General features: G+C 48.4%; 3 protein-coding genes across 4 annotated transcripts; all 3 read right to left on the reverse strand.

Moving 5' to 3' along the window:
• Positions 1–39,771: 39,771 nt before the first annotated feature.
• Positions 39,772–43,218, reverse strand: eif4ea (eukaryotic translation initiation factor 4ea). Its single transcript, XM_079745134.1, has 7 exons — positions 43,200–43,218; positions 42,423–42,526; positions 42,125–42,220; positions 41,292–41,355; positions 41,089–41,202; positions 40,623–40,762; positions 39,772–40,270 (listed from the first exon to the last, which is right to left on the reverse strand). Exons 1-7 carry the CDS (start codon positions 43,215–43,217, stop codon positions 40,156–40,158), a joined length of 651 nt encoding a protein of 216 aa, XP_079601260.1. The 5' UTR covers position 43,218; the 3' UTR covers positions 39,772–40,155.
• A 1,350-nt stretch (positions 43,219–44,568) lies between these two features.
• On the reverse strand, positions 44,569–56,573 carry LOC307081798 (alcohol dehydrogenase class-3 chain H). Of its 2 annotated transcripts, XM_079745132.1 has the most exons (10): positions 56,550–56,573; positions 56,044–56,089; positions 55,471–55,572; positions 54,746–54,887; positions 54,539–54,626; positions 47,864–48,083; positions 46,941–47,201; positions 46,255–46,390; positions 45,399–45,537; positions 44,569–44,822 (listed from the first exon to the last, which is right to left on the reverse strand). In XM_079745132.1, the coding sequence occupies exons 2-10, from the start codon at positions 56,059–56,061 to the stop codon at positions 44,798–44,800; spliced, it is 1,131 nt and encodes a 376-aa protein (XP_079601258.1). In that variant the 5' UTR covers positions 56,062–56,089; positions 56,550–56,573; the 3' UTR covers positions 44,569–44,797. The 2 variants fall into 2 exon arrangements, with proteins under 2 accessions (XP_079601258.1, XP_079601259.1); XM_079745133.1 differs by lacking the exon at positions 56,550–56,573 and having other exon boundaries at positions 56,044–56,430.
• Positions 56,574–56,942: 369 nt separating this feature from the next.
• On the reverse strand, positions 56,943–60,488 carry gar1 (GAR1 homolog, ribonucleoprotein). Its single transcript, XM_079745102.1, has 7 exons — positions 60,430–60,488; positions 59,353–59,549; positions 58,796–58,950; positions 58,612–58,671; positions 58,136–58,247; positions 57,789–57,923; positions 56,943–57,346 (listed from the first exon to the last, which is right to left on the reverse strand). The coding sequence occupies exons 2-7, from the start codon at positions 59,540–59,542 to the stop codon at positions 57,336–57,338; spliced, it is 663 nt and encodes a 220-aa protein (XP_079601228.1). The 5' UTR covers positions 59,543–59,549; positions 60,430–60,488; the 3' UTR covers positions 56,943–57,335.
• Between the last annotated feature and the right edge of the window lie 3,947 nt (positions 60,489–64,435).

The following is a 64,435-nucleotide window of genomic DNA, read 5'->3' on the forward strand; positions in this document are numbered from 1 at the left end:
TGTCACTGTGTTTGAGACCGAGGCTGAGGGACAGAACACTAGTGTGGTGAACTGAAGTGGAGTGTACAGATGAGAACTTAATATTGATTCCCGAATCCCGAGATTTAAAACAACCTCCTCAAATTGAGCGCAATGACGGGGCTTTGGTTTAAAGACCCTTCAGTGGGATCCTACCTTCTCAGGCTTCTTCTTCCTGTCCTCACATGTCAATCAACAGCGCTGCCGAGGAGCTCTCCTCGCAGGTGTGGACCGCTGCACACCTTCTGCAGCCCTGAAGGTGGACCCCAGCGGGCTCTGGTCTCAGGCCCCCCCTGGTCTCACGGGAGACTTCCCTCAGATGTTCCTGGTGTGTCTGACAGCGTGTCAGAGTAGCTCTGATCCAAAGCGCTCTCGGGGGCTGCACTCCTCCCCAGCCCCGATCACGCCTGAGTCACGCGGAGCGCTGGTAAATTACCCCCCCCCCCCCCCCCACATCCATTTAACATCCATCAACATCCTAATGTCTTATGATGGACCTGGGTGTGTGTGCGTGTGCATGTGTGTTGTGGGCGCACTTGTCTCTGTGTTTGCGCGTGTGTGAGTGCGTGTGTGTGTGCGTGTGCGCGTGTGTGTGTGTGTCTGCGTTTGCACGTGTATGAGTGTGTTTGTGCATGTGCGCGTGCGTGCGTGTCTGCGTGCGTGCATGTGCATGTGGCTGTGTGTGCATGTCATGTCACCTCAGCTCTCTTCGCATCAAAGGAAACATGTTGTCATGGAGAGACGGTGAGACCTTGGAGACGGTTGGGATAAACTCAGGCTGAACACGAGTCTGCTTTCAGGGTTATGTGAACACAAAACACAGTACCACGAAATACCTCCACAGCACAAAACACAAGGCCACTCACACAACCACACCAACGTCCCGTTAACCTAACCCTGCATCAGATTAACAGAACCGTAACCTCACATTCAACTGAACCTGATATCACGTTGACCTAGCCCTCTCCTCCTGCTCCTCTTATTAAACTAACCCTCGTTCTCCTCCTCTTAGTAAACTACCCCTCTCCTCCTCCTCCTCCTGCTCCTCGTATTAAACTACCCCTCGCTCTCCTCCTCTTAGTAAACTACCCCTCTCCTCCTCCTCCTATTAAACTACCCCTCGTTCTCCTTCTCTTAGTAAATTACCCCTCTCCTCCTCCTCCTCTTATTAAACTACCCCTCGTTCTCCTCCTCTTAGTAAACTACCCCTCTCCTCCTCCTGCTCCTCTTATCTCCTCCGCTTAGTAAACTACCCCTCTCCTCCTCCTCTTCCTGCTCCTCTTATGAAACTACCCCTCTGCCCCTCTTAGTAAGCTCTCCTACTAGCAGGAGGAGTGGCCCTCCTCATCACCAGGAGCTATCAGGAGTTCTTGGGATCGTTGCTTTTAATGGACTGAGATTCCATCGCTCCGTTAACGACGCTGTCAGCCCTAAACCAATCATGTGTCCTCCTGGCTCCCAGCGCCTCCGCCAGATGAGTTCTCCTTATCAGGCCTGAGTCTGCTCTCAGCCAGGTGGACACGCCGACCAGGAGCACGGGGAAGGGTTATGCGGTCGCTAGGCAACCCTGAGACCGGCCAGAGAAGACCTTGAGGTGTCAGTGATGAGTGGCGATGGGGACCAAAACACTTGAGAACACGGAACCGCGCTCACAAGCAGCACAGGAGACCTTTGATACCTTAAGATCAGACTTTAATTCATTTAATAACACGGAAAGCAGCCGGCCCATGTGGAAACGCCAGCAAGATAACAGGTGTAGAGAGGGAGGGGGGGAGGGAGAGGGGGGAGGAGAGAGAAGAGAGAGGGAGAGAGGAGAGAGAGAGAGAGGTAGAGAGAGGGAAGGAGAGGGAGAGAGACGGAGACGGAGAGACAGAGAGAGAGCGGAGAAAGAGGAGCGGGATAAAGGCGAGAGAGGAGAGAGGGGGAGAGAGAGGGGGAGGAGAGAGGGAGAGAGGAGAGAGAGAGAGAGAGGTAGAGAGAGGGAGGGAGAGGGAAAAGAGAGAGAGGGGGAGAGACACAGAACCAGAGACTGAGAGCCAGAGGCAGACTCAGACTCTAAACTAAAGCTCCCTTCCCACTGGACAGAATTCCATTAACTCAGTCTCTGTCTAGTGGGAAAGGTTCAAATCATTCCTGGGACAAACGACCCTCCAATAATCACGAGTAATTATCGGCCCAGTTTTGATCGCCGCGAGGTACTGGAGATTAGCGCGTAAACACACAACAACATGCTGCGGAGTGTAAACAAACACAACACCATGCTATGGTGTGTGTGGACTAACACAACAACATGACAAGCTAGGATGAGAGCTCACTAGAGAACCGACCGTGTGATCCACGGCCTCCCAGGCGGTCGGCTGATCACATGACTCCTCCACGCCATCCACACCTCCGACGGATCACAGGCGCGATGGAGGAACAGACCGCATTGATCAGTGGCGTGTTGTGATCAAAGCACCACGTCTGCTAATTCCTGCCTCATTATGGCTGTTTCCTCCTGAATGGATCCAGATGTTTTCTCCATGAATAAGCAGCTCAGCCTCACAACGCTCAGAAACATCAATTAGTGCAGTTTAATCCAGCGCAGGACGGAGAGTAAAACACTTCTCAGCCCCCTAGTACCTTCTAGAAGCATGATAGACACTCATATAAATATATGAATGATATATATTAGTGCTGTAAGTTTAACGCGTTATTAAAGGCGTTAACGCAAACCAATTTTAACTGCGTTCATTTTTTTATTGCGCGATTAACACTCTTTTGGCTTGGCAAAAGTTGTAGTTTTTTCACCTGCTGTCTAGCAACAACTAGTCACATTAGAAAAACGACAACACCATACCGAATCTAGCTACACCGGAAACAATCAACAAGCACGCCGCACGGACTTGTTGGGGCAAGCAAGGATACGGAGCGGGTGAAAAACTCCTTAAAAGTGTGTGTGTGTTTTTGTGTCACTCTGTTCCAACCTGCACGAGAGTTCAATGTTGTCATTAGCTGTTACGTCTTTCTGACCAATCGCAGTTAAAGGCCCACCTGGGCTGTACCACTTCGGGAGGGGCCGCTCAGTTACTCCCCTCTAGACAAAATCGACTTGGTTGCGATGTTGACAGTTTGTGAGTGTTGCGTGTGTTGAGTGAGTGATAGGTTGCGGGCGCACAGCTCAGGCTGCCGGACTGCGCTGCAAGAAACTTTTAGAAACGCAATATTGTTATCCCGCAGTAATCAGCCCGACAGCCCCAAAACGTTAACGGCCCACCGAGAAATCTCCCGACTCTCCCGATTACCGCTCCGCCGCCGTGTGTGCGTGCGTGCGTGCGTGCGTGCGTGCGTGCGTGCGTGCGTGCGTGCGTGCGTGCGTGCGTGTGTGTGTGTGTGTGTGTGTGTAGACGTGTAATCAATAGCCTCGTAATGTATATAGGCCTACGTACGGTAGGAATATTCATTCTGGTTCAAATAATGAATGTTATAGTATTTCCCATCTTTGCTGAGCAAGAGATTTGTTCGAAAGTTCAGTGATTGAAACAAATAAAAGCCTGGGCTATTGAAGTTTTACGGTAGGCCTACCACTGTCATGAAACTACCCGAGGTCAAGTGGACCGGGTTGAATTCACTGCAGGTCTCTTACTGTCCTTCTCAACACTCTCTGATCTCACTAAAAGGATAGCACCTCGAAATCAAGGGATAATTAGAATAGAAAGAATGTGCGATTAATCGTGGGTTAACTATGACATTAATGTGATTAATCGCGATTAAATATTTGAATTGCTTGACAGCACAAATATATATATATATATATATATATATATATATATATATATATATATATATATGATTGAGCAGGCAACAGGAGTATGGTTCGTCATTTAGCCGGAAACTGATGTTCGTCATTTGGTAGGAAACGGCCCAGTCTGCTGGTTTCCTAAGCCCTGGGTTGTGATCATCGCGTAAAGCCCTGAACCACAGAAGAGGAAAAGCTGGTGTCTCCGAGTGCCGCTCGCGAGACGTGATATTAGAGAGGTGGAGAATGAGGGTCTCCCAGGGAAACATCTGAAGGAGGCCAGCAGATCCATGGATCACAGGCCGTTACAACGGGGATCAGACCTAAACCGTTACACTACTGACTACTTATTTATTATGAACTATTACTATGTATTATGTACATAGTTTACTATAGTTGCTCATAGTTTGCTAACAAGGAACTCAGAGAGAATACAAACAGAAAGAATACACATTGTTTAATACTGTCTCTGCTCTGAACCCACGAGGGAAACGAGAGAATTAGGGAACAGATTTGAGTATTTTAGGCACTCAATGGAAATGTGTATTTTCATCAGTCCTAATCTAGTTATCACATTAAAACCTAAAGTATGCGTAGCTCCACTAATTTGCTCCTCATGGCGTCTCTGGGACGAGGACAATGACGACTGCTAATGACGCTAACACCTCAGCTTATTGGCCCTGATCCTTTATTAAACACGACTTATCAGGCTGAATGTTGTCTGTTCAAACACCTTTCCCCCTCTTCGCTCATTCCCGCGTTACCACTTGACACGCTCAATGGCTCGCTTCACTCGGATAACCCAGCAGCTTAAAGGTTCCCCTCGCAGCCTCGGCAGATTGAATGTGACAATTCATCAGCTCATCAGCGCACGACGGTACAGGACGTACGTGGACAACATGCTCAGAAACCAATGTCATTGATTCTGTTTAATAGCTGATTCTACACGGGAGTCTCATTCTAATGCTGGATCCTTAATGTGGTAGTGGAGGAGACCGGGACAGACCATAATAACCTTGGCTGAACTCTGAAGCACTGATGACGTTTCTACCTCCTGGTGGTGATGGAGGTGGCTGGGCCCAGACTGCAGGGTCATGTTTTATTTCCTCTGAACATGCTAACAGCATGTTCCCCCCCGCTGTTCCGAGGCCCAGCAGGTGGGTGGGGTCACGCCCGCTACTCTGACTGGTTCACAACCTGGCTGTAGAGAGCAGCGGCCTATCGGAGCACTGAGGCATCTCATAAACGATCAAGATGGCTGCCGCTGATGTCTCACACACCGCCTTGCTCTGATTGGTCGTATTTACGTCTGCACCTGTTCACGCTCGGAAATTAAACACGAACAGAGAGCCTCCAGACTGAAATGCATCTGCAAGGTTGGGCTAGCGATAGAGATCATAAAGATAAGAGCAATCCTGGACGTAAAATAACTACGGAGCATTCCTTCTAGCAACTCGTTACAAACTGTCAGAAAAAAGTGCAAACTCCAATGTTTGCTCGTTGGCGACCAAACCTTTCTCCATCTATTCCTCAAAGCGTTCAGGAGCTCGTCAGCAGAGGAGTGTCAGAGAGGAGTTTGGTTCGACCGCAGGGTGACAAACGGGGCGTAGAGTCGCTGAGCTGCTGGTTCACCAACCACTCTGTCCACCCTCTCATCTCCCAGGGTGCACTGGGGCAAACCGCTCAACACAGAGAAGAGAAGCTGGTGGAATCCGCTTTAAAATCATCAGAGTAGCTGTCCAGATTCTTTGTTTATTAATGTTACGATAACGTAAAAAGGATTGGACTCGTGCCACAATCTTTAGATCTGAGAACAAGCATATAATCGATATTAGTGAACTTCTGGACTAGCACAGCATTCAGTTGTATCATTGTCTGGACCTAAAACCAACCTGGACAGAGCGCAGAGCAGCTAGAGGAATCTGAACAAAGTCCAAACCTTTCTGTATTGGAGACCAGTAAACTCCCTCTCCCGTTTGAGCCACGAATTGTTGAGAACATGCTTAGGCTGCACCCGTGTATTATGATTTTGCAGGCTACATGTTTGTACCGTCTCTGAATAGTAATTCCTCCCGCTGTATTCTGCATCTCAGACGGTGAACATTCTGCTCCGTTCGGGTCTTTTTCCGGCCGCTCACTAAAGGGTTTTCATGCCACCACCGTTGTAGGGTCGGCCTTTCAGAAACCGTTTCACTTCTTGCAAATCTGAGTGTGGATTCATATGTTAATGCTATTTGGCAAACTCAACTCGGAGGTTGAGTTTGGCGTGACGTCTGAGAACCGAGAGGTCCACGTGATCTAGGTTCTCCTGGGTTAGCCTGGTCCATGGGATCTGGTTCATGTGATCTGGGTTCTGGTCATATGATCTGGGTTCACCTGGTCCATGAGATCTGGTTCATGTGATCTGGGTTCTGGTCATATGATCTGGGTTCTCCTGGTTGTTCACTGTGTATTAGTCTTATTATTGATATTTTTGAGTGGTGCTGTGTATTAATAGTTTTATAATTATATTTTAGAGATGCTTCAGAGATACTGTGTACATGAGGAGGTGGGTTGTCTGTCACTAGAGATATGCCCAGAGAGGTGACTTCCCCGCTGGGGACCGATCTCGTGTCTGAGGAGCGAGCAGCTTGAGTCTTTAAGTGTTTGAGTGTCAGGGCGGTCGGACTCAACATGACATTCTGATGTTATTTTTAACGCTCCCTCAAACAGTAATGGATGCAGCGGCTGCAACCTTCAGTTACACAGGAAACAACTCCTCCTACTGAAGTATTAATTATACTAATAGACCAGGTTGTACTTGGACTAAACTACAATATTAATACTACTAGTACAGCACTTAACTACCGGATTAATACTAAAACACTGTGCTACACAACGACTAAATCAAATACTTGTATATATTTTTAGTTCTGTGGTAATATTGTACTGCAGTACAAAGTTTGTACTAGTACTGCATAAGTAGTGTACTATACTACAGTAGGTGTACTAGTACTGCAGTAGTGGTTTATTATACTACAGTATGTATACTAGTATGTAGTACTACATAGGTAGTGTCCCATACTGCAGTATGGTCAACCGATGGCTGTTGCTGTGATATATTTTATCAGCGTGTTAAAACAAGGATCAGCAGGCAGTCTTCAAGATGGATGCCCTCCTCTAAACCATGTAAATACACAATTGATTTTAAGGAACATTTTATAGATTGAACCAACGCAGCAACTTTTGGACTTGACATTCGGTCACAGCCACGACTCATTTACACGGACACAGTAGAAACTGTTCACTCTACTCAGTAGAGAATGTTCCCTCAACTCAGTAGGGTGTTCACTCTACCAAGTAAAGACTGATCACTCTAACCAGTAGAGACTTTTCACTCTACCCAGTAGAGACTGTTCACTCTAACCAGTAGAGACTGTTCACTCTACCCAGTAGAGACTGTTCACTCTACTCAGTAGAGACTGTTCACTCTACTCAGTAGAGACTGTTCACTCTACTCAGTAGAGACTTGTCACTCTACTCAGTAGAGACTGTTCACTCTACTCAGTAGAGACTGTTCACTCTACCCAGTAGAGACTGTTCACTCTACCCAGTAGAGACTTGTCACTCTACTCAGTAGAGACTGTTCACTGTACTCAGTAGAGACTGTTCACTCTACTCAGTAGAGACTTGTCACTCTACCCAGTAGAGACTGTTCACTCTACTCAGTAGAGACTGTTCACTCTACTCAGTAGAGACTGTTCACTCTACTCAGTAGAGACTTGTCACTCTACCCAGTAGAGACTGTTCACTCTACTCAGTAGAGACTGTTCACTCTTCTCAGTAGACATGTTATGACTAAAGACTAAATATTAAACCATGTTATGACAAAATACTAAATATTAAACCATGTTAAGACTCAATAATAGATATAAACAGTCCTATGGGTGGAGCCTAAAACTGGAACTCCAGATGAGAGATCAAACGCTGCAGACTGCAGCACGGCAGAGAGGAACGTGACGGATCCACACACTGGCTGTTGTTGTGTCTCCTGATTGCCTTGCACTCTGGAGGCCTCCTGGAAGCCAACCAGAGTGCAGCGCGCACGAGGGCGACCAAACCGGATTGTGTTCTTTAATCACACCCAGGCCCGCCGCTCCCTATACGCAGAGTACGCAGAGTACGTAGGGCACTAAGTACCTGGGGGGGGGGCACCAAAAATTATGGTTTGTAAAAAAAAATTAAAAAATAAAAATAATTATTACATTATTGAATTAAAAAAATATATAAATTAGTTATGAAGAGGCCCACCGTTGTTTTTTCTTAATTGCATAACCTATCACTCAATTTCGGCAATTATACGTTTTTACTTAACATATAAAAAGAGGCTCCCCCCGGCTCGCGTAGGGCCCCGAAACGCTCAGCAGCGGCCCTGATCACACCCTATTCATTCGAGATCAATTTGGCCGCCAGTGATTCCATGTCTGACGCACATTTTTAACGACGCTCAGACGACGGTAGAGATAAAGCCCAAGGAGCTGGAGTCAGACACGTTTATAGGATGTTATTTACACTTCAGTGTGTCCTTCAGAAATTATAGCATGCATAAAAAAATAATAATCACACATTCAGCTTTCAGTCTGACTGACCATGGAGTACGCAACCAGCAGTCAGCAGGAAAGACTTTTAAAAAAAGACTTTACTACAGCAACGGGCTTAGAACCAAGAACCTGTACGGGGAAACAGTCTGAACAATCGAGTCAACTTGAAGCTCAGTAGTCCACCCCAAAAAAAAAAAAGCCGGCATGGGGATCAGCATGTAGAGCGGGTTAGCTGTTAAATGGAAGGTTGCTGGTTCGATCCCCGGCTCCTCCTAGCTGAGTGTAGGGTTGGATTTAGTGATTTGTTTCCGCGAACCAGTTCGCGTCATTCAGTTCGCCAAGAGGAGTCGTTCGCGAATCGTTAGTTCGTTAGTTCAGTCGAGTTTCCGGTAGAATCATGGAATGAACGGCTCAGACTCAGCGCCTCCCTCGTTCTCATTCTCATACGTCAACATTACAACTTTAACCAAACGCAGCAGGATGGGGGGTGTAGTTGATTATTGGATAGCAATGATGGTGGGTGTCCCGGGTGTTTTAGGCTCCCATGAACAGAACCCTGTGCAGCCAGACTAAATCTAGCTGCCAAAATTAGCACTGCCTTCAAAACGATCGGTCCCTCCTCACCACTCACACAGTGAGTGAACGAACTGTCAGCGAGTCAGCGACTAGTGGGTCTGGGAGGAGTCGAGTCTGAGAACGAACGAGGCGAACGAGACAAACGAGACGAACGAGACAAACGAGACGAACGAGGCGAACAAGACGAACGAGAGAGAGAGGAACCAGTCCAGTTCGTTCGTCTTGACGATTCATTCATTCGAACTGATTCGTTCGCGAACTAGTCAACACTAGCTGAGTGTCGAGGTGTCCCTGAGCGAGACACCTCACCCTCACTGCTCCTGACGAGATGGCTGTCCCCTTGCATGGTTGACACTGCCGTCGGTGTGTGAATGAGTTCAAGAATGGGTGAATGTTAGGCAGTATTGTAAAGCGCTTTGAGGGGCCACAAAACCATGCGATAAAGACAGCTGTCGTACTGTCTTCATGCCCACAGGAAGCAGAAAGTGGATTTCCAGAGATCAGAGTTCAATGCTTAATGTACCGTCTTCAAGAATACAATCGTTACTGTCATGCCATCATGAAAACCGTCAACACTGAGGCTTTCATTTTGACTAAATACATAATAGTTTGAATGACTTTAGCTGCTAAAATAGAATGCAGACAAGACAACATTTCGTTCATTAACTGTACCTACACACTACTTCCACCACCACCGATTATATTACTCCTATATACACTGATCCAGGAGACTCATTCCATTACAAATCAAACCTGGAAATCCCACGCCCATTTTCTCCATAACGGTATTGCAATCATCCGATGTATGTGATTATCCAAAGACGAGTTTAGAAAACCAATTTTTACATTACTTGCTTTGCAATGAAATAATTTACTCTGAGACCATTTTTCCCAGATTAGTTCTGGTCGTAAAGTGGCCGGGCATGTGAACATGAAAGCAGAATGAAGTCAGTTCAGCGGAGAGCAGGAACAATGAGTCGATGAGGGAGGTGTTCTGATTCAGTAAACCTGCCGATTCTAAAGGTGTTGGGATGAAGACGGGTAGCAATTAGCAGTTTTAAACAAAGCACTATGCGTTAACGATATTTATTTTGAAATGTTACAGAAGGAAAGAATCGGGACATTTAAAGGCAATGCCTACATCAGAATCAAAGGTTTATCCAAAATGCAATTAAACATTTTTTCCTGTACCACTACTCTTATCACTACTACTAAATACTCTAGTCTAAATCAAGACACACATACTACTACTACTACAACTACTTCTACTATATACTCCAGTCTAAACAAAGACCCACATTATTTACCATTACTACAACTACTGTCTAGTCTAAACCAAGACACGCATTGTAATACATACTATGTACTCTAAACCAAGGCACGCTATATTAGCAATACTTTTATATACTCTGGTAAACTACACGTCATTTTATCAAGGAATTGCACCTTTCCAAAATGTCAAGCATGGGATAGAGGGAGTCAGATTTTCGTGATCATTTTCAGATTTCCAGCAGAGAGACGTTTATTAGCTTGGATGAACATATTGCTTCTCATTGTCTGATTATTTAACAGAGGGGTTTAAGGGTCACTAAATCACCCCGGACGACTTTTTAATCCACGCACACACACACACACACACACACACACACACACACACACACACACACACACACACACACACACACACACAGGGGTTGTAGATGTAGGGTGGAGTTGTGGGGCTGGAGTTGCAGGTCGCCCGGAGCACGCTCAGTACAATGCAGCACTGCTACTGCATATACAGTAGATACCATAGAGATACGACTGAGATATTCATCACCATGGAGATACTACAGAGAAGCATATATACATAGATATATATATCACTATAGTCTATCGTCCTGAGGGCTGTCTCACCGTGGTGATCCTTCTGTAACATGACAACATGACATACATCTCATGTTCCACTGACACTCTCACGCCCTGCTGATGGAGGAGGTGGGGGATAGATGATTGATTGTGTTCATTAGTCCCGTCGATGGAGAGTGCAGAAACATTGTGATTGCTCTAAGTGTACCACGAGTGGTGCCTGATTGAGCAGTAATTGGAGAGGATGATGAGATGTTTATCATGCGGCACAAGACACAAGGCTGCACGGTTCCCCCCTCACCCAACCAGGGGCTCACCGACAGGTGTGACGGCGCGGAGGCAAGGCGCACGCGGCTGCGAAGCCAAACAACACGACGGAAGGTGAGCACGCAGAGAACAGCAGCAGCCACTTCCCGATGTGAGTGGGATGAGATGCACAGTAACTTAGCTTAGCATAGCATTAGCCCAGCAGCTGACTAATATCAGCACGAGTTTGGAATCACACTATCTTAGCATAGCATAGCAGCTAATATCAGAACATACTTGGATTACACACTATCTTAGCCTAGCATTAATAATAATAATAATAATAATAATAATAATAATAATAATAATAATAATAATAATAATAACAATAATAATTGATTGAACTTATATAGCGCTTTTCTAGACACTCAAAGACGCTTTACAGTGAAGGGGGGTACCTCACTCACCACTACCATGCCTTGCATAGCATTAGCATAGCAGCTAATATCAGACATTTTTGGGATTACACACTATCTTAGCTTAGCATTAGTCTTGCAGCAAGTAGTACATCAAGTTTTAAACTAGCTTTGCATAGCATATCATTTGCCTAGCAGTTTATGTCAGAACAAAGTTACAATTGCACAAGCTTAGCCTAGCATTAGCCTAGTGGCACACATTAGAACGCATTGGGATGTACACTATTTTAGCACAGTATAGTGCATTAGTCTAGCAGCTACTGTGAGAACATGTTGAGATACACGCAAGCTTAGCATAGCATTATCCTACTGCCTTCAAGCAGCTAACATTAGAACATGTTGAGCTTCACACTAGCATAGCATCTCATAGCATGAGTCCTAGACTCGTAGCATTAGCATGCAGGTGAATGGTTGATCTGTGAGAACGTGTTCCGGTCTGAGCATCAACTTAAACCGGTTCAGTGTTGGGAACAGTTGACTGAGATGGCTCCTAAGCTGAGTCCTCCCAGCAGGTGGCTGAGAGGAGAGGAGTGGTGGAGATCTGCATAGCTCCATCTACTGGAGCAAACCAGCCCTGCATCACTAATGAAACCCTAGTGAAGAGGAAATGTTTAGTTACTTAGAGCGTTGTTACGGTCTGTAAGTTGTGTGTTATTATCTTATAATCTGACGACTGTAACTTCTGTAGCATATTGATTTGGGGCTAAAAAAACCACAACGTAATGCAGTGTATAATTCTAGCATAATTCAAAGCCAATTAAGAACCCTTTAAAAAACTCTTAACTGATAAAAGGAAATGAGCAAAACTGGTGTGAGCCTATCAGCAGGGTGAGGGGTGGAGCCTGACCTTTGACCTCTCCGGTCCTCAGGACTGCTGGGAAGCGACCTCGGCCGGCTTTAGGGATTGGCTCTCCTATAATTACAAAGTCTTGGCTCAGAGCTGAGCCTCGTCTCCTGCTCTCTGCGTTCTGAGACCAAAGCCGTTCTCTATTTCACAGAATTACCCAACTCAAATGAAAGGCTTTCATTCTGCCACCTTTTAGGAATCTTCGTGTGTGTGACCCGGACAGACCCGCACAGAACCAGAGTGATGTATAACCTTCAGAGCCATATAGTGTGAGGGAGAACGCAGGACCAGATAGACCCGCACAGAACCAGAGTGATGTAGTACCAAGGACCTTGCAGAACCAGAGTAATGAAGAACCTACAGAACCGTAGTGTTATGAAGAACCTAGGACCTTACAGAACCAGAGTTATGTAGAACCTACAGAACAATAGTGTTATGAAGAACCTAGGACCTTACAGAACCAGAGTTATGTAGAACCTAAAGAACCATAGTGTTATGAAGAACCTAGGACCTTACAGAACCCGAGTTATGTAGAACCTACAGAACCATAGTGTTATGAAGAACCTACAGAACCATAGTGTTATGAAGAACCTACAGAACCATAGTGTTATGAAGAACCTAGGACCTTACAGAACCAGAGTGATGTAGAACCTACAGAACCATAGTGTGAGGGGGAACCTGGGATCTGACAGAACCAGAGTGATGTAGAACCTAAAGAACCATAGTGTTATGAAGGACCTGACAGATCTTACAGAATCAGAGTGATGGAGAACCTACAGAACTATAGTGTTATGAAGGACCTCACAGACCTTACAGGACCAGAGTTATGAAGAACCTTGGACATGTTTAAGTAATTTCAGTAAAAATAACAAACATTTGCTCCTTAATGTTTCCGTCCAGAACAACATTGTGGTTCATGGATCTTTATAAAGGAATCATTTTTCTTGGCTGCCTGTCAGATCAGTGGTAAATGAACTGCATTCATACAGTGCTTTTTTTAACCATTGGCCACACAAAGTGCTTCACAATGCTGCCTCAAATTCACCCATTCATGCACACATTCACACACCGACGGCGGAGTCAAACGCGCAAGGCGAAAGCCAGCTCATCAGGAGCAGTCTGGGTGAGGCTTCTTGCTCAGGGACACCTCGACACTCCGGGGATCGAACTAGCAACCTTCCGGTGACCAGCAAACACGCTCTACCTCCTGGGCCACACAACGCTCAGATGAAGCCAGCGCCTTCAGGATCATCCAGGACCAGGACCAGGACCAGGACTAGGACCAGGACCAGGACTAGGACCAGGACCAAGAATGGGTCCAGGACCAGGACCCAGGACCAAGGACCAGGACCAGGACCCAGGACCAGGACCAGGACCAGGACCAGGACCAGGACCAGGACCAGGACCAGAACCAGGACCAGGACCAAGACCAGGACGGGTCCCTTGTCGGGGCAGGAGTCCAGCCCCGGCAGTTGAACCAGCTCCAGGTGTGGAGCAGCGAGTGTTCAGCTCGCTGCTCCACACCTGCGGGCGACGGGCTGGTGAGCAGCGAACCAACATGGCCGACAGCCCAGGCTGGCTCCCGACCCGCTCCTCACACTCCCTGTTAAAGGGCCGGTGGTCGGATTAAACAGCAGGCAGTGGAACGGACTGGGATAGGATATAACGCTCATAAGCAGGTTTTAATTAATGAACAAGAATCAGGAAGATAAGAATCAGGTTATTGAACCTAAGAATGAGGTGAGCTGGTCCTCTAAATAAACACTCTGGTCTGTAAACAAACACACTGGTCTTTCTATAAACACACTGGTCAGTAAACAAACACACTGGTCTTTCTATAAACACACTGGTCTGTAAACAAACTCACTGGTCTCACTGGTCTGAATACAAACACACTGGTCTGTAAACAAACACACTGGTCTCTATACAAACACAATGGTCTCTCTGGTCTGTAAACAAACACACTGGTCTCACTGGTCTGTAAACAAACACACTGGTTTCACTGGTCTGAATACAAACACACTGGTCTGAATACAAACACACTGGTCTCTCTATCAACACACGGGTCTCGCTCTGTTAACACACTGGTCTCTCTATAAACACACTGGTCTCTCTATAAACACACTGGTCTCTCTCTATTAACACACTGGTCTCTCTCTGTCAACACACTGGTCTCTCTCTGTCAACACACTGGTCTCTCTCCGTCAACACACTGGTCTCTCTCCGTTAACACACTGGTCTCTCTCCGTTAACACACTGGTGTCTCTCTGTTAACACACTGGTCTCTCTCTGTTAACACACTGGTCTCTCTCCGTGAACACACTGGTGTCTCTCCGTTAACACACTGGTCTCTCTCCGTTAACACACTGGTGTCTCTCTGTTAACACAGTAGTCTCTCTCCGTTAACACACTGGTGTCTCTCCGTTAACACGCTGGTGTCTCTCTGTTAACACACTGGTCTCTCTCCGTTAACACACTGGTGTCTCTCTGTTAACACACTGGTCTCTCTCCGTTAACACACTGGTGTCTCTCTGTTAACACACTGGTGTCTCTCCGTTAACACACTGGTCTCTCTCCGTTAACACACTGGTCTCTCTCTGTTAACACACTGGTCTCTCTCCGTTAACACACTGGTGTCTCTCTGTTAACACACTGGTCTCTCTCTGTTAACACACTGGTGTCTCTCTGTCAACACACTGGTCTCTCTCTGTTAACACACTGGTCTCTCTCCGTTAACACACTGGTCTCTCTCCGTTAACACACTGGTCTCTCTCTGTTAACACACTGGTCTCTCTCTGTTAACACACTGGTCTCTCCCCGTTTACACACTGGTCTCTCTCCGTTAACACACTGGTCTCTCTCTGTTAACACACTGGTCTCTCTCCGTTAACACACTGGTCCACACTGCAGAGAGAGGAAAAAATAAGTGGGGGAGGAGAAGAGAGGAAAGAGGAGAGGTTGAGGACACCAAAGGTGGAGGAGGAGAGAGTGGAGGGGTGGAGGAGACTAAAGATGGAGGAGGGGAGAGAGGAGAAGAGGGGTGGAGGAGGCTAAAGGTGGAGGAGGGAAGAGAGGAGAAGAGGGGTGGAGGAGACTAAAGGTGGCGAAGGGTAAAGGTGGAGGAGAGGAGGGGTGGAGGAGACTAAAGGGGGAGCAGGCTAAAGGTGGAGGGGAGGCTGGATCAGAGGTTAATTGCTTCTAGAGGCATCCATGAAGCCCCTCAAGGGACGGGACACACTGGGCTGGGAGCAGGAGAGGAAGGAGCTCTTCTCCGACCCCCCCCCCCCCCCCCAGGAGGAAACTTCACCTTCTACGGTCGCTTGGTAACCAGAAACACAAGCTTGAGGAACCAGAAGACGATGGGACGCCTCTGCCCACTGGAACCAGGGGGGTCAGACTGAGTCAGGAGATCCAGCGGGAACACGCCTTGATGAGACTCTGTCCTCTGCACATTGGGAGGAGGGGCTTGGAAGGCCAACGTCAAAACAAGACACGGGAAACCTCATGTAGAGCTGCTGAACCAGAAAGGGTCCTGCTGTCTTCAGCCTGATTCTGTTTTCCTTGATTAAGACCCTCCCCAGCGTCAGTGATGTGGAGCATTGCCGGGGGCTACTACTGACACCTGAACCCCAGGGACCGGACACGACCATGCCACGTCCGAACACGGCTTGGGGCAATAGATGTTCCTTTAGTGACATAACACAACTCCTCCCACCTCCTCACGCCTCTAAACACCTCCTCCCCCCTCCTGACCCCTCTAAACACCTCCTCACCCCTCCTCACCCCTCTAAACACCTCCTCAACCCTCCTCACCCCTCTAAACACCTCCTCACCCCTCCTCACCCATCCTCACCTGTCCTCTCTAGGACCTAGGAGAAGCTACGGTGGGCTGTAGGCTCCGCTAGGTACCTCCTCGTCGAGTGGCCAGGAGTCCAGAGACGAGGCTCCCTGATAGATCTATAATATGGATTTAGTTATCTAGTCTATAGAAGTTTAGATCAAAGTCCACAAGCAAGATAGTGATTATTATTGTTAATGTTGCACATTGTGGTTTGTCCCTTCAGGGTTTCTCAGGAACATGGCAGCCCCATGGAAGAGTCCCTCTACTCGTGAAAACACAATGACTCATATTTCCATCAGATTACCCTAATTAAACATTAACCTAATAAACCATACTTGTATATTGTGTTCCATTCATGTCCGTTCCCCTCGATGCCACTAAACAGTTCACTGCATCTTTAAAGATAATGCTAAACTATTCGATTGTGTTGTATTTGTGTATGTACCGTTTAAACACACTTATGGTTATAGTCGTGGTATTTTACTCTTAAACTTATAGCACTCTGTGATAGTAGTTCTCTAGTGAGATGGTGTTCCCAGCATTTGTAAAAGATGAAGGCTTCTGAAGCCAGTAAGTCCCTGATGTTTCTCCAGTGTCTCCGTCCACTAGAATACGGAGCAGCAGGTCTTCACTCTACATGCTGATACTGTCCAGCTCAGTGGCTAAATGGTACCGGATCATTCTCAATGGACCCACTCAGCAGAAACCAGGTCACAAGTTCAGTGTGAAATCTGAAATCCATTTCCATGTTCTCACTGTGCTTTCCCTCTCAGACACGGAGTGGCCCAAACGGACTATCAGGGGGAGGCTGACGAGGTGACGGTCGATAACCCGACCCTCCTTCACCGTGAGACACAACTTAACATCCCTGACTCATCACACCATGTCAACATGTCCGAAATTGGGTCACCTCAAGGTCATCAAATTTGCATCCTGGAATTAATTCTAACCCCTCGCTAACTAACCCCCTACTACCTAACCCCTAACCTAAGGTACACTAAGGTACCCTGAGATCCAGATCTAGGTCTCCGACGCGCCCAGTGGACTCAGGAGGCTGTGAGGCTGTGAGGCTAGGAGGCTAGGAGGCTAGGAGGCTCGGACCGGTTTGTATTCGGGATCTCGTCGGACTCATTTGATCTTTACAATGAAAGTTTAGTCCTCAGCTTTATATTCAGCCCAGTGTTTATCCTCCAGAACAGCGTGGCCGTAAGCTGAGGCTTTGTGCACTTCAAAGACCACGCTGCGCGCGCTATCAGGCCTCTAACAGAGGATCTCTGGCTAACCCCCGGAACAACTACACCATCCACCCCAGACGACCAGAACCCCATCGCCATTCTGCTGGCTGCACCCAGGCTCTGCTCTGAAGGGAACTACCAGGTAGGACCGGCTCGGCCAATCAGTGGCCTGCACACACATCAGCCTATCAGCTGCCAGCTCACAGATCAACAGTGAAGGGAGTAGAAAGGCTTGTGTCAGAGATAAAATGGCTGGGGGAGGTGGGGAGGAGGGAGAGAGAGAGAGAGAGAGAGAGAGAGAGAGAGAGAGAGAGAGAGAGAGAGAGAGGAGAATTAAAGGCTTGTGTCGCAGGGAGACAGGAGAGAGAGGGGGAGAGAGGAGGAGAGGAAGAGGAGGAGAGAGGGGGAGAAATTAAAAGCTGCTCCCCAGTATGAGAACAGACATTCTCATTAGCTTTCTACACGCGATGGCACACACACACACACACACACACACACACACACACACACACACACACACACACACACACACACACACACACACACACACACACACACACACACGCACGCACGCGCCCACACACACGCGGGACGCTCACACACATGCCTACACGCAAACACACACACATTCACACACGCATACACATGCACATGAATACACATGCACATGAACACGCGTGCACACACACACACACACACATGCAGAAATTGCCTCAGAAAGCAGTGTGCAGTAGGCGGAGTGAGTACAGTAATTATAGAGCTAACACGACCCGGAGTGGGTACAGTAATTATAGAATTATTATTATTACCTCTAACCCTAACTCTTTAACTCTTAGAGAGGTATACTTCTCTAAGCTTTAACCTCTAACCCTAGCTCGCTCAACCTAACCCTTATCCTCTAACCCTAATCCTACCTCTCACACCTCATCAGAAAACCTCTGACCCTCACCCTCTGACCCTCTCCCCCTCACCCTCTCAACCTCACCCTCTCACCCTCTGACCCTCCCCCTCCAGCCCTGGAGTAGGGCACTAGAGCACTAGTAGAGCGTGGAGCCAGGTCTCACAAGGCCTTCAACGACGGTCCAGATTCAAACGCAGCCGACCTGTGTTCCACTGGGACCATGTACCTTAGCGTTAGCATAAGCATTAACGTTACGCGCTGCTAGCTCGTTTAGCACGTGATGCCGCTCGCGACACAACATTCAAGCTCCAGTTCCACAGCGTCTTCCAGGAGTTCTGCTCCTGAGAGTGGTGGGAGTGGAGAACTCTCTTTGTTGTCCTCAGCTGCTCCGTGCGGCCACGCCCTAATCCTCCAATCCCTGGTAGGACGTCGTGATCCTGGGAAACACGGCCTAACCTTCCCAGCCAGGGATCAGGGGGGAATCCGGGGGTTTGTTTAAGAGATAGAAGCGCTGTGAATGTGCTCAGCGCTCTCAACACAAGCTTACACCATCTTAAGACTCTGAAGACGCTCTCCATGAATCCAAAGCAGGAGAGCGTTGGTTTTTCTAACATCTGTATTCAGCCCCTCTCCCAGCCTGGAAACCCTCGAAAGCTCTCTGCCAAACCACAGCGCTGGTTCCCATTATAGACCGCCTGTTGATGGGACTGGACCTGCCTCATGATGGGACTGGACCTGCCTCCACGATGGGAACCCAACCAGAGATGCAGAGCTGACCTGGTCTCTCTGAGCTGGTCTTGCTGAGCTGGTCTCTCTGAGCTGGTATTTCTGGTTCTGGTCTCAGGACCTTCTGAGCTAGTCTCTCAGAGCTGGTCTCTCTGCACTGGTCTCTCTGAGCTGGTCTCTTTGAGCCGGTCTCTCTGGTTCTGGTCTTTCTGAGCTGGTCTCTCTGAGCTGCTCGCTCTGAGCTGGTTGCTCTGAGCTGGTCTCTCTGGTTCTGGTCTTTCTGAGTTGTTCTCTCTGAGCTGATCGCTCTGAGCTGGTCGCTCTGATCGGGTCTCTCTGGTTCTGGTCTTTCTGAGCTGGTCTGTCTGAGCTTGTCGCTCTGAGCTGGTCTGTAGGCCCCTCAGGATGAGCTAGGTCTAAGGGTATAATGTGGGTTTAAGGTCTACTTTATTCTCTCAGTAGTTTGGCTTTTTATAATTCAATATCCGTCTTATCTTAATAGTATAGCGGTTTAAATAGTTTTCAGGACTTTAATGAGAATATGTGAATATTAAAGTGCAGCCCTGCGGTCAGAGTGCTTCAGTACGAAGATGAGGTCTCGCTTCTCCTCCAGGGATTAACAAACTTCTTCCTCCTAATGTCTGGGGGTTCCCCCTCTGTTAGGGGCTGACTCCACTGTGAATCCCCCCCACCCCCCCCGAGAACTTCAGGTTCCTGGGCATGACTCTCAAATTGTCACACATTATTACCAGTCCATTATATATACGATCTTATTAGCAATGTATCCATTGTTACACACACTGCAGACCACCAGTGGTGGGTCCCAAATATGAAATGGATACAGGTTTCAAAAAACGTTTAAAATCTAACATGTGTTGAAAAGAAAAATGAATCCATCTAATGTTTATATTAAGTTCAACAATTACAGTTAGGGTGGGCGATTTGCAGGAACCAGCCAGAGTAAGATAAAAGAAGAAAGAACCTCACTGGTGAAACCCCGCCCCACTCTTCAGGCCTCCCTCCAACGCCACACCCCCAAATACACGATAGCTCGTTAGCTTTAGCTAGCTTTCTAGCTAGCTTTAGGTCATGCGCAGTGAGAGGGCAGGCAGAGTGCACCTGGGTATCTTGGCAGGACGGTAGCCAATTGTTTCATTCGGACCTAATAAACTGATTGGATCGCCTAAATACAGTCAGGAGAATGTCAACAAATAGAACAACTATGACAACAAATGCTCAGTCATTTGCCAACCCTTGCTTGAATAAATAGAAGCAATTATATTAATTACCTTTGTCAGTATTATATATCTGAAAGGGATAATGTATAGAACGCCGGTCATTATCGGGAAAATAAGCCCCGACAGGGCGAACCTAGTGTTGATCAGCAGAGAAATAGTTCGCCATAGACGTTGACGTTGCTTAGCAGCTGAATACGCTGGGGGTGTTAAGTTACCGGACTACTTCCAGAGTGAAACGAAAGGCGTGAATCATAGGCAAAAAATGCACTTTCCTTGACAGCGGTCAATATATGCTTAGCAACGGTCAATTATCAAAAGATAATTGACCGTCAAAAAAAAAAAGATAATTCCGGCGGTCAAAAGATAATTGACCGCCGGAAGTTGGCAAGGCCCATGCAAGTGAAAGGAGCATTCTACAGCATTAAGAGGAGCCCTGTAATAAATGTATATACTCTCTAGCAACGTCAGTTGTGACAGTTTCTGAGATGTAAGGTCTTTCATCTGCTAAACCCAACGTACAAACTACGCATGAGCTGCAAGTGAGTGAGTCACTAACCAACTGAATGATTGAATGTTGTGAGCCCAGAATCCAGGTTCTACGTCAAGTAGAGTTGCAGGGCATATCAGATGCTGCTTAATTTGCAGATACGCTTTAATTAGCCAACAGCAACCATTAAGGGAAGTGCTCAGTGATTAGCAGCTAACTAGCCATTAAGACTCTGCCCATGATATGATTTAGTAGATAAAACACCCGGAATTCACTCATGCTAAGAAACCTCATGCCCTTTATAAGAAAGGGCATAAAAAACGAATGAGTAGAATGAGATGCATTCTATTGTAAAGTGTTGAATATAGAATAAGATGCATTATATTCCAAAATGTTGAAGATAGAATGAGATGCATTATATTCCAAAATGTTGAATATAGAATGAGATGCATTCTCTTCTAAAGTGTTGATATAGAATGAGATGCATTCTATTGTAAAGTGTTGAATATAGAATAAGATGCATTATATTCCAAAATGTTGAATATAGAATGAGATGCAGTCTCTTCTAAAGTGTTGATATAGAATGAGATGCATTCTATTGTAAAGTGTTGAATATAGAATAAGATGCATTATATTCCAAAATGTTGAATATAGAATGAGATGCATTCTATTCTAAAGTGTTGAACATAGAATGAGATACGTTGTAAAAGCTGATTGTTCTGCATGGTAAACAAACGCAGCGCAGGCTCAGTAAAGCGATGAGGCCGTCCCATCCCAGGCGTCACGCAGCTGGGATGGGACAGGGAGCAGTGGGAAGGCGATGGGACGGGCGGCGTCGGAGCTGATTGAAGGTCATCCCCACAGACTCTCTCTACAGCTGAGGACACGTCTGTCTGCAGGCACCCTTCATCCATCACGCCCGGAGTAGACCCCAGGGGGTAGTGGAGGTGGTGGTGGTGGGGGTGGTGGTGGAGGTGGTGGTGGTGGGAGTGTAGTATGTGAATGTGGTGGGGGTGGTGGTGGTGGTGGGGGTGGTGAGAGGTGGGGCAGAGCGGGCGAACGCCGTCCACAACTTATCTCCAGAACACCGGGCCTTCCTAAAGGAGGCCGCATGAATTCATTACAAGCGACAAGAAGGGGATTACCTCGCCCCCCGTCCATCCCGACGTAGGCCTTACTGCCTACGTCGGCACGGACGTCAAACAGTTAGCTCTGTGAGCTAACCACTAGATCGGTTGGCTAACAGTTAGCTTGGTTATCTAACAACTCAGTTGTTTGAAGGTCAGCTTTCTGATTGTTGTTCTCAGTTAGCTCTGTTGGCTAGCTAACGGTTAGCTCTAAAAGATGGAGGCTGGGTGGAGGGGGCTGGGTGGAGGCTGGAGGCTGGGTGGAGGAGGCTAGAGGCTGGAGGCTTGAGGCTGGTGGAGGAGGCTGGAGGCTTGAGGCTGGTGGAGGAGGCTGGAGGCTTGAGGCTGGTGGAGGGGGCTGGAGGCTGGGTGAAGGAGGCTTGAGGCTGGTGGAGGCTGGAGGAGGAACAAACAGAGTTTCCACCCAGGGCCGCGCTGCAGAAGCCGGCGGCTCTCTCTCACGTCACCATTATAGAGGCATTAGGCTGTTGCTGCCCGCCAGTAAATGGGGAAATATAATTACACAGGATTTGTAAAAGTATCTGAGCTGAGGATTACAGCCGCTGAGCCCGGCTAAAGCCACGAGTGACATCTGAGAGTTACATGAACACCCGGCCAACAAACCCTCCTCTTGTCCTCCAGACCCTACAGACTCCCCCTGGTACTAGAGACCCTACAGACCCCCCCTGGTACTAGAGACCCTACAGACCCCCCCTGGTACTAGAGACCCTACAGACCCCCCCTGGTACTAGAGACCCTACAGACCCACCCTGGTACTAGAGTCCCCCTCTGGTACTACAGACCCTCCTCTGATAATACAGACCCTCCTCTGGTACTACAGACCCCCTGTGGTACTACAGACCCCCTGTGGTACTACAGACCCTCCTCTGGTACTACAGACCCCCTGTGGTACTACAGACGCCCTGTGGTACTACAGACCCTCCTCTGGTACTACAGACCCTACAGACCCCCTGTGGTACTACAGACCCTCCTCTGGTACTACAGACCCTACAGACCCCCTGTGGTACTACAGACCCTCCTCTGGTACTACAGACCCCCTGTGGTACTACAGACGCCCTGTGGTACTACAGACCCTCCTCTGGTACTACAGACCCTCCTCTGGTACTACAGACCCCCTGTGGTACTACAGATGCCCTGTGGTACTACAGACCCTCCTCTGGTACTACAGACCCTACAGACCCCCTGTGGTACTACAGACCCTCCTCTGGTACTACAGACCCCCTGTGGTACTACAGACGCCCTGTGGTACTACAGACCCCCTGTGGTACTACAGACCCTCCTCTGATAGATCCCCTGAGACCTCCTCCAGCAGAAGTGCTGTGGTGTGTGTGAGCGGCAGCATGTTGACGTGCACAGTGCTGCCACTGGCGTGCACGGTGCTGGTGCGAGCGTGCACGGTGTTTGTGCGAGCGTGCACGGTGCTGGCGTGAGCGAGCAGGTTGCTGGTGCACAGCGCAGACAGGCTTGGCGTGTGATCAGAGGTTCCAGAGGGCTCTGGTTCCACCAGGAATGGTGTCACATGGCGGTAGAACGACGCAGCATCAACAGAGATGGCAGCCAGCGCTTTGTGCACAAGACGATTCTGTTTTTGCAATCATGTCGGCGCAAACACATTTTAGTCTGCAGCCGTCTGGGCTTCTAACACTGTTGCCTCTGTTCTACATGATCAAATGCGTCAGCTTCTTTCTTCATGAAGTCACTTGTTGTGTTGCTTGTTCTCTTGATGCCTCTACTTTTAGTCTTAAGTCCTTCATGAGCCGTCGACAGCAGCATCAAGCGTTTGTGTTGTTCTGCAGCAGTGTCAGTGCACTCCACAGAATGACCCTAATGACCCTAATGACGGTAATGATGATGCAACACTTGAGCGGAGCAATAGGGGGCACAGATATTTTTAAATAAACAAGTAGGATATGGGCGCTTTTCCTTTAATCAGATTATAAACATGCACCCAGCTGCGCAACTGACGGTCGGGGGAGCACGGAGTGAACACGACCGACACCGCCGAGGACGACCGTGAACCCTCACCCCGACCGGCGCTTTGATCACCACAGAGGAAGGCACGTCCACCCCATCACCGGAGAGGAGGTGAGAGACGCAAGAGATGGAGGAGGAGGAGGAGGAGGAGAGGAAGAGAAGAGAGAGGAGCATAAAGCAGATGAGAAAGAGTTCACCTTCACCTGCTGACATGAGGACCTGACATTTCCGTTGGCCGTAAATGCCTCTGCCTGAAAGTAAGAGCTGGTCCAGACCCACCTCCGTACCCTCAGCGCCCCTCAACCTCTCAACCCCTCAACAGGGAGGCAGCAAACAAAGAAGAGAATCACTGTTGGACCGCCCCTGAATTCAACCCAACCAGAGGAACAGCAGCCTCTGAATCCAACCCAACCAGAGGAAGAGCAGCCTCTGAATCCAACCAGAGGAAGAGCAGCCACTGAATCCAAACAGAGGAAGAGCAGCCTCTGAATTCAACCAGAGGAAGAGCAGCCTCTGAATCCAACCCAACCAGAGGAACAGCAGCCTCTGAATCCAACCCAACCAGAGGAACAGCAGCCTCTGAATCCAACCAGAGGAACAGCAGCCTCTGAATCCAACCCAACCAGAGGAAGAGCAGCCACTGAATCCAACCAGAGGAAGAGCAGCCTCTGAATTCAACCAGAGGAAGAGCAGCCTCTGAATTCAACCAGAGGAAGAGCAGGCTCTGATCCAACCAGAGGAAGAGCAGCCTCTGATCCAACCCAACCAGAGGAAGAGCAGCCTCTGAATCTAACACTACCAGATTGAAGAACAGCACATGGAGAGCTGAGTTCATGACATCTATTCAGGTGTGCGGAGCGAGCACACAGATTATAGGAGGTTCAGGACCTGAAAGACGATGGGAGTCCTCCTGTAAGACAGAGTGCAGCGCGAGGCTCGGGAGGCGATGGAGCTTCAGTCGTCTGCATCAGGCCTCTCATGTTGACCTTCAATCCGTCAGATGAAAGTGTTGTGCTGCTCCGGCGTCGGCAACGTCGGGGCGAGCGGGCGGGGCGAGCCTGCGGGACGCGAACGTTGTCCATTACGCTGTAAACGCTCCGCGAGGCCCCAGAGATCCACACCACAGGGACGCCGGCTGCCGGCTGAAACCCTGACAGGATTAATAAAAGATGGGTCAGCAGGAGACACCAGAACAACCCAGAGTTACCCTCGACAAACATACTGCCTCCACAACTCCTGACCGCAGGGAGACGCCAGGAAACCCCCGTCTCATCTCCTGCTCCTCTGCTCCTCAGGGCGAGGAGGGGAACATGCCTCCTCCCAGCTCCTCCTCTAACCCTAATGCTCCTCATTTTGTCTAAAGACTACGGCTGCAGCCCAGGAACAAGGAACACATCTCACGTCTTCCCGCTCTTCAAAAGAACAGCGTCGTCTTGCCGTCTTGTGATCCGGGATGTTTGCTCTCAGAGAGACGGTCCTTCTGATGCCCTGAGGACCTACATGAAGCCACCCGGCCCCTGGCCCCGACGCCCCCCGATGTCACACTGGGCAGAGGGGCTCTTTGTTCTCCATGTGGGTCAGAGCGTGGTGGCTGGTGAGCGCTCCTCCGTGTTGTTGGGCTCATCTTGTAATGGCTCCGCTCCCCGGAGTGCAGCCGCGTGCTCCCCGCCAGCAGCCATTATGTGTCATTACCTCCCTCTGAAGAACATGGCTGGAACACAGGGGGGCGGGGGGGGGCTGGGGGGAGGTGTAGGGTGGTGTAGGGTGGTGTAGGGGACTGTCGGGTGACATTACCTCCCTCTGAAGAACAAGGCTGGAACACAGGGGGGCAGGGGGGGGCTGGGGGGAGGTGTAGGGTGGTGTAGGGGGGTGTAGGGGGGTGTAGGGTGGTGTAGGGTGGTGTAGGGAGGTGTAGGGAGGTGTAAGGAGGTGTAGGGAGGTGTAGGGGGGTGTAGGGAGGTGTAGGGGGGTGTAGGGAGGTGTAGGGGGGTGTAGGGAGGTGTAGGGGGGTGTAGGGAGGTGTAGGGTGGTGTAGGGTGGTGTAGGGAGGTGTAGGGAGGTGTAAGGAGGTGTAGGGAGGTGTAGGGGGGTGTAGGGTGGTGTAGGGAGGTGTAGGGAGGTGTAGGGGAGTGTAGGGGGGTGTAGGGTGGTGTAGGGGGGTGTAGGGTGGTGTAGGGTGGTGTAGGGGGGTGTAGGGTGGTGTAGGGGGGTGTAGGGTGGTGTAGGGGGGTGTAGGGAGGTAGAGGGGGTGTAGGGAGGTAGAGGGGGTGTAGGGTGGTGTAGGGGAGTGTAGGGAGGTAGAGGGGGGTGTAGGGGGGTGTAGGGGGGTGTAGGGTGATGTAGGGGGGTGTAGGGTGATGTAGGGTGGTGTAAGGTGATGTAGGGCGGTGTAGGTTAGTGCAGGGGGCTGTAGGGGGATGTAGGGCTGTGCAGAGGGGGGTAGGGTGGTTTAGGTGGTGTAGGGTGGTTTAGGAGGTGTAGGGTGGTTTAGGAGGTTTAGGGTGGTGTAGGTTGGTGTAGGGCGGTGTAGGTTGTTGAAGGGTGGTGTGGGGTGGTGTAGGGGAGTGTAGGGGGGTGTAGGGTGGTGTAGGGGGGTGTAGGGTGGTGTAGGGTGGTGTAGGGTGGTGTAGGGGAGTGTAGGGGGGTGTAGGGGGGTGTAGGGTGGTGTAGGGGGGTGTAGGGTGGTGTAGGGTGGTGTAGGGGGGTGTAGGGTGATGTAGGGTGATGTAGGGTGGTGTAGGGTGGTGTAGGGGGGTGTAGGGTGGTGTAGGGTGATGTAGGGTGGTGTAGGGTGATGTAGGGTGATGTAGGGTGGTGTAGGGTGGTGTAGGGGGGTGTAGGGTGATGTAGGGTGGTGTAGGGTGGTGTAGGGTGGTGTAGGGTGGTGTAGGGGAGTGTAGGGGGGTGTAGGGGGGTGTAGGGGGGTGTAGGGTGGTGTAGGGGGGTGTAGGGTGGTGTAGGGTGATGTAGGGTGGTGTAGGGTGGTGTAGGGGGGTGTAGGGTGGTGTAGGGTGGTGTAGGGTGGTGTAGGGTGGTGTAGGGTGATGTAGGGTGGTGTAGGGTGGTGTAGGGGAGTGTAGGGGGGTGTAGGGGGGTGTAGGGGGGTGTAGGGTGGTGTAGGGTGGTGTAGGGGGGTGTAGGGTGGTGTAGGGTGATGTAGGGTGGTGTAGGGTGGTGTAGGGTGATGTAGGGTGGTGTAGGGTGGTGTAGGGGAGTGTAGGGGGGTGTAGGGTGGTGTAGGGTGGTGTAGGGTGGTGTAGGGTGGTGTAGGGGGATGTAGGGTGATGTAGGGTGATGTAGGGTGGTGTAGGGTGGTGTAGGGGGGTGTAGGGTGGTGTAGGGTGGTGTAGCGGAGCTCCTCTCTCCCGGTGTGGATTCCTCCGTTGCCATGGCAGTAAGTGGGTTAGCGCAGCGCTGGCTGTAGCCTGCAGTGGTGAAACTCTAGGACCGTGTTTACATCCCGTTATCTCCCCCCCTCGCCCACAGAGAGACGGGATAATTGGAAAGTTGTTGGTTGTGTGGGGATAAGGAGAGTGATTAGTATTGGAATACCAGGAGAATCGTTAGGAGTGTTGGCCTGCTTCCTGCTGTCTAAATCCACTTCCTCCCCCCGGCGGGGGGCTGGAGACGTCACACAGAACATACAGACGACAGGATCGCTGTGTTCGGTTCACTCCACAACATTCTACAAAGATCCATTAGTTTGTACAACGATGTGAGGCAGTAGCAGAGGCAAAGCCCCACGCGGTGAGATAGTCTCCTCTGATTGGTCGAGACGTGGGTCACACTGGAGTCCAGTATGATGGTAACCACGGCTACTGGCCTATTGACTAAACCAGACCAATTAATCCACAGTAACTCTAACTAACTAACCCACACCAACCCCAACTAACTAACCCATGCAAAAAAAAACACTAACACTAACCCAAACAAAGCCTCTCTATCTAATGTGGTGGAACTTACAACACTTACACTGGAACAAGGAAAGCCATCAGCAAGCCGCTGAATAAGAGACAGAGCACAGCAGAACAACGCAGAACACGACAGAACCGAGCAGCTAACCGCTCTAACCGTTCCACCGTCTCGCTCGGCGCCTCGATCTGCTCCTGGGCTGTTATCAAACATATATTATCTCCCTCACCCTCTCACCTGGCCTCCCTCACCCTCACCCTCTCACCTGATTCTATTTTGTTCAGAGTCTAATCAAAATCTGGTTTCTTTGAGTTTCCTTTATTATTAACTCATCAATTCATGATTGAAGCTCCATGAATAGGATTGATGGACACCTTCCCCCAGACACCTCTTCCCCCCACATCCTCTTGGGGAGTTCTGATTGGTCGCTGCAGGTCGTTGCTGCTATCTAGAGATGGGATTGACAGAGAGGGACGAGGGGGGGTTGGGCCTTGAGCTGTCCCAGGGGAGAGGGCAATGTCTGGGGCCGCTCCTGAACTCTACACTGGGGATGATGTGGTTCTGAGCAAGGCCTCTCCCGGGAGTCGTGAGAAAATGTCAAAATGCAGCAGGGGAGGGAGAGTGGGGGAGGCCAGGGAAAGAAGGGTGAGTTGGACACGCTGGGCTGGCTGGTACGGTTGCCATGGCAACACGGCAAGAGGCAGCCAGTGTTTGTGAGTCAGGAGGTCATCCTAGTTAGAGGATGAACCTCATGCTAATGTTCTTGTTTCTACACTTCGGGATGTAACACCGACCATTGATCATATCTGCATGGATTCTAGATGGGCAAACCCAACATTAGATATAGACACATAAATCATTAAGAGGGTGGCCAACCGGCCCCTAGCAACAGGCCCCTACCGACCGGCCCCTAGCAACCGGCCCCTAGCAACTTGCCTCTAGCAACTGGCCGCTGGCAACCGGCCGCTAGCAACCGGCCCCTAGCAACCGGCCTCTAGCAACTGGCCCCTAGAAACCGGCCCCTAGCAACCTGCCTCTAGCAACCAGACCCTAGCAACCTGCCTCTAGCAACCATCCTCTAGCAACCGGCTGCTAGCAACCGGCCTCTAGCCACCAGCAACTAGCAACCGGCCCCTAGCAACCTGCCTCTAGCAACCGGCCTTCAGCAACAATGCCCTAGAAAGCTCCCACCAACGCCCCCCACCTGAGAATATCCCCCTAGCAACCTGCCATTACAGCAACACCCCTAGCAACCCTTCCCGTGGCAACGCCCACAGCATCCATCTTCTCCGCTGCGGGGCTGAGACCTTCGGGCCGCTGTTAAAGTGATTCATAAATGTTTGTCAGCGGCGGCGCGGCGGCACGGCTCCAGACGCTCTTGTTTCCTTCCTGTAAACGCTCTGTTCATCACGCTCCGTCTCAGCGCTCTTTGTGCTTCTGAAGCGCCGCAGACGGCAGCCAGCGAGTCCCCGGCCTCAGCCTTCATGAATCTCTGCTTCAGTGTGGCCTTGGGGAGGGGGGTGGCTGATCAGGCCTGGAATAGTGGGATTTATGGATTGGTTGTAGTTTAGCTTCTTACTACTGCTGAGGAGGAGGAGGAGGAGAAGCCTATAGCTGTAGCAGTAGGAGGAGGTGGAGCCTACAGCTTTAGCAGGAGGAGGAGGAGGGGAAGCCTACAACTGTAGCAGGAGGGGGAGGAGAAAAGGCCTACAGCTGTTGCTGGAGGAGCAGGAGGAAGGTGGAGGGGAAGGAGGGGAAGAAGCAGGAGCCTGCAGCTGTAGAAGGAGGAGCAGGAGGAGGAGGAGGACAAGTAGGGGCAGAAGCAGGAGCCTACAGCTGTAGCGGGAGCCGGAGGAGGTGGGCGAGGGTTGTGTGTTGAACCATCAGCTACATATTGCTCACATTTCATTCAATTAAAGTAACACCCAGGCTGTCCCTGGTCTGTCAGGAGGCGCGAGCGCACTGCATAATCACAGCCCACGTGGGGAGCGAGACGACCGGACGGAACAGGCAGATACAATATCCACCGCATCCAGATGAGAACCTGATTGTGTTCCTCCCCCCGGGCACAGAGCAGAACGTGGCGGCGGTCTAGTGGAGTGTGGACGCTCACTGGAGCAGGGGCGCGCTCAGGGAGAGGGGCTGTGGTATTGTCTGGACTGTCTGAGGAGGACCCGGTTGCTAACAGGGAGGAACAGAGCAGGAGAGAGGAGGAGGAGGAGGAGGAGAGATCAGCAGGAGAGAGAGGAGGAGGAGGTGAGAGGAGGAGAGAGAGGAGGAGGTGAGAGGAGAGATCAGCAGCAGAGAGAGGAGGAGGAGGAGAGATTGCAGGAGAGAGAGGAGGAGAGATAGCAGGAGAGAGAGGAGGAGGAGGAGATAGAGGAGGAGGTGAGAGGAGAGATCAGCAGGAGAGAGGAGAGGAGGAGGTGAGGAGAGATCAGCAGGAGAGAGAGGAGGAGGAGTTGCTGACACAGTGATGAACAGACCAGGAGAGAGAGGAGGAGGAAGAGGAGGAGAGATCAGCAGGAGAGAGAGGTGGAGGAGGAGAGATGGCAGGAGAGAGAGAAGGAGGAGGAGGAGAGATCAGCAGGAGAGAAAGGTGGAGGAGGAGAGATGGCAGGAGGGAGAGGAGGAGGAGGAGGAGAGATCAGCAGGAGGGAGGGTAACCGGCTGAGAGGCCCGGTCATTTCACGGTGTGGCCGCTGTAATCGCGCCAAGGTCAGAGCCAGCTCACGTCACGACCAATCACCGGCTTCATTTAAAGACGCTGTGTTCAAAGTATCCAGCAGAGCATGAGGAGTGGAGGAGGACTGGAGGAGGTCTGGAGGAGTAGAGGAGGTCTGGAGTTGGTCTGGAGGTGGACTGGATGACTGAAGGTCTAGAGGAATGGAGGACTAGAGGTCCAGCTCAATGAAAGGGTGGCGTTAATAGAGGTGGTGCTGGTGGTGGATGTACTGTAGTGCTGGTGGTTATGCTGCTGATAGTGGGGATGGTGGAAGTGGTGGTGGCGCTGACGGTGATGGTGGTAAGAGGTGTGGTAGTTTCGGTAATAGTGGTCTCTCCCTCCCTCCCTCCTCCCCATCTCTCCCTCCCTCCCTATCTTTCTCTCCCTGCTCCCCATCTCTCCCTCCTCCCTCATCACCTCTCTCTCCATCCATCTCTCCTCCCCATCCCTCCCTCCCTCTTGGTGTGCTGGGATTGGCTGGTTTCTTCAGTCCGTCTGAGGATTGCAGTGGGGTACATCACGCTCTGTGTTCTGGTGAGGCACCAGGTAGGTGCTGTGTTACGAAGGCTGGTGAGAGAACAGCATCATCTGGAAACGTGATGAATACCGATCATTCATATTGCAGGCTTAGATCCACTGTTAATCTATTAACAGAGTGTGAGAGAGAGAGAGAGAGAGAGAAGAGACAGAGAGAGAGAGAAGAGACAGAGAACGAGTGAGAGAGAGAGAGAGAGAAGAGACAGAGAGAGAGAGAGAGAGAGTGCGAGAGAGAGAGAAGAGACAGAGAACGAGCGAGAGAGAGAGAAGAGACAGAGAGAGAGAGCAAGAGCGAGAGAGAGAGAGAGGGAGGGAGAGAGAGAGAGGGAGATGGAGACCGAGACATAGAGATTAATCTGAAAAGAAACCGATCAATATAGCATGTGATTGATCACCAATCAGAAGAAAGCGTCTCTCCTCCGAACCCCCCCATCCTGGTGAAGTGAGTGTGTCTGCCCCCCCGCTGCTAGATGCCCCTAATCCCCCGTACCGGCCCTTTAACTGGACTGTGGGTTCAGCCTTTATGAGGTCTTTATGAATCATAACAAGTCTTTTCCACGTCATTAACTTGTGTCATCGCAGTAAGAGGACATTAGCAGAATATCTTCCATCCACAACAAGATAAATTCATCGTTCGCTTTTACACAAACCGAGGCGCCGCCGTGTCATTATGGGATGGAGGACCGCGTCTACACTCAGACCTGAGAGGGAAGTCGTTAGCTAAACGGACGAAGTGATGGATCGCCCTGATGGGCCATCGTTAGCATCACTCGGCCAGACGGGCACCGCCCGACGCCGCGGCGTCTTAGCGGCGGCGTTGAGGTCATTAACCTTTCGGCGTCTGAGGGGACGGAGACCGCTCAGTCACACGGATCCTCCCGACCCTCCATCACCTCCACCTGGTCCAGGAGAACCTCAGCAGGAGGTGGAGGAGCTCTGTTCCTCATCCTGAAGCTGATCACCACCAGGAGGTCCAGGAGAACCGGAGGCGGAGGAGCTCTGTTCCTCATCCTGATCACCACCAGGAGGTCCAGGAGAGCCGGAGAGGAGGAGGTCCTGGCGTTCCTCATGACCAGGATCAAATGAGATTAGTTTACATCAATTAAAATCAAATGAGATTAGATCTGATTAGTTTACATTAACTAGGATTACATTTGATTAGGTATGACTATTTTACATTAACTAGGATAACATTTGATTAGATTTGACTAGTTTACATTAACTAGGATGACATTTGATTAGATATGACTAGTATACATTAACTAGGATTACATTTGATTAGAAATGATTAGTTTACATTAACTAGAATTACATTTGATTAGATATGATTAGTTGACAATAACTAGGATTACATTTGATTAGATAGGATATAGGACTATTTAACTATCGAATACTAAATCAAGTTTGAATTATCCAACTCTAAATTTGGTTTAAATAGTTTAATATTAGGTTTAAATCATTCAATATTAAATTAGCCTTAAACTATTCAATATTAAATTAGGCTTAAACTATTTAATATTAAATTAGGCTTTAACTATTCAATATTAAATAAGGTAAACTATCCAATACCCTCAGCTGTGTTTGTGGGCGTGGTCGGACCCTCAGGGGTGTTTGGGGGCGTGGTCGGACCCTCAGGGGTGTTTGGAGGCGTGGTCGGACGATCAGGGGTGTTTGGGGGCGTGGTTGGACCCTCAGGGGTGTTTGGGGGCGATGTCTGACCCTCAGGGGTGTTTGGGGGCGTGGTCGGACCCTCAGGGGTGTTTGGGGGCGTGATCGGACCCTCAGGGGTGTTTGGGGGCGTGATCGGACCCTCAGGGGTGTTTGGGGGCGTGGTCAGACCCCAAGCTGTGTTTGGGGGCGTGGTCGGACCCTCAGGGGTGTTTGAGGCATGGTCTGACCCTCAGGGGTGTTTGGGGGCGTGGTCGGACCCTCAGGGGTGTTTGGGGGGCATGGTCGGACCCACAGCAGTGTTTGGGGGCGTGGTCTGATGCCTGGCAAGACGCCCGGAGCTGAGGTTAACGAGCAATCAGGGTTTATTTTCCAACACTGCTAACGAGCCGTGGAAATAAGAACTGGCAGCAGTCAGCATTTCCACTGTGATGATCAATTAAATAAGGAATAAATAGCATTTGAATAGTATAGCAATTGATAGGGTTTATATTAAGGATATCCAATTAATTAATCATAGCCTTATAAGGCGTTTAAGTCTCTACTCCCCGTCCCATATCTGACAGCATCAACTCTATTTTCCCCATCCCTGAATGCTGGGTCTTTCAGCTTATTTTCTTTCCTTTCCTCTGAACCAGAGGAACAACATTAGTTAGTCTGGTCAGATGAACCTTCACACTAGTGTATGCGTACAGCCTGGCCCTCCCATCCTCCTCCCCTGGTATGGGAGCACCACCACGCTCTAAACGTGACGCTGAGCGTTCAACCGCAGGCCGAGTAAAACAAACCCGGTTCGCTTAGGAAAATGAGGAGGTTGGTCAATTAATAAAACATTCCTTATGATGAACCCAGTGGTGCTGTGAAAACTAAGAGGCCCCCTGCAGCCAAGGGCCCAGCGCCCCCTGGTGGCTCAGGGCTGACCTGCAGCAAGGGGAACAGCGCCCCCTGGTGGCTCAAGGCTTATCTGCAGCCAGGGGCCCAGCAAGCCCTGTCGGCCCAGGGCTGAACTACAGCCAGGGGAACAGCGCCCCCTAGGCCCCCCTTACTCCTCACAGCGCTCCATATAAGGACTTCCTCCAAAGGCTCCTGCTGAATCCCTCTGACAGAATGAGGCTGTGGAGGTTTGGAGTCACCGTAGCGACCGGGGACAGTACCACCACTACCCATCACCCCCTCCCCCTCCCCCCCCCCCCGCCCAGACCTGGTCCTGGGGAGCCTGATTGAACCCCCCCCCCCCCCACACGCACTTCTACAGGTCAGGGAATTTAACCCACCAGCGAGATGTGTCTGAAAACACCATCAAGCAAATCATGCATTCCTTCACATCTGCCTCCACAGGGTGTGAATGAATGAATGAGTGAGTGAATGCATCTGGGTCAGGGCACGTGGAGCGGGCTGGGGGCCGGGCCGGTTCCAGGGATAAAGCAGATATGAAATATGAATGATATGAAATATGAATGACTATTTGCAACCAACATTGACTGGTGAATCATTCATGCACGGCGTAATGGGAGAGTCCCCAGCAGAAAGGGAGTGGAGAAGAGAGGGGACCAGAGAGAGGCTGGAGCAGAAAGCCTCCGTCAGGACCAGAGAGAGGGTCTACCCCCCCAGGGACAGCGCTCCGGACCATCTCCCAGTCCTGCAGTCATTATCCGCCAACGCCCGGTGGAAACCAGGCTGACTGGAGGAGCTGACGGGACGGTCTGCTGCTACGTCACCACCAGGCCTGCTGCTGACCACACCATCAGGTCTGCTGCTACGTCACCACAAGGCCTGCTGCTGACCACACCATCAGGTCTGCCGCTACGTCATCATCAGGTCTGTTGCTACGTCACCACCAGGCCTGCTGCTGACCACACCATCAGGTCTGCTGCTACGTCACCACCAGGCCTGCTGCTGACCACACCATCAGGTCTGCTGCTACGTCACCACAAGGCCTGCTGCTGACCACACCATCAGGTCTGCTGCTACGTCATCATCAGGTCTGCTGCTACGTCACCACAAGGCCTGCTGCTGAAACCACCATCAGGTCTGCCGCTACGTCACCACAAGGCCTGCTGCTGACCACACCATCAGGTCTGCTGCTACGTCACCACAAGGCCTGCTGCTGACCACACCATCAGGTCTGCTGCTACGTCATCATCAGGTCTGCTGCTACGTCACCACAAGGCCTGCTGCTGACAACACCTTCAGGTCTGCCGCTACGTCATCAACAGGTCTGCTGCTACGTCACCACAAGGCCTGCTGCTGACCACACCATCAGGTCTGCTGCTACGTCACCACAAGGCCTGCTGCTGACCACACCATCAGGTCTGCTGCTACGTCACCACAAGGCCTGCTGCTGACAACACCTTCAGACCTGATGGCTTGAGGGCGGCCTGCAGACGTCCTCCTGCTCGGCTGTCTGGGCTCCAAGCGAGGCCGTTAACACTAACTAGGATTACATTTGATTAGATATGACTAGTTTACCTTAACTGGGGTTAGATTTGATTAGATATGACTAGTTTACATTAACCAGGATTACATTTGATTACTTTACATTCACTGGTATTTCATTTGATTAGATATCACTAGTTTTCTGCGTGAAGTGGCCTCATACGAAGACTCATATGAAGCTGCATAAGAAGCTCCATGTGAAGCCTCAGCGTCAGGGCACTCCGGCTGAGGGGGGTGGAGCTCTGTGGCTGGAGGCGGAGCTCTGTGGCTGGAGGCGGAGCTCTGTGGCTAATGGCGGAGCTCTGTGGCTGGAGGAGGAGCTCTGTGGCTGGAGGCGGAGCTCTGTGGCTGGAGGAGGAGCTCTGTGGCTGGAGGAGGAGCTCTGTGGCTGGAGGAGGAGCTCTGTGGCTGGAGGAGGAGCTCTGTGGCTGGAGGAGGAGCTCTGTGGCTGGGGGCGGAGCCGATTCGACCTGGGGGGAAAGCAACGGCGAGCAGAACTCAGTAACCCGATGGACGCACTCGCCGCTCATGGTGGAATAAAAGGGTTGCCTGTTTCCTTCAGAGACGCAGGAAATCAATACACAGAATAATGATGCCCCCAAACCCCCTCCCTCCCTTAATCTCCCGGGAAGCTCGCCCATCTAGCGGGACGGGGGAGTAATGAAGGAGGGGGAGAGGAGGAGGTGAGGGGGGAGCTGGAGGGCGGAGGCTACCCCCTCTCCTCTGCCCCCCTCCTCCTCCTCTCCCCCTCCTCTCCCCCCGCCCCCCTTCCTAGGGGAGGAGGGGAGCCGGTGTGTAACACAGAATTGAAGGAGACGAGGGAAAGTGAGCGACAGGCGAAGTGAGCGAGAGACTCGGTGAGGAACGGAGCTCGCACGGCCGCCTGCCCGTCCAGCCGTGAGGAGCAGGAAACATGGTGGAGACAGAGGAAAAAGGAGTCACCATGTAAGTACACAACAGCGGTCGGGAGAGGGCGATCGATAATTAATTTACTCTCAACAGTCACGGCCAATTAACACGCGCTTTTGCCCATTACCGCCTTAAAAGGGCCGGCTTCTTCGCCTCCAGAACCTAATCTCAGCGCCATTGTCACCATTAAGGATTACACAGCTTGGAATCGATAGACACAGGAACACAGAGCCGCTCAGACGTGGGGGAGTGGGATTAGGCTCAGAGGGACACCAACACCGAATGTGCTGAATTAACACAACACCACAAACCCCCTCCCTCTCCTGGTGAAAAGCGGGAGGAAGCCCCACGCAGCCCATCGCTCAGACCGCAGTAATATAGAAACACAGAGTGATGGAGGAGGACGTCCGGAACGGTGATCCACTGCGGTGTGCAGCACTGCCCCCTGGTGGCTGCGGGGAGACACGGCGGGCTGTGGTGTGCTGCCCCCTGGTGGCCGCGGGGAGACACGGCGGCTCTCTGCAGGTAGGCACTAACGATGCACCGTTCCTCCCTCCGGACTCCAACTATCTCACTGCCTGGTGTGATGCATGCTAGGATATGGGTCTGCTCGCCATAGTAACAATGTGAGGAGGAGGAGGAGGAGGAGGAGGAGGAGGAAGAAGAGGAGGACGAATGGTCGATCAGCGAGGATCTGTTCACAATGAAACATTACAACATGAGGGCTTCCAGGACTATTAATACTTCAAACTGATAGAAACATACAGGAACACATGTGTACACACACACACACACACACACACACACACACACGTTACCATGGCTACGGTACTGTAGTGGTGCTGAAGTGGGTCAGATGGCTCGGTGAGAGATTCAGAGAGGTGAGGGAACTATCCACACCTGAACTGTTTGTAGACCCCCTCAGCTGGACTGTGTGTAGACCTCGACTATGTGAGGACACGGACCTGGATTAAGTGTAGACGTAGACTATATGTCGACCACCTAATCTGGTGGTTTCTGTGGTGGTATCTGTGTGATCCATGCTCCCAGTTCCGGGCTCCAATCTCAGTCTCATGTAAAGGGGCCGTCATGGTCCCTACAGGCTGACCTCAGATCAGTCTCCTGTAACACCCAGCGTGTCCCTCTGGGTCTGATGCAGAGACCCCCCCCCCCCCCACGCAGAACCCAACCTCACCAGATGTAAACGTTCCGCCGCCCGGTGGTGAACACCCCACTCTGACGGCCTGGTTTATTTTTCCATCCGTTTCTTCGACCTCACCCCAGAGTTGAGCTCTTTGGCGGGTCGTTAGTTCGTTAATGCTCGCTATGCACGGTAAACATCCCCTCAAAGTCCTTTCTGTCCCAGAGGAAGAGTAATGACGTCGGACTGGAACACAGGCGCGAACAGGACGTGTTAATGAAGCCAAACGCTCAGAGGGCGGCCTCTCAGAGAGGAGGGGCCTCTGAGGGTCAGAACCATCAGAACCAGAACCATCAGGACCAGACCGGTCTACACCAGAACCATCAGGACCAGACCGGTCTACACCAGAACCATCAGGACCAGAACCATCAGGACCAGACCGGGCTACACCAGAATCATCAGGACCAGACCGGTCTATATCAGAACCATCAGAACCAGAACCGTCAGGGCCATACCGGGCTACACCAGAACCATCAGGACCAGACCGGGCTACACCAGAACCATCAGGACCAGAACCTTCAGGACCAGACCGGTCTACACCAGAACCATCAGGACTAGAACCATCCGGACCAGACCGGTCTACACCAGAACCATCAGGACCAGACCGGGCTACACAAGAACCATCAGGACCAGACCGGTCTATACCAGAACCATCAGAACCAGAACCGTCAGGGCCATACCGGGCTACACAAGAACCATCAGGACCAGACCGGTCTATACCAGAACCATCAGAACCAGTAACAGGACCAGATCATATATATATATATATATATATATATATATATACACACATACACATATATATATATACACACACACAGAGTTCATAAGAGGATTTATTAGTAATATAGTGTTAGTTAAATATATGGTATGGGTAATTCTATGTCCATATGTTTCGCTCACACTATCTGTTCAAGGAAGGAGTGTTTCCATAGCAACAGTGCATGGGTTTAAGCAGCTGTGTGTGGGTGCGTGTCTGGCCCTGGTTACGCATGACAGTGGTAACCACGGTAACTACACAGTGTCAGTCTAGGATACAAAAGGTTTACTCTTCTAAAGGCCGCGGCTTCAGGGACGTGACGAAATGATGATGGAGACAACACACACACACACACACACACACACACACACACACACACACACACACACACACACACACACACACACACACACACACACACACACACACACACACACACACACACACACACACGTGTCAGGGCCACAACATGAAGTCACCAACATGACCTTTCCATCACCCTGTCATCCGTCAGAGGGTGACAGCATGGGGAGATCATCAGACCTCCAGATGAACTCTTCACTCAAACATCACGCCGGCCAGGAGATTAGACACTAAAAAGGTGAACCGCAGATGAAAGGAAAGGAGAAAAACCTGTTCGGCCTCAGAAGGGCACACACACTCACAGGTTCTGTAGGTTATATGGACGGGAGGTAGGGTTTAGGGTGGATGGTGGGGCTTTAGGGTGTAGCAGTAGAGTCTAGGTTGGAGGTTTAGGGTGCAGCTGTAGGGTTGTTAGGCGGGGTTTGAATGATTCTCACATTTGTCCGGGGACTGTCGCTCCAACATGTCCGGTCTCTCCGCATGCTGCTGATCACTCACTCGGAATCGGCTAATGAATAGACGATTCATTTTTTTCGATCAGAGCTCATCTCAATCGGTTAATTGAGCCCAGAGGCGGGAAGTAACAAAGTATCTGTACTTAGTTACTGTACTTAAGTACAGCTTCCAGATATCTGTATCTTCTACCATTACATTTTCAAAGCAAGACGTTACTTTGGTCTTAATGTATTTGAGGGGAGATTCAAATTTTGAATATATGCGATCCTTCAACAACAAGACCGGTTTGATCCTAACGGACAAGCAGCGAAAAGACGAGCGGATCAGGCATGACGTCAGAAGATGAGAATGACGTGAAGGCCGAGACAGGAGGGAGGGAGTGTTCACCGCCAGGCTTGGCGTCTCTGCGAGAGCTGGTAGAGCGGTCGAGGAGAGGGAGGTGAACCAGCAGACAACAGAGCAGCGCCCGGACGGCCCCGCCCATGTTCTCAGGAGTTTAAGGATAATAAGACAAGACTGTTGTCTCCTTTGGTCTCGTTTCCAGTTCTGTGTCGACAACATTTCCACTTTGATTCAACTTCAGTTGAGTTAGTACTTTTAGACTCTTTTGACACAGGTTTCTGTACTTTTACTAGAGTCTAGAAGTTGAGTTCTTCAGCGCCACTGTGGCTACAGCGAATTATCCAGACATTAAACCTGTTTATCTTACAACAGAAAAAAGTAAGTTGAAAACTCACAAACAAGACAAGTTTGTAACAAACCAGCGTGTAGCAGACCAGCGTGCAGTGTTTAGCTGTAAAAGTTAATGAAAGTAATTTCATTTTAAGTCGAACTTCGATTACATTCCATTACAGTTATTTCAAAGCAACATTAGACACAGCGTCATAATTTCAGATCTTTTAATTCAAAACCAAAATAACAAAGCTCTAGGACGGTATATTCTTCTGGCCAATGGAAACAAAACGAGGCCTTAAAATAACAGAAGTGTGTTTTATATAAAGATGCATTTATGATCGAACTAAACATGTTTCTGTAATGCTAACTATTGACTTCTCATAACTTTTAGTTGGCCCTCTAAAAACTGAACAGCAAATATTTTCTCATCTAAAGCAACCTCAAATTAGAGAGTTTAACATCTCTAATCAAACAAAATAATAACGAACAATAACGACCCCATCTAAATAAATACAGAACCAAGCAGCATGGGGCAGGGGTCACGGGGTCAGCCCAGGGTCATCCCAGGGTCATCCCAGGGTCATCCCAGGGTCATCAGGCAACAAACTTGTTCTTCATGGAAGAGCCGCTCTTGGTGGCGGTGTCTGCGTGGGACTGGTAGCCAATGATCACCTTCTGAGGCACGCCTAAGCGTTCCTTATACACCCGCCTGGAAGCAGTGTTAAACACCTTTAATACGGTCCCCATAAACCACCTAGTGTTAAACGCCTTTAATACGGTCCCCATAAACCACCTAGTGTTAAACGCCTTTAATACGGCCCCCATAAACCACCTAGTGTTAAACACCTTTAATACGGTCCCCATAAACCACCTAGTGTTAAACACCTTTAATACGGTCCCCATAAACCACCTAGTGTTAAACACCTTTAATACGGTCCCCATAACCCCCCTAGTGTTAAACACATTTAATACGGTCCCCATAAACCACCTAGTGTTAAACACCTTTAATACGGTCCTACTAACTTAAACAAAGTTAAACACTACTCATATGGTTCTCATACCCGATGTGTGTGATGGCCTCTTTGTTCTCGTAGTCTCGCGTCCAGATGGCGATCTTGTCACCTTTGGCGCGGACGTTGATGACAGCTCCGCACACATCGTCACTGTGTTCATCAAACGCCTCCCCCACCAGACAGAGGACCTGAACCAGAAAAGATTACATTATATACGAGCCCAAACACGGGATACATAAAACACTAAACATTAGCCCCAACACACAGGATACACACTATATTATAAACTAGCCCCAACAGGTGAGCGCCTAGCCAACAGGTGAGCGCCTAGCCAACAGGTCAGCGCCTAGCCAACAGGTCAGCGCCTAGCCAACAGGTCAGCGCCTAGCCAACAGGTCAGCCCCTAGCCAACAGGTCAGCGCCTAGCCAACAGGTCAGCGCCTAGCCAACAGGTGAGCGCCTAGCCAACAGGCTAGTGCGTAGCCAACAGGTAAGTGAGTAGTGCGTAGCTCACCGTCTCGAGCCAGAAACGGTCCAGGTCTGCGCGGCGCTGCTGTTTGGACAGCGTGATGAGCCAGCGGCCGCCCCTCCGGTTCAGCTTGTCCTCCCACATCGGCTCAATGCCGTCCTACACACACACACAAGCTTGAACGGTAGTGCACGGTGCTAGCCTAACGTTAGCTAGAACAGTAGTGCTCGGTGCTAAACTAGGGTTACCTTGAACAGAGAGTAGTCACATCCGGACACCAAGTTACTCGACAGCTGGATGTGATTGTACAACCTGGAGAGAGAGAACAGCTTGTCATTAGGTTTATCCTTGAAATGAATTATAATCTGATACTCTTAATCTATAATCTGGCATCATGTATAATCTGATAAGATTCATAATCTCATCAATAATATGATACCTACAATATGATCATCCATTATTGGATATAACCTATAATTGAAATAATCGTGTAATAAAATGATCTGTGATATATCTTATGGCTGCTCGATTATGTGTAAAATCATAATCACGATTATATTGGTCAATATTGAAATCACGATTATTCAAACGATTATTTTTGATTTTGAAAACATGTATTTATTCAGCATGTCTCTCCAAAAAAAACAGAGAATTTTGAAAATTCGCCTTAAAAAAATACACAAAATGGTCAAAAAGAAAATGTTCCAATCTAAAATAATTTACAGATATGTATCCAGCTGTTCTGCCCTTTCTATAAAACATTTTAAAAAAAAGTTAAAAAAAAACCGCAAAACTGTTAATTTAGTGATCGTTTTATGCTAAAATCGAAATCACGATCAAAATTCGATTCATCGCCCAGCCCTAATATACCTATATCATAATCTACAATCTGATGAGAGGTTTGCTCTTAAAACAATTCATGCCCAGTAGTGGGCTAACTTTAGACCATGTTCTCCCAGAATTGGGCTAACTTTAGACAGTTTACTCCCAGAAGTTGGCTAACTTTAGACAGTTTACTCCCAGAAGTTGGCTAACTTTAGACAGTTTACTCCCAGAAGTTGGCTAACTTGAGACTACTTACGCCCAGAAGTCTTCCACGGTGTCGACCGTGGAGATGAGTCTCAGGTTGGCCTGCCAGGTTTTACTTTTGTCGTTCTTAAAGAACCACAGCGCCCACCTAGCGAGAAGCAGCCCTCAGAAACATCAGGACTTGTGAGAGGAACAGCTTCTCCAGAACAAACCGAGCTGTGGCCAGAGGAGGCTACATGAGACCAGATGATCCTAACACAGGGAGTGGACGATAGAGTCCCAACTAAAACATTCCTGAAACCACTGGTTCACAGGTCAATACAACACCTATCCTTGGTGGACGAGCATACCTGTTCTGTAAGGGGTGCTTGATGTACTGCAGGGCATTCACTATCGACTCAATCGTCTTCTCACATGATTCCACTTCCGAATTGGAAGAAATTGGAGCAGACATCTAGAACGGAGAAACGGAATATTATCTTCATGAAGGATTCAAGAGTCTACAGAATGTCGTAGTTCGCAAGCATGTTCAGCTCTACACAACATCTTTGAGTATCGTATTACATCACAGTACAACTAGTATATTTCATATCGAAGTTAGTTACTTAGATTATAACTAGTAATATATCATAATATCATAGTTAGAAAGCATGCCTCGCTCTGTAGTGTGTAGTGGAGAGAGGGTCTACGTCATAAACTACAGTCTAGAAGACAGAGCCGGTCTACATAAACTAGTGTCTGGATATGGACTATATCTAAAATAAGATTTAAATAGGACGACGGTTGGGCACCATAAGCCGCTTATTTTCTTCCTTAACACTGATAAAGTTAATAATTTCATTCATTCATTCGTGAGTTCATTTCGTTTCACAAGGATCACGAGCACTGAACGTGGCCTGCTCCGGGTGGACCCAGGGAAGAAGCATGAGCGACCCCGGTGAATCTCGGGTGAGAGGGTCAACCTGGTCGTGAGGTGAGCCTCGCCTAGTCGTCAGGGGAGGCTCCAGGTAACCAGGGCCGTACTTCGTCGCTTTACCTCCTAGTTTGCTAACTCGTAACTCATTCGTACTTTAGCTACGCATGTTATCCTTAACCCAGAAATGGACTCCGCTTTAAATCCCACTCACCATCACCCCTGTCGCCATGTTTTCCTCCAGGCTGAGATGACCAAATCCGAACCGGCCAATCAGAGCCCTATAAATACTGATCAACGCCCATGTGCGGTACACCCGTGTTAATTCGTTCTGATTAGATACTTAATTATTTTACTTTTGAATAATTCAGCGGACGATATTTATCCAGAACGAATAACCAGTGAATTTAGAATAACAATTTGGAAGTAAGTTAAAATGGATTTCAACTCTTAACCAAAGCATCGGAGTGAACAATTAGTGACCAATAAATCTTCAGTAAGTGACCACTCAAACTAAGGCTAGTAAGTACGGATAGTATGGATATTGGAACACAGCACGGGTCTTCAGTTAGTGAACACTAGTGATCAGAAGTCTTCAGTGAGTGACCAGTGCCGTGTTCCAAAATCCATACTATCCGTACTTACTAGCCTAAGTTTGAGTACGTAGGGCGTTCCGATTCAGATCGGCCGAAAATGAGTGTACTGAAAGGACCCGGATGGTGTATTCAAATCGCGAAGTGTGGATCGCCGTACACTTTTCGTACTCAACAGCAGCCATCTTAGCCACGTAGCGGAAGAGGGCGGAGCCAGGCTGAGCCAAAGTCGACGCATTTTCCACATAGCCTGCATTAATCAGTCCCTCCAGAAAAACGCGATTTATGCGGTGAAAGTGGCTGATTATGCGATCGCATAATCAGCCACTTTCACCGCATAAATTGCCGATTTCCGCGCAAAATATGTGCGGCTTACATGATTTCATAATCCCCGCATTTTCGTTGCAATAAAGTCACATATCCTAGCAGAAAGTTGAAAAATGTTGCGTTTACTTCACACAAGAGCAGCCATTTCCCCCTGTTGCCATGGGAACTTTATGAAGTGACGTTGCAAATTCCCGCAATTTCATAGCATAAAATTGCATAAACATGCCGCATATTTCATCGCATTGTTTAAGAAAACGTGCCGCACAATCAAGTATTTTTGGCCGCAACAATCACAAAAAAACGCCGCATTTTCTGGAGGGACTGATTAATAGTCATTTTGTAGTTTTTATAGATTTTTATAGCAGCTAGGCGTAAAGAGTTCACCGTTCAAAGCGGGATGTTTATTGCAGGGGAGGAGCCGCGGCGGCAGTCGTGATCGTCATTTCCGGTCAGTGCACCACGGAGTATTCGATTTGGAACAACACTGACATCTGAAAATTAGCGCACTTGGTGAGTGCGGATAGTGTACTTCATTTAAGTGTACTCATGGAAGTATGGATATCGGAACACGGCACAGGCCTTCAGTTAGTGAACACTAGTGTCCAGAGGTCTTCAGTTCGTGAACACTAGTGACCAAAGGTCTTCAGTGAGTGAAGGACAACATGCTGTAAACGCTTTAATGAAAATACTTGGACAGGAACACATGGTGGTGATTTTACCAGACAATATTAAGCTACAGACCTAGCATGGTGGTCATAGTACTAGTGCTAGCATAGTGGTCATAGTACTAGGGCTAGCGTGGTGCTGCTGGTACTACACAGTATGAAGCTACAGAGCTAGCCCGGCGGTGAGAACACTGGGATGTGGCCAAGTGGTCTGAGGAGGAGGAGCTTCAGAAGGTCAGCACACAGCGGATACTGCCAAGGACACAGAACAGAAGAATAACGGCATGAACACTTAACGGGAGGGAAGACATTTGTTATAGTGCAGGGTGACACTCAAGAGGGTCAAAGGTCAGGTTGTAGAACTCAGTAGCATCTCAGGGGAAGATCACAGATTGCAACCAAATGATAAGAATCCCCCTCATTCACAGACTACCATTGGATACACAATTTAGACACCTAAATGACCCTACACTGTGTGTGTCGATGTGTGGAGCTCTGTCTGAAGCGGTTGATGTCCACGTCTGAGAGAAGGTTAAGCTCCTACGACACTTATATCCAACTCCACGGTGTCTGTTGATGTGTGCAGCTCCGTCTGGCCAGCAGGGGATTTGTCTTCGGTGTCGGAGATAGAGTTAAGCTTCTATACATAGTATGTGTGTATGTGTGGCGCCACAACATCGCTGACGATAACACTCCTACACAACGGCGTCATGGGGATTAAACACTTAGGAATATTATACTCAAAAGTATTTTTCACGAGCTGCCACTGAATTTTACAGACTGTACCTTAAAGAACCCACTACCGTTGTGACATTCATATCCATCTACCTTTTCCCAGCGTGCATGAGGTCGAATCCCTCATTGACGGAGTCAAAGGGCAGAGTGTGGGTCACAAACTCATCCACCTTCATCTTCTTGTTCATGTAGTCCTCAACCAGCTTGGGAACACTCTCCACACTCTTCCACCCTGAGGACACGACCCAAACAGGTTAGAGACACTTCAGCTGTAGGGACGTGACCCAAACAGGTTAGAAACACTTCAGCTGTAGAACACGACCCAAACAGGTTAGAGACCCTTCAGTAGGGACACGACCCACAAAGGTTAGAAACACTTCAGCTGTAGGACACGACCCAAACAGGTTAGAGACCCTTCAGTAGGGACACGACCCAAACAGGTTAGAAACACTTCAGCTGTAGGACACGACCCAAACAGGTTAGAGACCCTTCAGTAGGGACACGACCCAAACAGGTTAGAGACCCTTCAGCTGTAGGACACGACCCAAACAGCTTAGAAACACTTCAGCTATAGGGACACGCCCCAAACAGGTTAGAAGCACTTCAGCTATATGTACACGACCCAAACAGGTTAGAAACACTTCAGCTGCAGGGACACGACCCAAACAGGTTAGAAACACTTCAGCTGCAGGGACACGATCCAAACAGGTTAGAAACACTTCAGCTGCAGGGACACGATCCAAACAGGTTAGAAACACTCAGCAGCGGGGACACGACCCAAACAGGTTAGAAACACTCAGCAGCGGGGACACGATCCAAACAGGTTAGAAACACTCAGCAGCAGGGACATGATCCAAACAGGTTAGAAACACTCAGTAGCAGGGACACGATCCAAATAGGTTAAAAACACTCAGCAGCGGGGATGTGATCCCAGAGTGGTTCCTCTGACCTCCGAAGGCGGTCCCCTTCCACACACGGCCGGTCACCAGCTGGAAGGGGCGGGTGGAGATCTCCTGGCCTGCCCCCGCCACCCCGATGATCACACTCTCCCCCCAGCCCTTATGACACGCCTCCAGGGCCGACCTCTGGGGGGAGACAGGGGGGAGGGAGAGGGGGGGAGACAGACCGACAAAGGGAGAGGGGGAGAGACAGGGAGACAGACAGGGGGAGAGACAGAGAGAGACAGACAGACAGGGGGAGGGACAGACAGACAGAGAGAGAGACAGACAGACAGACAGACAGGGAGAGAGACAGACAGGGAGAGACAGAGAGAGACAGACAGACAGGGAGAGAGACAGACAGAGGGAGAGACAGACAGACAGGGAGGGAGACAGACAGGGGGAGAGACAGACAGACAGACAGACAGGGAGAGAGACAGACAGAGGGAGAGACAGACAGACAGGGAGAGAGACAGACAGACAGGGGGAGAGACAGAGGGAGAGACAGACAGACAGACAGGGGGAGAGACAGACAGACAGGGAGAGACAGACAGACAGAGAGAGAGACAGACAGACAGGGAGAGAGACAGACAGACAGAGGTAGAGACAGGGGGAGACACAGAGAGAGACAGAGGTTAGAGAGGCTGGTTTCCTATTGGCCGGCGGTGTGAGGAGGCGGGGCTCCGGCGGGCCTCACCATGATCTCCACGTTGCCGATGCACTCGAAGGAGTAGTCCACCCCGCCGTCGGTCATCTCCACCAGCACCTCCTGCACTGGCCGGGCGTGGTCCTTGGGGTTCAGGCACTCGGTGGCGCCGAACTCCGCCGCCTTCCCGAACTTGTCCGGGTTGATGTCCACGCCGATGATCCTGGTCGCCCCGGCAACCTTGCAGCCCATGATGGCCGCCAGGCCGACGGCGCCCAGCCCGAACACGGCGCAGGTGGACCCCGGCTCCACCTGGTGGGGAGGAGGGGGACAGTAGGACGGGGAGGGGGTCAGGGGTGTAGTGGTGTGTGTTACCAGGTGTGTAGTGAGGTGTGTAGTGTTGTGTGTCCCCAGGTGTGCAGTGGTGTCTTGCCAGGTGTGTGGTGATGCGTCACCAGGTGTGCAGTGATCTGTGTAGTGGTGTGTGTCCCCAGGTGTGTAGTCTTGTGTGTAGTGGTGTGTGTCCCCAGGCGTGTAGTCTTGTGTGTAGTGGTGTGTGTCCCCAGGCGTGTAGTCTTGTGTGTAGTGGTGTGTGTGTCCCCAGGTGTGTAGTCTTTTGTGTAGTGGTGTGCGTTCCCAAGCGTGTAGTCTTGTGTGTAGTGGTGTGTGTCCCCAGGCGTGTAGTCTTGTGTGTAGTGGTGTGTGTGTCCCCAGGCCTGTAGTCTTGTGTGTAGTGGTGTGTGTGTCCCCAGGTGTGTAGTCTTGTGTGTAGTGGTGTGTGTCCCCAGGCCTGTAGTCTTGTGTGTAGTGGTGTGTGTGTCCCCAGGTGTGTAGTCTTTTGTGTAGTGGTGTGTGTGTCCCCAGGTGTGTAGTCTTTTGTGTAGTGGTGTGTGTGTCCCCAGGTGTGTAGTCTTGTGTGTAGTGGTGTGTGTGTCCCCAGGTGTGTAGTCTTGTGTGCTCCCGGCGGGGCCTACCTTGGCGGTGTTGAGCGCCGCCCCGTACCCCGTGGAGATGCCGCAGCCCAGCAGACAGACCTTGTCCAGCGGGGCCTTGGGGTCCACCTTGGCCAGGCTGATGTCCGCCACCACCGTGTACTCAGAGAAGGTGCTGGTGCCCATGAAGTGGAACAGCTGCTTCCCCTTGCAGGTGAAGCGGGACGTGTTGTCGGGCATGAGGCCCCGGCCCTGGGTCAGTCTGTGGGAGACACGACATAACGGTGACCTCTGGTGGCCCGGCGCTGAACTGCAGGCAGGCCGAGGACCGTGGGGGTCAAACCCACAACCTCCTCCCCACTAATGGCGCGCTCCCAGCGGAGGGTGTGGTTCAGTTCGCAAAGATCGCGTTTCCACCGCCAAAAGTGGGCGTGACCCGGACTGAGCCGTACTCGTCTCGCAGTACTCCTCCGTTGGGGTACTGAGACGCCTGAAAGGGTGCGGGTAAGTTCGAGCTACACGCGCCCTCCGTTGATAGGCCGACAGAATCGTCACTTCCGGATGAAATTGGGACATTAACAAACAAACAGTAGGCATATTCTGGACAATATACATGTCGCACAAAACTTTAACTTGGGCGAACAAGGAGTTGGAGACGTTCCTCTGCATTCTTGGGTAGGAAGACGTGCAGAGGAAGCTTGATGGGTCAGTTTTTATTAGGGGTCCGAGCAGCGAAGCTGCTTGATCCCCTATTGTTTTTGTAACGTTTTTTTTTTCCCCTCAAATTCTGTAAAAGTCATACTGCAGCCTATAACGTAAGTTGAATACTCTTGAAATTTTGAGGTATGGTTACCAATAACCCCCTCCACCCATAAACCCAAATGTGTGGTACTGCACCCAAAGGTGGCGCTATTGTAAACAATCATGAATTAGGCTTATTTCTCCTCACCAGATTGACCTGGACTCAAAATTCTTTCAGAATATTAATCTCTAGAATGCATTTATAAAACCCACAATTTCATAATAAAGATAAACATGATAAAAAGATTTGCAGGCTACAAAAATAATCAAAAATTCACCAAAATCGCCACATAAAATCTTTAGACCAAGCCTCACAAAAATCATCGAACAGAATTTGTTTTATTTTGTTCCATTTGAGAAATATTGGCCAATAAATTTGGAGCAGTTAGCCCATTGTTCTTATATGACCATTTTGTTATTGTATAAAAAAACATAAGACTATTATTAGGTGGATACCAATCAGTGATGCCTCAGAGATTAAAGAATCCCATCTATTTCTAAAGGCCTGCATCTCACCTTTCAGTGCATTCACGTTGGCCGCCTCTACCTCCAGCGATATCTTGCCTGATTGCAGAATCACATTTCTGTTATCAATACACTGCAAAGGTTTAACCCAAATGGTGAGAAGTACAATGGCCTCAAACAACTGAAAATGATTCTTCAGACCGACACCATCAGCTCTAGCTTCATTCACAAGGCTGCATGTGCTAAGAATGGAGGCAAGAGCCTCAATCACTCCGGGCAAGTGTTTTGCCACAGGTCTCACTGCATCAATTCGTTGCCAAAGAAGGTTTTAACCGCTGTACTAGTCTGTGCAGCATGTACACCAACAAGATTTAATGTGTGTAAGGGGAGAAGGTTGCCAAGGGAATTTTTTCAAAATTTGTGCTTGAACACCCTTTATTTTGCCTGACATATTTGCACCGTTATCATATCCTTGTCCCCTGCAATCTCCAATGTCTATGTTTAAGTCCAAAAGCACATTTTCCATCAATTTTTTTAATTGAAATTTCTGAATTTGATGAACCTCTCCGTTATTGCCCATTCATTCTCACCTGTAATATATGGTGAAACATATCTCAATAGCAAAACATTTTGCTCTGTGTGAGAAATGTCTGGGGTTGCATCACAAATAATGCCATAATAGATGGCCTCCGACCTTTCATTGAGGATTTTTTTCAGGACTCTTAGCCCACGCAATTCTATGAATTCATTATGAATTCTTGGACTCGTGTAGTGAGTCAGTCTGCTTCAAAATAGGATCAGTTCCTTCAAAATAGGATCAAAACGAGCTAAAAGCTCAAGGGTTCCCAAGAAATTACCATTGTGAATATTCCATGGTTCTGTGTTTCTACCCCTGAAAGGCAAAATTCTTGAGGCCAAGTGGAGAGTCACCTGAAGTAATCTCTCTAAGAGAGCTCTGTTCCTTTCAATTTCAGACTGCATCTGTTTTTAGGTGACAGTCAATGCCACTTGCAGCCATTACAGAGCACTGCAGATTTTTCCACTTTACATAACACTCTCTGTGGGTCCTGTTATTTTCATAGCTTGGAAATGTGTCATACATTCGTCACCACTTCACACTGCTCATTTTGCATCCCTACTTTGCATCCCCCAACTATGGGAGGGCTTTTTTAATGAATGTGAAAAAAGGATGCAGGGAATGCAGAAAGGTGCATTCAAACTCTTGCTATGGACTAACCAGTCCCTCTTTACCTTTTCCCTACCATTTGGTGTCTTGAAATATTTAAGGTAATCAGGGAAAGGCTTTCCCTCTCCATCGTTGGGTATCTCCTCATCTTCCCTAACAGCGATCTTTCTGACAATACTTGCCCTGTCATTGTCAGTCAATCTTGCTGGCCACAAACCTGGGTCAACAGAAAGCAGCTGATCTGGGTCTGAGACCAGTACATGTGGCTCATCTGCCTGTGGCTCACATCTGTCTGACATGTCCCTCATTTCAGCCTCACTTGGTTCCTCCACTTCCTCAACAGTGCTGCTTCTACTTAGACTGTCCTCCTTCTTCCCTTCTTCTGTTTCAACCTCACTGGTTTCTTCTGTGGGTTCATCATGGCTTGAAGAGGGCCCTGACTGAGATACATCATATAATTCAGAATGTGTCTCATAATTATCTGAACATATTAAACAATGTTGTCAACAGTCTATTTGATTGGATTGAGCTGGGCATGACTAAATATGTATTTGTATGTTTTGATTTGCTGCATTAGCCTACAATAAATAGCAGCTATTAATCTAAGGGTAGACTACTTGTAATTTTAGCTGACTTAAAACTTAAAAGTCAGCTAAACTGTAAGTATCCTAAGTTTAATGTCTGCTAATATTGTAATGCAGCCAATCAAAATATTCAAAATCTGTTTACATAAATGTTAACTCCAAAGACTTTTGTTCATGAATTGCAAATAGGCTCACCTTCTTGCCTTTCAACTGAGGGGGGTAATCCTGGGGCTGCATCTGTGCATGAGTGCAGTTTTCATTAGCGAATGTCAACAGCTATCATGCTGGCAAGCAGTATGGAATGTTTATCATTGCATTATCTCCATTTATACCATGGTCTGGGTGAAAACTCGATTCTGATTGAATGGAGGGTGTAGGTTAAAAAGTGTTAATTTACACCTAGGAAAGACGTTGACCCTTTGAAGACGCTATGGCCATGTTGCTTGGCAACGCCTGCATACGGGAGATATTAAATAGTCTGCTCGACTTGTCAAAATAATGTAGGCTTTTTGGAGATAGGTAGGCTATTGGATATCATGTAAATGGTAATGCAAACAATCTTTTCCGTTTTATCATCCAGTGCAGGCTGTAATTGGCTAGGCTTGTTATCAGGTTGTTGGGAAAGTGTAGAGGGAAGGAATATACCTTTCTTGGTAAAAAACTGGGTGACAAACTGTCGACCGCTTTGAGCTCTTTCCTCTCTTTCTTTCCTCTCTTTCCTCCCCTGACAACCTGACTTCTTCATTTCACCGACCGGGATACACACAAACTGACTTTAGACTGCTAGTTTAAGACACTAGCAGTAGTGTAAGACACTAGCAGTCTGCACTTGCTTCACCACGATCTGCCTGGCTGCTACTTTGCTCTGCAGTGGCGTAAGACTTGGGCTGTACCAAATAATGACAAATGAGAGGGGTGATAATAGGGTGAAGACTTTCTAATGATTTTGCAAAAAAAAAATGGAGAAACAAACCACAACAAAACAACGAAACAAACCACCTTAATTTGATGATTTAATTCGAAAAATAAAAGTTGGGTTTTTTTGCATGTAGTTTTAATAATACCAGTGTCCTCTGGGGCGCCCCCGTCAGTGCTGCGCCCCTGGAATCATCCTAATTTACCCCCCCCCCCCAAGGACATCCCTGATACCAATACACCCCATTACCCATAAACCCAAATTGTGGTACTGCACCCAAAGGTGGCGCTATTTTAAAAAATTATGAACTAGTCTTATTTCTCCTTACCGGATTGACCTGGACTCAAAATTCTTTCATCATATTAATCTCTAAAATCAGATGAATTTTCACCCTTGTCTTCTGCTCTAAAAATGTTTATTTTTCCCACAATTTCATAGAAAAGCCAAACGTCCACACTCTCAACCCATTTTGCCTATAAGACCATTTTGTTATTGTATAACTACCATACGGCTATTATTAGGTGGATGCCATTAACAGTGCAAATTTTCAGATCTATGCTCTTTTAAAAAAGCCCTTAATTCTCTTCTGAAATGTGTGCTTGGAGTTTTGTTGATGTTGTGTGCTTATCAATAGACACTTTCACCATGTGGATGAGGCTTCATGCAGTTCAGGAATGTCAGTGGCTCAACAGGATAATGCCTTGTACTGGTGATCCTTAGGTTGAGAGTTTGAATCCTGATTAGCGCATTATGAACAAGCTGAACATGACATTCTGTCATTGCCACTCATTTAAGAAACACAGCATTGATCAGCACCTGAAATTCATCAGGCAATCAACATTCCGACTCTTTTGTTTCCAAGAATCGGACTGCCAAGACACAGTATGGCATTAGGGGAACTTCTTCGTTAACCATTTTTCCTTCATAATTAACTCTGTCATATTTATATTTCTTCTGTTAGTGTTCTTGACTACAAAGGTTTAATTTCCCCAGAACTTCAAAGATTTTTCAGGTATATGCTTTTAAGAAAGCCCTTATTTCACTTGAGAAATGTGTGCTTGGAGGTTTCTGGATGCTGTATGCTTATCAATGGACATTTTGACCATGTGAATGGCCAAAGAGAGACTGCAGTTCAGGTGTATCAGTGGTTCAATGGGATAATAACTTGCACAGGTGATCCTTAGGTTGAGAGTTCAAATCCCGATTATAGCATGCTGAACATGACATTCAGCCATTGCTTTGCAGCTCTCCTGAAAGCCGAGGCACAGTATTGAATTAAGTGGAACATCTTCATCAACATCTTTCCTTCATAATTATTTGTCATTTATATATCTTCCATTAGTGTGTTCTTCGCTTTTAATTTTGCTTGGACCCCATTAATCACCGCTTGCGGTTATATTTGTTTTCATTTTATTTAGGCCTATTGTTTTTATTGAGCAGGCTACACTGTGTCGCGCTGCTATGACGTCACGATGTTAACGTAGCTGCCGCGGCGATCGACATCCGGCCTACCATAAGGGTACCATCGGCGCTGGAAACGCGACCTCGGAACTGAGCTGGGTTATACTGCCCGCCCCCCCCACCGCACTGAGGTGAACCAAACCGCACCCTCGATTAATTGCCCAGCCCTAACAGCAAGTACACTTACTACACAAAACAGTAAATACCCTTAACTACATACTACAGTAAATGCATTAATACATTTCACTATGGTTCATTCTGCTCCAGTAAATGAATGAGGTCATGGTTCTCCATGTTCTGTTGAGGAACTTGTGTTCAGTGAGTCATGGTAGGGCTGCACGATATGGGCAAAATATGATATCCCGATATTTTTTGGGCGAATGTCAATATACGATATATATATATCTATATATATAGATAAATATATATATCTCAATATTTTTTATAGAGTGGGTTAGATGGCTTCGTCGCATTGTCCTGCGTACTACGGTGAGGGTTTCAGTGTGCCCTAACTTTAATCCCCCGCACCCTCCCTTCTCCGTTCCATTTGGGAACATGTTTGGTTTAATTTCGCTTGTTTAGTATTTGTTAATTAATTAATTAAGGGCGCCCCCAACACATTTGCCGCCCTAGGCGATCGCCTAGGTCGCCTATGCCGAGCGCCGGCCCTGGTTTCGGGGCAGAAGAAGCTGTCGCGGCCGGTGATGCAGCAGCACAGCCACGGAGTTTTACGCATTCCTCATACTGCACTTTGTGCCGCTGCTGTAAATGGTGGAACAGATTTGTCGTGCTTCCACTTTTAGCCGCAACGGTTTTGCTACACTCTCTACAGTTGACCTGCAGCTGCTGCTCATCTGTTTTATTAAACCCGAACCATTTCCATATTATGGAGCCGTTGTTTCTCCTCTTTGAAACAATTTCGTCTCACGCCGCCGTCTCGTTTTCTTTACCGGTATCCTCCATGCTTGTTGTGTTTGTGAGGGGGCGGGAATGAGGCGTCTTTGCACACGGCACGTTCGGTAGGACGGAGTGGGAGGGGTCGCGCTCACACAGTCTCCAAGGCAAACACAGACGCTTGAGGCGGAAACTGACCATTTTAACGCATATATCGATATAAACGATATTGTCAAATCTTGTATCCCATTGGAAACTATATCGATATATCTTACATAGCCGATATATCCTGCAGCCCTAAGTCATGGTTAGGATGAGGAACATGTGTTCGGTGAGCCATGGTTCTCCATGATGGTCGGATGAGGAACATGTACGGTGTAACACGGGTTCAGAGCTGAACCTCGTCTCACCTGATCTTCTGGCAGAGGTTGGTTTTGGGGTTCTTGCAGAACTTGCATTCCCCGCACTGGGGAACATAGAGCGGGATGACCGTGTCTCCTGAGGGGGGGGGGGGGGGGGTAACCATGACGACAGCATCAGTAACCACGACAACAACACCGTTTCAATTTATCGAACTGACCGCTGCTTCGAAGTGATTGGCCGGATTTTCAGCTGACCTGCTTTGAACTTGGTGACGCCCTCGCCGACGCTCTCCACTAGCCCCGCCCCCTCGTGGCCCAGGATGACGGGGAACGCCCCCTCGGGGTCGCTGCCACTCAGGGTGTAGGAGTCCGTGTGACACACGCCCGTCGCCACCACCTGGGGTGACCATGACGACAATGCACAGCTACCTCAACGCCGGGGTAACAATGACGGCAATGTACCGCGACCAGCAGGCTGGAGCGACCATGACAAAACTTATTACACCCCTGGAAGGAGGGACCTCCACTCTGAAGGAGGGACCCCCACTCTGAAGGAGGGACCTCCACTCTGAAGGAGGTACCCCCACTCTGAAGGAGGGACCTCCACTCTGAAGGAGGGACCTCCACTCTGAAGGAGGTACCCCCACTCTGAAGGAGGGACCTCCACTCTGAAGGAGGGACCTCCACTCTGAAGGAGGTACCCCCACTCTGAAGGAGGGACCTCCACTCTGAAGGAGGGACCCCCACTCTGAAGGAGGGATTCCCACTCTGCATTCTCTAGATTTCTTCCTCGCTAATTAAGGGAGTTTGAACTCTGGGGGGCTAGGGTCGGTGGGGGGGGCATAAACACACAGCCTGTGAAGCCCTTTGAGACTTTAACTGTGATTAAGAGTTGTACAAACACAATTTCATTGGAACTGAAATTAATTACAGTTTCTTTCATCATATTTTTGGTATTGTGGAAGAACCCAGCCTCTTACCTTGATGCGCACTTCGCCGGCTCTAGGGGGCGCCACCTCCACCTCCTCCAGGGACAGGGGTTTCCCGGCCTCCCATGCCACCGCCGCCTTACACTTGATCACCTGCAGACACACAACCCATACACAGCCCCGCTTAGCGTGTAACCCGGGTTACCGTCCGGGTCAGGGTCAAAGTCCGGGGACCCCACGAGGTGGGGATCGGGGATAGAGTTACATAAGAACGAGCATTGGCTCTTCTGAAAGATGATTATGGAAAACAAAAATGCATATATGCATATATATATATATATATATATATATATATATATATATATATATTCCAGACCGGTTCGTTCGCAAACTCATATTGCACAAAACAGTTTTACCAATGCAAACCGTTCAACATATAAACTAAGGCAAATGATTGGGTGCAATCAATGCTTAAGGAGTAGAGCAAACGTCATGCGTTCATTGCAACAATGAACACATGACGACTGCGCTTCATTCAATCTTAGGTTTAGATTCAAACAAACTCAAAATAGTATTGATCCTTTACTCTACAGCAGGATGTCAGTTCGATTATCGTTCACTTACTTTTCCAGCTGTTGCCATGTTTCACTCTGCAGGACAGAAAGTTGAGCTGGACGGAGAGAGCGAGAAGGAAAAAGAGGCGTGCTGAACCGGAAGGGATGGGAGTCATTGAGCCAATCAGGAGCGGCTCAGAAGAGCGCCCAAGTAGGTCACGTGTGTTGAGATATAGTCCGGAAGTTAGAGGGTCACGAAGTTTGGGGTTTATAATTTACATTTAGGGCATTTAGCAGACGCTTTTATCCAAAGCGACTTGCAATAAGTGCATTTGTTACAATAAGTACATTTGTCATAAGAAGTGAAACAATATATCGCTGTCGGTACAGTAAAGATGTTCATAGAACCAAGTGCAAGTAATTTCCAGTGTTTATCCCTGAGCTTTGAACTCCTGCAAACGGAACCAAGAGGAAACATAACCTAATAACATTGCAAGAATAAAGGATAGTAAATATTACGTTTTTGGACTTGGTGTTCCACAATCGAATATCTGACTAAAATAAACGAATACTCACAGTACCGCCCTCCCTCGCCAATAGCTCTCGTTTGAAGCATCCGTTTCGAGATGTTCCTTCCGGGGAGTAGAACGCTTCAGACCCCCACTGGTGCAAATGTAAAGAATCTCAAAACGATAGAGCTTTGTATTGGATTGAGAATCCAACAACATCTAAGGACCTTTGAGCCTCTTAATACTTCATAATCCGTACTAATAAAGTCCACCCATCCTTTAATCCCTCACCATTTCACCAACAAGGAAACCGTAGAGATGACCTTACACTGAAGCGTCAGTTCAGACCCCTCAGTGGTGTGGAGCTGCCTGGTCACAGATACACTAACATACGTTACACAAGCCCATAATACACGCTACATCCCCTTTGTCAACACAATCAGGATCCAAGAAACTTCCACAAGATAAAAAAAATGCAAAGCACCGTTTATTAAAAGATTCTCAACAAAAAAAAGTCCACAGCACTTTGCATCACAATCCTCTAAAACATCTTGACAAAACACATAATCTAACTGAAACGTCCTCCTCATCGTGAGTAACCAGGGCAGCGTCTCGGTCGCGGCCGCTCAGATGAACAGAAGAACGCCTCCTCAGGTCTTCAGGTCGAGTAGAAAAAACATTTGAGTCCCAAGTTCACGAGTGGAGCGCTGGGAGCAGACCAGTCCATACTGGCTGAGCACCAGACCACCAAGAGCAGGAAGGAACGTAGAGAAGAGTCCACCGAGATCCAGATCCGTCTGGGGCCAGGTACGGGTCCCGACCCAGTCCGCCGGGGTCCGTCCAGACAGCCAGCTCACCTCCCACCTGACAACACATCAGAGGGTTAGCATCTTAGACCGTTACCGAGCGACCGTTACCTAGCGACCGCGTCCTAACCTCGCACCTGGCAACACATCAGAGGGTTAGCATCTTAGACCTCTACCTAGCAACCGTTACCTAGCGACTGCCTTCTCACCTCCCACCCGACAACACAGAGGGTTAGCATCCTAGCCTGTTAGTAGGAAGCCGCTACCGGGATGCTAACTTCAGAATCAGAATCTCTACATTGTCACAAAGTGCAACGAAATTGGGATAGAGGCTCTCAAAATTAGTGGTTTTTATTCTTAAACATATATAGAATGTTTAAGAATTCAAAAACAAGTATATATATATATATATATATATATATATATATTGTAACTTGGCTTGTATTACCCTTAGTAGTATCCAGACCCCGGCCAATGGATAAAAGTCCTTCAAAACAAACCTCTGAAACCACGCCCTCCTCCTCCACCTCCTCTCCCTCTGAAGCCGCCTCCTCCTCCACGTCCAAAACCTCCTCCACCTCCTCTCGAGAAACCTCCTCCACGACCTCCTCCTCCACGACCACCTCTGAAGCCACCTGACAAACACCACAAATAACATGTTAACATTAAGCTATAACAATTCTAAAAGTTTTACATACAGTTGTAAAATCTGTGATATGATAAACACATCACATTAAAAAGTATTACATTTAAAAAAAAATAAAAAAAAAGTATTACAAGTATGTGCGTGATGCATATAAATCTCCAGGAGGTGTAATGTTTCTATAAATATTAATAAGGTGCTAACCTCCGCGACCTCCTCCTCTCCCCCCCCTCCCCCCTCGGGGCGGGCCCTTCTCCCCCGGAGGTCGGGGGAGGAACCTCTGCAGTGGGAGGAGCTTCATCGGGTCGATGTAGAACTACAGGAAACAAACAGGGTCACATGTCAACGACCAATCAGGGGCCAGTGACTCATCGCACATCAAAACAACTCCAGACCTCCACTTTGGGAACTTGACAGCCAATAGTTTGCGGTTCTATAACAGGTACCATTACTGTTACTGGGAGTAGAGGGGTTGCCAGTTATAGAAACATTAGTGGGAGGAGTGGAGATACCAGTCGTAGTACCATAACTGGTACCATTAACCCATACTAGCCGTATCGGAAGTACCAGCTGTAGTACTATAACTGGTCCCATTACTGGTATTAGGAGTAGTCGTGGCAACAGCTGTAGTACCATTGCTGGTACTTGTAGTGGAGGTACCAGGAGGAACGTATTCTCACCTTCTGGGGCTTCTTGAAGGAAGCCGCCTTCATGTTGTCCGAGAGTTTCACAGAGAAGTACTGACACAGGGTTAAGGAACGTCCTCAGCCAGGCTGTAATTGGGCTCATCTCCCCCACTGACATGAATCATATGATAGAATATATATTAATAATAATAATAATAATAATGAGGTGAAAGGATACGAAGTCCCGCAGCTGGCCGAAGATCTCGTCGACCTTCCCGATCTGTTCCTTGTTCTCCAGGTAGACCGGAGCGTTGAAGTAGGGAACCTTGTTCTCCTCCGTGGTGCACTTCACCACGATGTCATCCTCACAGGGATGGACGAAGTCTCCCACCGCTGCAGGGACACACGTCAAACTAGTTAACACCAGAGTTTACCAGTCAGTGTTAATGTAGCGTTACACATGTATCACCACTTGTTTGCTTTACTTCACTCTGTGCCGTACTCAGCGCCAGAGCGTCCTAGTAGCTCTTGCAATTGGTTTTGTGTTTGTTGTTTTGTATCCAGTGTGTTTTTGCCTGTTCTCGTTTGTGATTTTCTGCACTTTTTATTGACTTTGACTGTGTCCATTTTGTTGTTCACGCTGACTTCGTGAGCTATTGGGACACCTGAACTTCCCAAAGGGGATGATTAAAGTACATTCTTACTCCTTTTAATTTGGACCTTTGAACCTCAACACAGTAAAGCCCAACTCATCTCCTGTTGACGGCGTTCTGCGGGGAGTCCCCGGTGACTTACCGACCACGTACTCCGGGGGTCCGTAGTCCTGCTGCCTGAACCCGCCTCCTCCTCTCCCGCCACGGAAGCCTCCACCCCGACCCCCGAAGCCCCTGCCTCCCCGATCACCTCCACCCCGACCTCCGTAGCCTCCACCTCCGTAGCCTCCACCTCCTCGGCTGAAGCCACCGCCGCCTCCTCTGAACGACATTCTGGTACTGGAGGAAGAGAGGAGAAGTTAAGGTCAGGAGGAGTATTATGGCAACTTAAGGAGCACTGTGGTCACTTTTGGAGCACTGTGGTAACATCAGTAGTATAAATGCAGGGTTTCCCACACTTTTTAGTTCCAAGGACCGGCATATTGGTCGATAATGCCTTAATTTTAAGATACCTCCTTTCTAAACAAAGGACGTGGCTGTTATTGTAGATTTGTCGTAGTCACAGCAACAGCAATGGAATCCCTGAGTCTCAGCCTCCCATCAACAATGCACTGATATACAATTTATAAGAGAAACACAAGAATAGTCAACTTGGACTTAAATATACACAGAAGTAGTGCAAAGACACAGCGCATTTACAGTGCTTAAGCAGCATATAGATCGATGTTATGTCTTTGTGTTAAAGGAAAGAACATCACTCGTTAAGCCTATTTTATAAAATAGGTCAGCCTTTCTGAAAATATTTCAGGGCCCAGTTCTAACGGGTGCCCGGACCGGTGGTTGGGGATCGCTGTTCTAAAGCACGAAGATACTCAAGATGTGAGGCCTAGCAGCCCTGAAGTGAGACCTAGAACCACAAGATCTGACCAGACTGGTCTCACATTCAGACCATACCCAGATGATAAGATTAATGTATATGAAAACATCATCACGGTATTGTTCTCACAGCAGAGAACATGATATTATAATGTAGATGTGTAACATCATCCCGGTATTAATCTACTAACAGGAGCACATGATCCACAGACCGCGACGGGCTCACTACAGACCCTCGGCGGCCGCTTTACCTCCACATTTAGCCAGATACAACCAGGTGTAAAGTCTGAAGCTTACTACAAATATATCACTTTATAAGAGGAAACATCACCAATGTACTCACCAGTTGCTGTAAAGTCTCAGTAGTTAGTAGTTTATCTCTTCACTCCCTGCCGATCCGCCTCATGCACCACAACACGTGTGCCTCCTGCTACCGTAAAGCGCTTCGAGGACCTGTGAGCGTCATACTGTCGTGAATGTTTACAATGGGAACCTGCTGCCGTAAGTGGGTGAGCACTGTCGAAAAACCGGAGGAGGTCGTAAAGAGAGCACGGAAATGTTAAAGAAAGAGAGAGGAGGTGTTGAGTGAACGCGCATCCACTGTACGCTTTGATTATCCCATTTCATCATTTAATTAATTGCAGATAAATTATTTTTTAACATTAAAACTAGATAAACTAGGAACTAGAGATTTTTATTTCTAATTTCTAATTCCTAATTTAATTTAATTTATACCTTAAAACAAAGATCATGAACCAGGAGAGAGTAGGGCCATCACACAGAGGGATACACAATCAAACACTGTCCATCTCCTCCACCACCACCATCACCTCATTCCTACCATCAGCACCACCTCCACCACCACCTCCTCCACCTCCACCACCACCACCTCCATCACCTCATACCTACCACCACCACAACCACCACCTCCACCACCATCACCACCACCTCCTCCACCATCACCACCACCTCCACCACCACCTCCTCCATCTCAGCCACCACCTTCTCCTCTACCCATCCTTTCATATATTATCCTTCACCAGCTATCCCCTCAATTGCTGGGAGATGGACACACACACACACACACAAACGCGCGCACACAGACACACACACAAGCACACACACACACTCACCCACGCGCACACACACACACACACACACACACACACGTCCACAAACACACACATACACACACACATCCACAAACACACACAAACAACCACACACACACACACACACACACACACCCCCCCCAACACTTTAATTATTGGGGTGCTTGTTGCGCGGGTGGGCTGGGGGGGGGGGGGGGGGGGGGGGGGGGGGGGGGGAGAGAGAGGACAGGCTGGGGGGGGGGGGGGGGGGTTGGGCGGGAGGAGGACAGACGGAGGAACACACATGGTGTAAACAACACTAATTGCATTTTATCCCCCTGGTAGACTGAGCTAAAACTGCTCTGTTCACACACACACACACACACACACACACACACACACACACACACATACACGCGCACGCATACACACACACACACACATACACGCACACACACACACACACACGCACACATACATGCGCATACCAACACACACACGCAAACAAACACACACGCACGCATACACACACATTTCTGTCTCTCCCCCTCTCTCTCTCTCTCTGTATATCCCTATATATATATCCCCATCCCAGCATATACCTTTATTAACCTATACTTGCTTATATTACAATATGAATAAATAGTACGACCATCATTTTGGTATAGAAAACATATTCGGATATTTATATATAATAGATTGTGGCCTTGTGTACTTTTGTTTGTGTGTGCGGGCCTGCGCTTGTCTGTGTTTGTGTGTTCAAGGTGTGTGCGTGTTTGTGTGTTCAAGGTGTTTGTGTGTGTGTGCTCTCGGTGTTTTTGTGCGTGTGTGCTAGATCGTCCAGAGAGTATAAGCAAACACATTTTTGTTGAACGTTTCCTTGAACAAACGCACAAACGGTGATGTCCTCATCTGGTCCTGATATGAATGTCATGAGGATGGGGGGGTGATCTGTCTCCAAGTCCACTCGGGTTGTCAACATCACTTCAGACGCTAGAGGCTGCTGACCACTTGGGCTGTTAACATAAATTCCGCCAGTAGATGGCGGTGTCCACTCGGGCTGTAAACATAACTTCGGCCAGTAGATGATGCTTTCTACTCACTGCCTCCGAGAACGTTAGTCCATACACCAAACTCGTGTTCCATTCAACTTTAACCAAGTATGTAGATATAGACCTAAGACTAAGTCTATAAAGACCTAGGTATATACATACAGACCTTTGTTATTCATCAATAGTTACTGTCTTTGGTTCCGTGTTTGTGTGTGTGTGTGTGTGTGTGTGTGTGTGTGTGTGTGTGTGTGTGTGTGTGTGTGTGTGTGTGTGTCGTGTGCGTGCGTGTGTGCAGTGGCAGCACACTTCCCATGGACGGCGCTAGGTTCACTCAAACCAAACTGTGAAGTCAGACTCCAAACGGATGTGATGAATCTGCTCAAATTCACTTCAGAAAAAAGTAATCTATTAGCAAGATGTACCTGCTCACTGACAGCACTAAACTTACTTCATTTTATCGTATTGTTTTTGAATAAAGTTATCAGTAAATAAGTATTATCCATAGTTTTAGGAGCAGTAGGACAGCACTAGTGGCAATATGATTTTCGTAGTCATTTAAATGATTATCTGATCAAATGTGTGGTCTTTAAAAAAAACATGAAAAGATAAAGGTGATATTTAGATCAACTAAAAGGGGAACTTTGATTAATAATAATCTGATCACAAAACAGGTCATACATTTTCCCAATAAATATTTAGTAGACTGTATGATATATAACTTATATCATTGATATAATATAACTATATTATATAACTTAACTATTAATTAGACGTAATCGATGCAGTAAAATTAATAAACTAACATTTAATCAACAGTAAACTAAATGTTTAGTAATCATTTTGGTATGAATGACTAGTGGTAGTCATTCATGTTTACTAATGGTGTTTATATTAACTAAGGTAATAGTGTTCAATGGTTTTTAATAAGGTCGAATTTATACATTAATTAATGTATAAATAAAGGGTTAGAGTGAGGGTCAAAGGTTAATTCAGGTACCCAAATTATAAATTATTACAGAGATCCTGTTATATAATATATAATATGTATCACGTATAATATCAGCCTATATATATTATAGTTAAAATAGTTATTTATGCTGTAACCATTTGCTTCTGAATTATAATATATGTTATATAAAAAATAATTACATACAATGTAACTTATGATTCAAGAATTATAATATATATTGTATTAAATATAATTACATATGGTTTAACTAATAACTCCTGAATTATTGTATTCAATATAATTGCATGATTAAATAACTCTAGAATTATGTTTCATAGCGTTAATATAAGTTCAAATTTGTGAACTAACAACTTATGTGTATAATTATAAACCAACACTACAGGATTGTTCCCGTTTTTATTTACTCATTCATGTATTAATCTACCTACTTATCTACACTTTAATATTTTTGTATATTTGTGTTGATTCAGTACATTCATGTGTAAATGTTTTGACATGCGGATCCATTCTCTCCCAGAATAATGAAGGCAGATTTCCAACAGCAGATAATTTACTTGGCTGTCACTCAAAGCCTCCTTGATTCAGGCTCTTTCTGGAACCTGGAGCGGATTTTGTTTATTTCATGGACTGGAATCTATATAACTCCTTGACCGGACTCTATTTAACTTCTGGACTGGACTCTATTAACCAGCTGGGTTAGAGGTTAGGGTTAAGGGATATGGGTTAGCGGTTCGGTAAGGGGTCAGAGGTTACGGGTAAAGCTTTGGTTTAGAATGCTATTGGATTGGGTAAAGTGTCAGGTTAGGTGTCAAATAACACATTCATCATATGAATATAGATATAGAGATACATAATAAATACTACATAACTGGAACGGTCAGGAAAAGCTAAATCTGTTAAAGCTGTTCTGTCAACAACCGTGGCCAGTGACTTTAGGCTACATTGACAGGCACTGACAATAGCCAGGGCTAACTCATGCTAGTTAGCAATGGCTAGCTTAGGATGGTTAGCCATATCTAGCTTAGGATAGTTAGCAATGGCTAGCTTTGGATAGGTAGCCAAGGCGGGCTCATGTTATCCATGCTTAGTTCAAACTAGTCATCCATGGGAAGCTGGGGCTAGTTAGCTACATAGCTGATGCTTGTCATCAGTGCATCGTCTCCAAACGCGATGCTGCACCCGGCTCTCTTCGCACGTGTTCGTTCAGTGACCCCAACCTGGCAACCCATCTGTTGA

Source organism: Pollachius pollachius, assembly GCF_949987615.1.
Source record: "Pollachius pollachius genome assembly, chromosome: 10".
Classification (NCBI taxonomy): domain Eukaryota; kingdom Metazoa; phylum Chordata; class Actinopteri; order Gadiformes; family Gadidae; genus Pollachius; species Pollachius pollachius.

Excerpts from the sequence above, each read along its gene's own strand:
- eif4ea (XM_079745134.1), bottom strand. Across the intron at positions 42,221-42,422 it reads AAGCACCCCTTACAGAACAG|GTGGGCGCTGTGGTTCTTTA; the intron begins GTATGCTCGTCC and ends GCTTCTCGCTAG. Across the intron at positions 40,763-41,088 it reads ACCGTTTCTGGCTCGAGACG|GTCCTCTGTCTGGTGGGGGA; the intron begins GTGAGCTACGCA and ends TTTCTGGTTCAG.
- LOC307081798 (XM_079745132.1), bottom strand. Across the intron at positions 54,627-54,745 it reads CGTCACCAAGTTCAAAGCAG|GAGACACGGTCATCCCGCTC; the intron begins GTCAGCTGAAAA and ends CCCCCCCCTCAG. Across the intron at positions 47,202-47,863 it reads CGGCGCTCAACACCGCCAAG|GTGGAGCCGGGGTCCACCTG; the intron begins GTAGGCCCCGCC and ends CCTCCCCACCAG.
- gar1 (XM_079745102.1), bottom strand. The coding sequence starts at position 59,542 with ATGTCGTTCAGAGGAGGCGGCGGTGGCTTCAGCCGAGGAGGTGGAGGC. Across the intron at positions 58,248-58,611 it reads CCTTCAAGAAGCCCCAGAAG|TTCTACATCGACCCGATGAA; the intron begins GTGAGAATACGT and ends TGTTTCCTGTAG. Across the intron at positions 57,924-58,135 it reads GAGAGGAGGAGGTCGCGGAG|GTGGCTTCAGAGGTGGTCGT; the intron begins GTTAGCACCTTA and ends GGTGTTTGTCAG.